Source organism: Arachis hypogaea, chromosome 10 (assembly GCF_003086295.3).
Source record: "Arachis hypogaea cultivar Tifrunner chromosome 10, arahy.Tifrunner.gnm2.J5K5, whole genome shotgun sequence".
Classification (NCBI taxonomy): domain Eukaryota; kingdom Viridiplantae; phylum Streptophyta; class Magnoliopsida; order Fabales; family Fabaceae; genus Arachis; species Arachis hypogaea.
The window spans coordinates 29685008-29757096 of NC_092045.1; the positions used below are offsets into that span (position 1 = coordinate 29685008).

Consider the following 72089-nt stretch of genomic DNA (forward strand, 5'->3'; position numbering starts at 1 on the left):
CTTTCCCCTTACATTCTGCTTTGACATTCTAATGTCCCAGGAATTTTGGCAATGAAATAGATACCCTTTCATCTCTCTACCTTCAAGCTTATCACACCTAACCTGGCACTTTTCCTGGTTCTCAGCTTTAATCTCTCATGGAGAAGGTTCTATACTTGGTAAAGAGAATGTGGAGAATAAAAGTATTCATACAGCTCACAACAATGGCTGAAAAATCAATTCAATGTGGCATCTATTTTGCACCTTCCCACTCTCAATCAACTTAAAGAAGCATGCCAAAAATGTTATTGATATTATAAGACTAAAATAAATTCCTTCTGATACCATAACAAACAAACGATTTAAAATTTGGTAGTTAAAGTTTGAATATTGATGCAGCAACCCTTCCATTGTATTAAAACTATTGAGATCCAACTTTCCAAAAATCAGTCTTGAAAATAAATATAAGACAAAATATTCAGCAACATACCCGGGGCTTGCTAAATTCATAATAGGTTGCATAACCAAGCAAGTTAAAAGTTCCCGAGCTATAGAACAAACTACAGGACACTGAGCTTCTCGTTGTCTTAGTACTATGGCTAAAACAGCACTCATCAGTCGCTGAAGAACCTGAAAGAAAAAAAGGCTTCATTAAATATGATAAGAGATATAATCCTCCAAAGCAAAAACATATAGCCATCAGAACACTCCACTCACACCTTGTACTCACTCTCTGGAGATATCAATGCTGGGTGTAGCTCTTTAGAATTCAACAAATGGAATTTCAATCTCTCATCCCTCTCCTCAGAAGATAACGTTCTCATAACATCTACGCCTATAGCAGCTTGATTTCTTCTGAAAAGGTCTATGTGATCACCTACTAAGTCAACTATGTCCCTGAAAGCAAAAAGTAAAGTCAGCGGTTTCTATAGTACTTTCTTCCTAGGAGCAACTATAGGCAAAGGTAAACCAGGTACCTTGTCAGCAAATCGACAAGGTTGATCTCTTTAACCCTTCCTGATATTTCACCAAGAACATCCATTATTATTGCACGTATCTGCTCGGGAAACTCCTTGTCTGGAGTAATTTCCGAATACCACAAATCAACCACGAAATCCTTCAATATCTTATCGATCAAATCACCCATGGCAGCCTCCACGGCAGAAGAATCAATTTTCCTCTTCCATTTAGTAGGGGGAGGCGGCGTAGAGAGGCGGGAATCATTTGGCGACAACTGTTTTTTCTCTAAATGAGATAGGTAAGTTTGTGATACAGGCTGTTGAACCTTCCATCGGAATTCGACATTATTGAAAAGAATGCGCAGCGCAGAAACTAATAAAATTGACATAGGTACATTCATCCACATTGATTTACTTGTATCTGTCAGACAACCAATCATAATATAGAACACCAATTAACCAACAAAGGAAAAAGCGTACCGAAAATGTAACCAGAACCAGAACCATAATGAACATTAAGGAACATAATTCCAACAAGTGTTGAACTGAAATCCCTAAGCTACCATGAGTAACTTCACTAAATTCCATACTTGTACATCAGAATCATTACCACTAAGCTTAAGCAACCATAATCGGACTAAAACGGCAAAAGCTTATCAAGTTCCAGCTACTAATTCCTAGAAATCGCAACAAAAGCACACAGAAAAGCAAAAAATGAATCCAGAATCCCTAGTAAAAGATAGAGATTGACTAGGAATTACATGAATTCAAACAGAGAAATCAAAGTAAGACTGAAAGAAGAAGAAGAAGAGACTCACGAGTTAAGAAATAGGAAACAGCGAATATACAAAGGGACCACCAAATAGTGCGAAGCTTGAACTCATGTATCAGATCAGAGAGAGTCTCCATGGGCTTCTTCATTGTTCTTTCTCTTTCTTTTCAGTTTTGTGTGCCTTCTTAAGACTCCGAAAATTTGAAGTCTCAGAAGACACAGAATCAAACAGGAACAAGAACAACCTTTCCTAGGTCTTTGTTTTGTGCTCTGTTGTGTGTGTTGTTCGGTTTGATATTTGATTGTTTCTTCAAATTGGAAGCGAAACAATAACACCTGGAAAATTTTATTTGTGGAAAAGTGTGCTAATACTTAATACTTAATAATCTAATCTGTTTTGTGACCTGTGTTTGAGTTGGTTCTCTAATTAAATTAAATTAAATTAAATTAAATTATGTCATATGATCTTGGGGCTCTGAGGTGAGGCCACTTTTTCTGATGATAATAACGTGCGCCATAATGATAATCTCGGATCAATTTTTAGATTTAGTATTAATAGAAAAATATTGTCAGCATACTAAAATTAATTATTAATATATTTATAATTTATTTTAATTTATTTTTATTATATATTTATATTTTAATATATATTTGTATTAATAACTGATTTTAACAGTTAAATTTAATATATAACTAATATAATTGATCTTAATAATCTGCAGCTCGTGAAGTTATATTATTATTTAGTTATATAATTTTAGCAATATTAAAAATATTATTAAATTCTGATAATATTTTTTTAATTTAAAAAATAAAAAATATAATTTTAATTTGAATAATATTCTTTAAGTATATATAAAATTACATAATGATCATTATTATATGTACCATAACAATAATTATAAATTTTTAAAGAAGTGCTATACATACAAGTCATTTTAGTTTACAAGTCATATAAGTCGGGACAAATTTAACAAAAAAGACGCTCATCATACTAGCGTGTTAACACGCGCTACTCAAAGGTTTCCATAGCGTGCTCGCTCACCATTATGAAAGACATTTCTTTCTTCCTCCCCAATCAAAATCACAACTGTTGTTTTTTTTTTCGCATTCCTCCTCCTCCTTCTCCTCTTCCTTCTTCTTCTCCTTCTTCTTTGTGTTTCTCCTCCTTTTTTTTCGCGTGTTTCATTTTCATCATCGTTTTTTTTTATAAATGTTGTTATTGCTGCATTTTTTCCTTCTTTCTCTTTCTATTGATTTTGCAACATTATATATTTTTTTTTCTTTGTTTGATTTTTCCTCCAAAAAAAATTATGAGAATATAAAATAAGAAGATAAAGAAAAAGAAGCAGAAGATAAGGAAAAAAAAGAGGAAGAGTTTTGAATTATGCAGAACTTATCAGCACACATACACTGAAAATTCTTAAATAATACACCCAAATATCTTCGCATTACACCCAAATATCTTCCTGTTACACCCAAATTTGCTGCAAATACAGAAAAATGTTTCCTCTAATGCTGCATTTTTTTGTTTTTTCTTTTTTTTCCTTATTTCTTTCTTTCTTTTAGTTGAACGAATGTAAGTTCATCCTCTTCAAGTAATTTTGTACCATTATGTGTTTTTTCTAATTTGTTTGATTTTTTTGTTTTTATTCTTGTTAAAAGATTAAAACAAGAAGAAACTTAAAAAGATAAAATAAGGAAAAAAAGATGAATAAGAAAAAAAAAGAAGACGATGATGATGATGAAAAAGAAGAAGTAGCAAAAGACGAGGAGGGAGAAGAAGAGTTTTGAATTATGCAGAACTTATTAGCACACATACACCGAAAATTCTTAAAGAATACACCTAAATATCTTCGCGTTACACCCAAATATCTTCGTATTACACCCAAATACAAAAAAATATTTTCTTTAATGCAAAACTTTTACATTACATTCAATTCAAACCATCAACCATGAACAACAATTTTCACAAACAAAAAAAAACATTATTCACCTACAGAATCATAAACTACTAACGAAAACATTAACTAGAATCGAACTACATCTCAACCACTTGATTGGATTCAAAATAATCAATTTCGTTCTGGTTCAATTGACAATCTGAACTTGAATTATTCATTATCTCTAAGATAACTCATGATGAGGAGAAGGAGGAAAAGGAAGGAGGAGAAGAAATTCCAATAAAAAGAAGGAGAAGGAAAAGGAGGAGGGGGTAGTGTTGGTGAGAGAGTAAAACAAGAAGAAACTTGAGAAAGTAAAACAAAAAGGAAAAGATGAATAAGAAAAAAAAAGAAGAAGAAGGTAGTGATGATGATAAAAAAAGAAGAAAAAACAGCAGAAGATGAGGAGGAGAAAGAGGAAAAGTTTTGAATTATGCAAAACTTATCAGCACACATACATCGAAAATTCTTAAACAATACATCCAAATATCTTCATATTATACCCAAATTTGCTGCAAATACAGAAAAATGTTACTTCTAATGCTGCATTTTTTTCTTTTTTTTCCCTTATTTCTTTCTTTCTTTTAGTTGAATGAATGTAAGTTCATCATCTTCCAAGTAATTTTGTACTATTTTGTGTTTCTTCTTCTTCTTTATTTGATTTTTTTTATTCTTGTTAAAAGAGTAACATAAGAAGAAACTTGAAAAGATAAAACAAGAAAAAAAAGATGAATAAGAAAAAAAAGAAGATGATGATGATGAAAAAAGAAGAAGAAGAAGAAGTAGCAGAAGATGAGGAGGATGGAGAAAAAGAGTTTTTAATTATGCAGAATTTATCAGTACACATGCACCAAAAATTCTTAAAGAATACACCCAAATATCTTTGTGTTACATTCAAATATCTTTGTGTTACACCCAAATTTACTGCAAATACAGAAAAAATATTTTCTTTAATGCAGAAGTTTTACATTACATTCAATTCAAACTATCAAAAATGAAACATTATTCACCTACAGAATCATAAACTACTAACGAAAAAATAATTAGAATCGAACCACACCTCAGCTACTTGATTGGATTCAAAACAATAATCAATTTCGTTTTGGTTCAATTGATAATCTGAACTTAAATTATTCTTTATCTTCAACAACGAGAAAAGGAGGAGGAGGAAAAAGAAGGAGAAGAGAAAACTCCTATGAAAAAAGAATGAGGAAGAGGAGGAGGAAGTGGAGGTGGTGGTGTTGGTGACGACGATAACGAAAGAGAAGAGCAATAATGGCACGAAGAAGAACGTACGTGCGTTGATTGAAATCTATTAAATTGAGAGGCACGTGAAATGTGCGAGCGTAAGACACACGCGTGTGGGTGATTTAGGAAAAAATAACTTGTATAGACTTGTATGGTAAAATAACTTGTATGTGGAGAATAATTGAAATTTTTAATAGACTCCAACTACGCATGTTATTCTAAACGTGTTTATATTATTAATGTGATTATATCTCTTTATATTCAATTTGAGACTCGAATTGAAATCATAGATTTTTTTTAATATTATATTTCTAGAGAAATAGATCCTTTCAATTTTTTTTAATAATTGAGAAAATAAAGTATAATCTTCAATTATTTGATATTTTTTATTTTTTATTTTTATTTTACTTATAAAATTAATAGTGAGAGATCTTATTTTATTCTCTTAATTATTAAAAAAATTAAGAGAATCTATTTTTTATTTGTAGTAGTGTATTTCACTGAAATTAAAAATAAAACATATTTAAAGTCTATGGAAGTGGTCATTGACAGAAAAAAGACGGGTTAAGTACTGAAATCATCCCTAAGGTCTGGGGTGAAAATTAAAATCGTCCCCGACCTATTTTTGTTATTAAAATCATCCTCAACGTTACAAAACATTATAAAATCGTCCTTTTCCACTTCAATTTTATTTTTTTACCATATTACCCTTCATTATTAATAAAAATAATTAAAAATAATATTAAAAAAATTAAAACAAACTCCCCCCTCCCCCCAACCCCTTTCAACCCTCACCCCTTCCCCCTCCCGTAACTCCCTCACTCCCTCACCCCACTCCCTCACTCACTCTCCCGTAACCCCCTCAGCCCACTCCCTCACCCCCACCCCTCATCTCTCACCCCTCATCCCTCACCCCCTCACCCCACTCCCGACTCCCGTAACTCCCTCACCCCCTCATCCACTCCCTCACCCACTCACCCTCCCGTAACCCCCTCACTCCACCCCGTCACCCCACTCCCATAACCCCCATCCCCTTCCTGATGCCCCTCTCTTTAAAATCCCAACCCCAATTTTAACTTCAATTTTTTTCTCGCCGTCGTCACCTCCCTACTTATTCATTTCTAGGGTTCGCCGTCGCCACCGTCGCGTGGTCATCGGGAGGGGGACCCCATCGGCGCTGCTTCTTCTTCAGTGATTGCCTTTACTTCTTCTTATGTGACTGCCTCTACTTCTTTTTCTGCTCTGCTTGAACTTCTACTTCTGCTTAAACTTCTGCTTCTGCTTGAGTTTATGCTTCTTCTTCTGTAATTTTTAAATTTTTTTAATTTCTATTGTTTCACTGTTTTTGGATCTGAAAACTGAAATTGTAGTTGATGATTATTGAATTATTATTTATTAAAATTGCTGTAATTTTTTTGTTGATTTATTTTGTTTTGTGAATGTTGCTGTTAATTTATTTTGTTATGAGTAATGAATGGCTATGGTAGCAGTGGTGATGGTGGTGAGAAAAAGGAGAGAGAGTGGGGTGAGGGGTGAGGGATGAGGGGTGGGGGTGAAGGAGTGGGCTGAGGGGGTTACGGGAGGGTGAGTGAGGGAGTGGGGTGAGGGAGTGAGGGAGTTACGGGAGGGGGGAGTGGTGAGGGTTGAGAGGGGTTGGGGGGAGTTTGTTTTAATTTTTTAATATTATTTTTAATTATTTTTATTAATAATGAAGGGTAATATGGTAAAAAAATAAAATTGAAGTGGAAAAGGACAATTTTATAACGTTTTGTAACATTGAGGATGATTTTAATAACAAAAAAAGGTCGGGGACGATTTTGATTTTCACTCCAAACTTTAGGGACGATTTCAGTACTTAACCCAAAAAGAGAACGACATTACCGTTCACCATAAAACATTGCTGACGTGGATGGACGGCATGTGGTCGTCACTTCTCTCCCCCTAAGTGAACCCCCTGAACCCATCTTCCTCATTTCTTCTTTCCAATCCGGTCTTCCATTCTCCCATATTCTCTTCAAATCACTCTCAAAGTCTAACTTCTCAACCTCACTAGCACAAACAAAATGGCGACACTGTACTAGGGAGAGAGATTTGTGCACTACACTCAATCACTACTAAATAGTAAATACACAAACGAGTATTTTAGTTGTAGTTTATTGTTATTATTTAATTTTTTAAGCTAAAAGCAGTATAAAAAATAGTTTATAATTTTTTAATAGGATTAAGTCCTTTTTTTGTCCCTAAGATTTGGGGTGAAAATTAAATTAGTCTCCGACCTTTTTTTGTTATTAAAATCATCTTCAACATTACAAAACGTTATAAAATTGTCCTTTTGCTATAAATAATATTTTTTGGATAATTTTACCCTTAAACAAAAATTTAAAAAAAATACTCCTCACCTTCACCCTTACCCTCACCCTCATTAGAATGATTTACAACAGAAAAAGAAAAAACCCCAAAGCACAAAATTTAGTATCAAGAAAAATTTTGAGCAGTAAATCGATAACAGGATTATCACATTAAATTTATCATCAAGGTCAAGCAGTGAGCAAACTCAACACACAAAATTCTGTTTTAATTCCTCAAAAAAAAGTGCTAATAACCAACAAGTATTCCAACTTTTCAACAAGAAATCAAAATTTACAGGCTTGATAAACATTAAGCCGTAAAGAAACCATCATTGTTATTATTTTCATGGATCAACCAAAAGTAGAACCAGATCACAACAGTAGCTGCAACAACAGTAGAACCAGCTACCACCACAGGCCACTGAACATTCAAACCCTTTATCCCTTTCTCAACCCTAGCAATAACCCCATCTCCATTCACTACACCATTCACAGTATCAACCTTCTGGTTCAGTCCTCTTATCACATTCTCAACCACTCCTGCTTCTACCTTCAATCGAGCAACAAATAATTCCAAGCTCTTTTCTCTCTCCTCGAACTTCTTTAGTGCCTCCTGCAAGCTCAGTTTCTTCTTAATCCACTCCTCCATATCCGATCTCTTTGAATTCGCAAAGCTCTCCACTTCCTTATTCTTCTGCCCTAATTTCAAAACCTCCTTTTCCATCTCTTGAATCTTCTGCCTCAACTCCTCCTCAACCCTAGTCCACTTGTTCCTCTCATCAACATCTTTTTTCTCCAGAGCCCCAATTTTCTTTTCCAAATCCCTAATTTTCTCTTTACTCTTAGATTTGTCCTTCTTCAAGAATTCAACTTCTCGCTCCAGCAATTTCACTTTGGATTCCATCTCCAGTAGCAGCTTCCTGAGCGCAGCAGCCTCAGCCATCGTCTCTTCGGCGACTTTCATATCTGATATAGAGTCATGTTGGAGCCTCGCCAACTCTGTCTCTAACTCCGCCGCCCTCGCAGCGATCGCACTTGTGGCCTTAGTTGCATCGCGTGACTGCTCCAACTCCTTCTTTATCGCGCCAACTCTGTCGTAGTTGTGGCTGAGGATAGGAACAGATCAAGAAAGAGGGAAGAGCAGATGCCCTCACCATCAGAAGCTCGACGACGGTAGGGTGACAGAAAAGGAGAAGATGGTAGGGTGACGGAAAGGGACAGAAGAAGAATTGGGGGTTGGGGAGGAGGTAGTTTCGAAGAGAATGGTAGAAAGAAGGGATAGAGAGGGAAGACAATGAAGAGACTCCGAGGTGGGGTTTTGTTTTTATTTTTAATATTATTTTTATTAATTGTTAAGGGTAATTTGGTAAAAAAAATAAAAGGACGATTTTATAACGTTTTGTAACGTTGAGAATGATTTTAATAACAAAAAAAGGTCGGAGACGAATTTGATTTTCACCCCAGACCTTAGAGACGAAAAAAGTACTTACCCTTTTTAATATTATAGTTGCTTATTAGTGCTAATTAAATTAGTTGTAAGTTGAAAAAAACTAATTAAAAAAAACATGACTTTGTTGTTGTAGTTGTAATAGTTGTATTAGTGTCAGTGTTAGTAAATTATTGTTAGTTTATATTATTAATTAGTTGTTTTAGTTTTATTTTAAATAATTTTTAAAAACATATTTATTTAATAGTTAGTTTATATTTTTTAGTGAATTACGTTTTGTGTTAAAAATTTATTAAAAAATATTAGCCTTGATTAATATTAATAATTATTGATTAAGTTTTATTTTTACATATTTTTATTCAAATTTTTTTAAAACTTACGTTTAATTTATATTCTTATTTATTTTAGTTTTATTTGAAATATTTAATAATAAAACTGAATTATTTTTAATTATTAGTACATATTTTTAGGATTTATTATTGTATTTTAATTATTTATTGAAAAAAATTAATATTATTAATTTTTACTATATGTTTATTGATCTTTAGGTTTTTGCAAAATTTATTGGAAGAAAGAAAAATAGATCATAAGTATTATTATTAATGCTTAGGATATATTTTTAGTAAGGGTTAAGTACGATTTTGGTCCCTAAAGTATAGATCGAAACTTTTTTTCGTTTTCAATCTTTTTTTACATACAAAATCGTCCTCAAAGTTTAACTTAATTTTAAAATTATTTTTTTACTTAAGTTTTATAATTTATGATCCAAATACTCCCAAATAAAAAAATTATAAAATAAAAAAATAGAAAAAAAGAAAGAAAACAACAAAGGGAGAAATAGAATCGGGGGAAGGAGGAGAGGGAAGAAAGAGAATGGGGGGAGGCAAAGGGAAGGGAAGAAGGGAAACAAAGGGAAAAAATGAAGAGAAAGAAAAGAACGGATAGGGAGACAAGCGGGGAATGGGAAACAGAGAGTAAGAGAGGAGAAAGGGAGAAGAGAGAGATCGGAAGGGAAAAGGAGACCACATTCAACGCCGCTGCCACCACACTCTGTCGTTGTCCATCCCGTTCAGCCACCACCGAGCTGTTGTCGAGGAGAGAGAGGGACGCGCGGAGTTTAAAGGGAAAGAGAGGGTTGATCTGCCGCTCCTCTTCTGGTTCCATTGTTCTTCTGTTTCTGATTATGATTCATTCTTCTGCTTCTGATTTTTACTATTATTGTTGATTGTTCTGCTTCTATTTCTATCTCTTTTGGTTCTTCAGATTGAGAGAGATAGTAATAGTTTATCTTCTCTTCTTATCTTCTATTGTTGCTGCTAGTTAAAATTGTTTTGTTGCTACTAGTTGAAATTGTTGCTGTTGTTGCTATTTTTTATTACATTGACTATGTTTTTTATTTTTCAATACTGTAATGAAGAAAAAGAAAAAGAAAAAGAGATGTTACTGTAATGGAGAAAGAAACTGAGTATTTTGGTGAAGAAGGAGAAAGGCATTTTGATCCGAAGGACGATTTTAAAATTAAGTTAAATCTTAGGTACAATTTTGTATGCAAAAAAAGTTGAGGACAAAAAAAATTTTCAGCATATACCTTAGAAAGCAAAATTGTACTTAACCCTTTTAGTAAATTATTTTTTAGTTTAAATATTTAATTAAAAGAGTAACGGTATTAGTAATTATTAGTATATGTTGTTAACTAAGTTTAGTTTATTTTTACCGTTAAAAAATAGTATTATCATTAATGGTTACTATATATTATTTTATTGAATTAGGTTTAGTATTAAAAATTTATTAAAATATATTAACCTTGATTATTATTAATGATTAGGGTTTATTTTTGGAGTTTATTTTATGTTTACATATTTTTACTCAATTTTTTAGAAATTAGGTTTAATTTATATATTTATTTATTTTAGTTTTGTTTAAAATAATTAATAATAAAATTGAATTATTATTAATTGTTAGTACATACTTTTAGGGTTTTTTCTTGTATTTTAATTACTTTTGAAAAAATAGAATTAATATTATTAATTTTTAGCATATATTTACTTATTTTAGGTTTGCTTGTAATATTTATTACCGTCACAATCGGATTGCCCTTCATTTTATTCCATTTGAGATCAATGACGTGCAGATCTATGGAATGCAACTGTGCCTCTAATATGCTTTAAGGTTGTGGGGTAACATCTGACTGATAGGGTTAGAAGACAGTTTGATTTTTATCAAGACTCTCAATAGACACTATGAAACTTAGAGCGTTGCATAACATAGTACTGATGCGTCTAAAAAATAAGAATTAGGGAGTAAAGCATGGCAAATGGATCTCACGATGGAATAATAGTTCTGTGTGCGTCTTGACAAGTCAACATATTGACAACTATCAACCATTCGACTAGTACATGGACTAGTATATTGGCAATTTCGGTGATCATTTGCTACTCTCCGAGCGTGTCGAGCAAGAGCAACCACCTCAACAACAATAACCACCTTAGCCAAAATAACCACCTTAGCAAGAACAACCCCCATATCCACAACCATATGCATACCCACCACATCCATACCCACCATACACATGCCCACACCAACAACCATACCCATCGCTATATTCATACCCATCACAATATTCATACCCATCATACTCAGAAGATTACGCACAACCTTTCACTCAACCACACATACCATCATACTCACAACCATACCCACCATACACACAGGAATATGCACAGCCTTCCACCCAACCTTTCATACATCCATATGGTCAGCCTTTTATCATGTGCAAAGAATACATATCGACACATGCACTGCAATATTTATTGTCACAATTACTAGGCACAGTGGCACACAATGAGGAACAATATAAACACATTATTGATTAGGTTCAAGGTCTTGAGTTGACTCAATGGGTGAATAATTTATTCTCTACCCAGAACCATCTACATGTGTCGTGCCTCAAGTTGTTCCTGGACAAATATCTTTAGGTGCGAGACATCTACCACAGTCTTATTCTGAACACTCTAGATCGAGAACTTCTGTTATTTCAGTTAGGAGTGTCTATAGGGGGATTGGATGTCGCCAAAACCCAACTCGTATTCCTATGCCTGAGGGTGACGCAGAGGACAATGATGATGCTGTTTATGAGACTCGTGTAGGTATAGATGAGGTTGATCAGCCTAATTTAGGTAAGGATGTAGTTGATGAGTTTGGTACAGGTGATAATGTGGTTGATGAGTCTAGTCCAGGTAATGATATGGTTGATGAAGATGGTTCAGATAATTTGATTCTTATTGTTGTATGTTGACTAGGATTGTATTTATGATTGATTATGATTTGGTAATATATTGAAATGAATTGATCATGACTGTATTTGTTATTTTTCGTTGTTGCGTAGATGCTCATGATAAGGGTTATGATCTTAGGGTTGACTTGGCCCATAAGAATTGATCTATATGGAGTCCGTTATTGATCAAGAAGAGGGTCAAAAAGGGTGTTCTCAAGTGGCGCAAATCGTGAAGAAATGTATCTTTAAGTGAATTATTATAAAGTTAAGTTAGTGGACATGTGCAATATAATTTTTTACGCATTGGTTTGTTTTATGGATGACAACGTACTAGTTTGAACTCCATGTGTAATGTGAACAACGCAATTAATTTTAGCAAAGTAACCACAACATGACTCAATATATCCAAAAGAGACCAACTATAATTGAATATAATACTAAACAAAATGCAAGAAACAACTTAATTCACAAACTCTCCTAATATGAGAACTACGAATTTGGAGCCGAGCCACGGGCACTAGCATCACCACGGTGCTGACATCTACTTCAGCTATGACCCTTACCTCCAAAAAGCCTAAAATGCCTACAACCATGTAGATCACGAATATCCATCTCATTAAGAAGCGAATTTTCTTAGGATGACCTTTGGCCACTTGCTTGAGGTGGGGATTGGGTACCAGTCTTGGTCCTTGATGCACATGCCATGTTGTTGGGCTTTTTAGTGGCCTGAATTGGGTTATATATACTTTTCGGATCTTTCCCATCCTGTGTACCTCATGCACATATTGTTTTCAATCTAGGCGCTAGTTTGCACAACAGGCATAGACATGGGGACAAGAAATTTGATTCACCTTAAACTCACCACAATCACAATGCCGAAGACGCACGTTTACTGCAAACTCCAAACCACTAGGCATCTCGTGCACTTCAAAGATCTCGTTCTGCCTATCAAATAAGTTAACTTAGAAGTTTTTTGCTGTGCGCTAATTTGACAGAATTTTTTGGTTGCATATTTAAAGAATAGTGGACATGTACTTAACAAGGGTTGTGATGGGAATATTGCGTGTCTCTTTCAATACTCCATTAATGCACTCTACTAGGTTGCTGGTCATATGACCTCAACAATGTCCGCCATCATATGCCAAAGCATACTGCGATCGAGAGATATTGTCCAGCCACTGCTTGTAAGCCTCCTCCTACTCACATAATCTTTGGTAACACATATTGAATTTATGCATTGCTCTAGAATAGCCTATGTTGATAAACATCTTCTGTATATGCGGCACCTTGAACCTCCTCAAGAAGTTGGATGCTATGTGTCTGACATAAAACATGTGAATAGCTCTCGAATCTTATCATGCTCCATTACTACGACCTACTGCTGAGATAATTGACTCGTGTCGATCAAAGATAAGGATAACACCATCTTAATTAACCACATGTGTTTGCAAATGGATAAGAAAAAAGTGCAAGATATTGGCAGTCTCACCCTTGACCTAATCAACCGGCATGAACTACGGACCAAAATATTATTTTCAATCCAGGCGCTAGTTTGCACAACAGGCAAAGACATAAGGACAAGAAATTCGATTCACCTGAAACTCACCACAATCACAATGCCGAAGACGCAAGTTTACTGCAAAATCCAAACCATTAGGCATCTTATGCACTTCAAAGATCTCGTTCTGCCTATCAAATAAGTTAACTTGGATGTTTTTCACTGCGCGCTGATTTGACAGAATTTTCTCGGTTGCATATTCAGAGAATAGTTGACATGTACTTAACAAGGGCTGTGATGGGAAGATTACGTGTCTCTTTTAATACTCCATTAATGCACTCTACTAGGTTGGTGGTCATATGGCCTCAACAATGTCCGCCATCTTATGCCAAAGCATACTACGATCGAGAGATATTGTCCAGCCACTGCTTGTAAGCCTCCCCCTGCTCACATAATCTATGGTAACACATATTGAATTTACGCATTGCTCTAGAATAGCCTATGTTGATAATCATCTTCTGCATATGCGGCACCTTGAACCTCCTTAAGAAGTTGGATGCTATGTGTTTAACATAAAACATGTGAATAGCTCTCGGATATTATTATGCTCCATTACTACGACATACATCTGAGATAATTAACTTGTGTCAATCAGAGATAAGGATAATACCATTTCGATTAACCACATGTGTTTGCAAATGGCTAAGAAAAAAGTGCAAGATATCGACAGTCTCACCTTCGACCCAATCAAACTGGGATGAACTACGGACCAGTCTTCTCGCAAGATGACGTCAAGATAAAATCAGCATGTACCAATTTCAAAAAATTGGCATCACTATTGAGGTTCAAACATGGGACTACCAAAAAGTGAAAGACCCTACAACTCCCCAGACTAAGATATTCTTTTATACTATAGATACCTTTTTATAAATATATTATAATTTATTAAACATATTCTAATTAATAGCTTCATGTATTAATTATTTTAGTCATGCAAAATTTAAAATCTCCTTATCCTTTTGTCTTTTTATTCTAATAAGTAGTTTTTATATTTAATTTAATTAATTTTTTTATTTTATATTTACTCACTTAAATTAATTTTTTTGAATTTTACATAATTATTAAAATAAACATTAAATGTTGTTCAATATCTCTAAATTAAAAAGATAAACAAAAATATTTTTATTAATCATACCATATTTTTTGTTGATAATTGTATATATTTATTAATATTAACTTTTTTAACATATATTTGATTAATGTAATTAATTAATAAATTATTAAAATCTTAAAATAAGTTAATTAATATAAAAATTTGTATTATAAAAAGAAATTAAATTTTATATAATTATTTAATATGACCGGGTCAACCGATTTAATCTATAATCTACCAGTTGAACCAGTGACCAGGTGACCTAATAGTCTAACCGAGTCGATTATCGGTTCGGTTCTGATAACTATGCAGCCTCTAGAGTTAAACTCCATTCCGACGATGTATTCACTGAACAACAGTAGGGTTGCACCAATAATAAAACAAAAAATCTAAATATTATCCTATTAATAATAATAACAATAACAATGACAATAATAATAACAATAACAATAATAACAATTAGAATTAAATCTTAAATTGGTCCTTAAATTTGCAATCGGGGCTCAAATTCGTTCCTATACATAAAATTGCCCCAAATTTGTCCCTAAACTTAACAATGGTCGTTCCTGAGATATTTTTCGATGACCTATTGATGATGTGGTTGGACAGAGACCACGCTAGACTTGTAAATATCGTCGTTTCCTTTCTAGCTCCCAAATACAACTGAAACGATGTCGTTTTGAGTATTGAGAGGGGTTTAATTTGTTGACGTTATTGTGCCTCTGTCTCTCACGAAGTTTCTTCTTCTTCTCCTAATCCCTGCAACTGTTGGTGCTGCCACTGCAGTAGCAGTAGCAATTTCTCAACATAGAATCTCTGTCTCGAATAGACACTACAATTCTCTCACAGTCGGAGCTCCATGCCTTGTCTTTCTCCTCCCTCTTTGCCTTTGATCTCCACTCTACCCATTGCCACATCATCATTCCCAAAATCGACCCCTCGTTCTTCAACGAGAGCACCGAATCTTGCTGCTAGGCATATTCCTGTCCCTATCGCCCCCAAGTCCTCTCCCACTGGCCACTGATGCCGTGTTGTTGGCCTCCTCCTTATCGCTAAGCTACATTGGAAATGCCAAGAACCGTGTGATTATTGATTATCTGAAATAGTTTATCAGGAAAGATCTGAAATTCGACGGTTCGCTCTGCCTTCTTCTGCTTTGTGCTGGTCGCCTACCACAAAGGTGGTTTTGTCAAGGGGAGAGAAGGGACCGCTCTGGTAAAATTCAAGGAGAGAAAGAGGAAGAGAGGGTGGAAGCTGAAGGATTTCTCCAAGTTTACCTTCATCTTCAACTTTTAGAAAGGAAAAGATGACATTTACAAGTCTAGCATGGTCTTTGTCCAACCACGTCATCAATCCGTCGTTGGAAAATACCACAGGGACAATCATTGTTAAATTTAGGAAAAAATTTGAGGCAATTTTAAGTTTAAGGACGAGTTTGAAGTTTGATTGCAAATTTAGGAACCACTTTGAGATTTAACTCTCATCATCATCATCATCATCATCATCATCATCATCATCATCATCATCATCATCATCATCATCATCATCATCATCATCATCATCGTCATGGTTATCGTAGTTACACTAATAATATACTAACAACAATAACAACAACAACAATAATAATCCCAAAATTACTTGTATTGGCATATTTAGAAAACTCCGATGCATGCATGGTATCAAGATTCAAACTATGCATAAAAGATGGCTCACGAGATGGATGTTGGTTTGCTAGTGCATTTGTAACATCTGTCATATCTCCCTTAACTATTATATCATCTTCTTTCACATCTTTAGCTGGACTAACAATTTTATAATTACCTTCAAACTCTTCATCGCTTCGGTATTATAGTCCATCCAGTCTATGTTGGGTTTCGGAAAATTAACATCAACCATTTCCTCAAACTCAACATATAATTTGATAAGTGAGGTTTGTGCTCTAGTTTGATGGTAGGTTAAAAACAACCTTGCATACTAGTTTTATCGGCCACATGCATTATTTGAAACTAAATAAAACTATCAAATACTAGCACAAACTGCTTGTACAAAATATGTGACCCTCTTCAACACTTTTACACTTTGAGAAAGTACACTCTTAAATCTTTTATATGTTATCAAAAGAGGAATAACAATAACACCTGAATTCTCATATAAAAAACTCACCCTTTTATCTGTATGAGGTAAAACTTGACCATTGTAGTATATTTTTAACATAATTCTCTATTTTATATACTCATCACACATACACACAAATTTTTTCACTCTATAAATATAGAGAACAAAACTCTCCAAATAAAGAATAATTTTATTTCTGCATTTCAACACAATACAATACTCTTTTTATAATTGATTTTATATTTTTCTATTAGTATAAAATATCGCTAACGTTTCTATTTTTTCTAGAACATGTCAATGATGTTTTGATCATATTATGTTTTAAAAAATGTTAAAATATCAAATAAAATGTTAGTGATGTTTTTAATTTTTTATTAAAAAATTAAAAGAAGCAATACGGCAATGCCGTTTTGAGTTGAAAAAATTAATTTTTTAAATAAAAACGTGATTGCCATTTTATGATTTAGGATACAAAAAATTATTTTCTATACACAAAATATAATTGATATTTTATACTTTTTAAACAATAACAGCAGTCTTATAACAGTGTAAAATTCACAGTAACAAAAATAACAAAGCATAACCTATATTTTGTTACATCAAAAAACAATCGGCCTAAGTCATACGTTTGAATTTATCTTCCTTTATTTTTCTTTTTTGAGAAAAAAGAAAACACACAACCGAATAATGTCTGCTACATTGCTACACTTCTAATATCGTTGAAATATTTTATTTTTCTTCTATAGATATTTATATTATCAAATACCAACCACTAATATTTGCCCCAAAACTCAATCCATTTTTACTACAAGAAATATCGTTAAAATCGACGGTTAAGTCGTTGATAATATTAAAAATCGACGGTAAAATAGACGGCGGAGATAGTCGCTATTAAACTTGTTGATTTTTCAAAATTCTAATAAAATCGACGGCTTGCGTAGCCGTCGATAATAATTTAATAAGATCGACAGCATTTCTGTCTATAATATGAGTTTGGAAATTTTACTTTCTTACTAAAATCGACAACATTGCCGTCGATATAAAATCGAAACCATTTCTGTCGATATTTGATTCAATAAAATCGACAACATTTTTGTCGATAATATGAGCTTGAGAAGTTTACCTTCTTAATAAAATCGACAATCTTGTCGTCGATTTAATTTAGATACCGACAAATTCTTTGTCGATATTTTGTCTATTTTAAATTTAAAAAGCGACAATGCTATCGTCGATTTTAATAGCCATATTTTTTATTTTTTTTATTTGAAAAATAGTAAACAATTAATGCAAATAAACTTTTAAATATAGGAATAAAATTTATATAGAATATTAGATAACAAAACAAATAAACTTTTAAATATAGAAATAAAATTTATACTAAATATTAGATAATGAGTTTACAAACTTATCAAAATAATAAATAATCCTCTAACATAAAGACTCAAGACAAGATAAATAACTAAACTTAGACTTATATTTCTTTAAATTGTAATCCACCAATAATACTTAAACTTAGAAAGGCGGTGGATCAGTTACACCAGCCTCTATAGCAGCCTGCCGCTCTTGCTCAGCTGAAACATACGCTCTTGAAATATATCCTACAATGAAGAGAAATGATTGATAAACTACTATATGTATCAATAATGCATAACAATTAGATAACAAAATAGTTACAATAAATAAAGGTAAGTTACCTTTGTCTTTTGGGAGTGTTCATCAACCCATTGAGTCATATCCTCTTTGCAAGTATGAGTGTGCTCAAAAAACTCATCCACATGTAATGGTCTTCCAAGTGAATGATTCTACATAATATAACTAAATTATCAACAAATATGGGTGTACAATTGATGATGTACTGTACTAAGCAATTGATGATGTATATACTTAAAGCCATGTATCAATAAGAGATTTGAATAAGAGCGATGCAAAAAAAAAAGATTAAACCATTAGTTAATTTGTAATTGGTTTACCCAGTATCAAATTCACAGACGAATATATGTGAATGTGCACTTATAACCTTCCCTTCCAAGTGCAAACATTATAACAGAGGCATAAGCTTTGAATTCAATATCTTAAAATAAAGAGATTAGACAAATGGTGCATGAAATTGTGTATGCCAATATTAATGGACTATTTTTCACAACTTCGCACAACTAACCAGCAACTGCACTGGGTCGTCCAAGTAATATCTTACGTGAGTAAGGGTCGAATCACACGGAGATTGTCGGTTTGAAGCAAGCTATGGTTATCTTATTATTCTTAGTCAGGATACCAACAACAGTGTTTTTCAAGTTCGATTATAAAAAGTGAAAAGGCTTAAAATAAATACTTATTGTGCAATAATGGAGAATATGTTGGAGTTTTGGAGATGCTTTGTCCTCTGAATTCCTGCAACATAATGCTTTCTTACTTTCATAAATGCAAGGCTCCTTCCATGGCAAGCTGTATGTAGGGTGTCACCGTTGTCAATGGCTACTTCCCATTCTCTCAGTGAAAATGGTCCAAATGCTCTGTCATAGCACGGCTAATCATCTGTTGGTTCTCGATCATGTTGGAATAAGATCCATTGATCCTTTTGTGTTTGTCACTACGCCCAACACTCACGAGTTTGAAGTTCATCACAGTCATCCAATCCCAGAATCCTACTCGGAATACCACAGACAAGGTTTAAACTTTTCAGATCCTCATGAATGCCGCCAACAATTCTAGCTTATACCACGAAGATTCTGATTAAGAAATCTAAAAGATACTCATTCAATCTAATGTAGAACGGAGGTGGTTGTCAGGCACACATTCATGGATTGATGAAGGTGATGAGTGTCACGGATCATCACCTTCTTCATAGTGAAGCGCGAATGAACATCTTAGATAGGAACAAGCATGTTTGAATAGAAAGCAGAAATAATTGCATTAATTCATCGAGACGCTGCAGAGCTCCTCACCCCCAACAATGGAGTTTAGAGACTCATGCCGTCAAAGAGTATAAAATTCATATTGAAAAATGTCATGAGATACAAAATAAGTCTCTAAAAGTTATTTTTATACTAAACTAGTAGCCTAGGTTTACAGAAAATGAGTAAACTAAGATGGATAGTGCAGAAATCCATTTTTGTGGTCCACTTGGTGTGTGCTGGGGCTGAGACTTAAGCTTCTCACATGCCTGAAAATACCTAAAATCATAGAAAAATATACAAACTCATAGTAAAGTCCAGAAATATGAATTTTGCTTAAAAACTAATAAAAATATACTAAAAACTAACTACAACACACTAAAATCTACATGAAATTACTCCCAAAAAGCGTATAAAATATACTGAGGATAAGGCATTTTGGCTTTGTATTCATCAACCTTAGTTGCTGTAGGTTTATTGCCTACAGATGTGGGTTGAGAAGCCTTTTTAGAGGGGTTGCTATCAGCACTTGTATGTGTCTGATCTTCCACTGGCATTTGAATGCCAGTGGTGGAAGCTGGAGTGGCGTTAGACGCCAACTCCTTACCTGTTTCTGGCGTCTGAATGCCAGAACTGTGCTTCCTTTGGGCGTTCAACGCCAATTCCTTGCTTGTTTTTGGCGTTGAACGCCAGGACTGAGCATGGGTTGGGCGTTCAATGCCAGCTTCCCACCCATTTTCTGGTATTTGAGCGCCAGAATTATTCCTCTTTGGGCTCTAACTATCCTCAGAGGGATTTCGGATAGCAGTCTGTTTATTTCTTGGCTTCCTGCTGCCTTGAAGTGAGGTATTTAATGTTTTTCCGCTTCTTAATTGAACTGCTTGGCACTCTTCTGTTATTTGTTTTGATAACTGTTGTTCTGTTTGCTTCAACTGTATTTCCATATTTATATTAGCCATTCTTGTTTCTTGTAGTATCTCCTTGAATTCGGCTAGCTGTTTTGTTAGAAAATCCAGTTGCTGATTGAATTTAGTAACTTGTTCTGTAGGACTGAGTTCAGCAGTTATTGTTTTAGCCTCTTCGTTGATGGAAGGTTCACTGCTTAGGTACAGATGCTGATTTCTGGCAACTGTATCAATAAGCTCTTGAGCTTCTTCTATTGTCTTTTTCATGTGTATAGATCCACCAGCTGAGTGGTCTAGAGAAATCTGAGCTCTTTCTGTAAGCCCATAGTAGAAGATGTCTAACTGCACCCACTCTGAAAATATTTCAGAGGGGCATTTTCTCTGCATCTCTCTGTATCTCTCCCAGGCATCATAAAGGGATTCATTATCTCCTTGTTTAAAGCCTTGGATACTCAGCCTTAGCTGTGTAATCCGTTTTGGAGAAAAATAGTGATTCAGGAATTTTTCTGATAGCTGTTTCCATGTCTTTATGTTGTCCTTAGTTTGGTTATTTAACCACCTCTTAGCTTGGTCTTTTACAGCAAATGGAAACAGTAACAATTTGTAGACATCCTGATCTACTTCCTTATCATGTACTGTGTCAGTAATTTGTAAAAACTGTGCTAGAAACTCTGTAGTTTCTTCCTGTGGAAGACCGGAATACTTGCAATTTTACTGCACCATGATAATGAGCTGAGGATTCAACTCAAAACTACTAACTCCAATGGAGGGTATACAGATACTACTCCCATATGAAGCAGTGGGGTTAGCATATGACCCCAGAGTCCTTCTGGACTGTTCATTTCCACTTAGGTCCATGATGGAGAAAGGGAGATGATGTGGATTTATTTTATTTATTTTATTATAAAAAAGTAATTTTCGAAATAATAAAATAAAATAAAATAAAAAATATTTTAAAAAAATTTCGAAAAAATAAGGAGAGAAAAAGTGGTTAGGATATTTTTGAAAAAGATGTGATTTTTTTTAAATCATAAAAGGTTAAGATTTTGAAAATTTTTGAAATTGAAATCTGAATTTTTATAGAAAATTTCGAAAAATTTGCTTGAAAATAGTTAGAGAAGATAATTTTTTGATTTTTGAATTTTATGATGAAAGAGAAAAACACACAAAAGACACAAGACTTAAAATTTTTAGATTTAATGTTCCTTGTTTTCGAAAATTTTGGAGGGAAAACACCAAGGAACACCAAACTTAAAGATTTTAAGATCAAAACACAAAGAAGATCAAGAACACTTTGAAGACTCACAAGAACAACAAGAACAAAAGAAAGAACATCAAACTTAAAATTTTTAGAAAACCACAATAAAATTTTCGAAAATTAAAGAAAGATTAACAAGAAAACACCAAACTTAAAGTTTGGCACGAGATTTAATCAAAGAAAAATTATTTTTAAAAAAAGTTTTAAAAGGAAGATACCCAATTGCCAAGAACATAAGCCAACGCTCTAGCCAACTGAGCTATAAATGTAACGTGTTTTAATATTGTATATAAAAAATATATTTTTGAAAACTAATATTTTAAAAAAGTACAAGGAAAACACGAAAACACGCAGAACAAGAAAAATCAAAGATCAAATAAGAAAAATTGACAAGAACAATTTGAAGATCAAGGAAAACAAAGAACATGCAATTCGAAAATTGAAAGACAAAGAAAAGCATGCAATTGACACCAAACTTAGAACATGACACTAAATTCATAAAAAAAACAAAAATTCAAATAAAGAAAAATAATATTTTTGAAAAATTTTTAAAAGGAATAATAGAAGATGCAATCCTAGTGACTCTAAACTAAAAAGACAAATTTTTCCTAATCTAAGTAACAAGAATCACCGTCAGTTGTTCAAACTCAAACAATCATCGGCAACAGCGCCAAAAACTTGGTGCATGAAATTGTGTATGCCAATATTAATGGACTATTTCTCACAGCTTCGCACAACTAACCAGCAAGTGCACTGGGTCGTCCAAGTAATACCTTACGTGAGTAAGGGTCGAATCCCATGGAGATTGTCGGTTTGAAGCAAGCTATGGTTATCTTATTATTCTTAGTCAGGATACCAACAAACAGTGTTTTTCAAGTTCGATTGTAAAAAGTGAAAGGGCATAAAATAAATATATGTTGGAGTTTTGGAGATGCTTTGTCCTCTAAATTCCTGCAACATAATGCTTTCTCACTTTCATAAATGCAAGGCTCCTTCCATGGCAAGCTGTATGTAGGGTGTCACCGTTGTCAATGGCTACTTCTCATCCTCTCAGTGAAAATGGTCCAAATGCTCTGTCACAGCACGGCTAATCATCTGTTGGTTCTCGATCATGTCGGAATAAGATCCATTGATCCTTTTGCGTCTGTCACTACACCCAACACTCACGAGTTTGAAGTTCGTCACAGTCATCCAATCCCAGAATCCTACTCAGAATACCACAGACAAGGTTTAGACTTTTCGGATCCTCATGAATGCCGCCAACAATTCTAGCTTATACCACGAAGATTCTGATTAAGAAATCTAAAAGATACTCATTCAATCTAATGTAGAACGGAGGTGGTTGTCAGGCACACGTTCATGGATTGATGAAGGTGATGAAAGTCACGGATCATCACCTTCTTCATAGTGAAGCGCGAATGAACATCTTAGATAGGAACTAGCATGTTTGAATAGAAAGCAGAAATAATTGCATTAATTCATCGAGACGCTGCAGAGCTCCTCACCCCCAACAATGGAGTTTAGAGACTTATGCCATCAAAGAGTATAAAATTCATATTGAAAAATGTCATGAGATACAAAATAAGTCTCTAAAAGTTGTTTTTATACTAAACTAGCAGCCTAGGTTTACAGAAAATGAGTAAACTAAGATGAATAGTGCAGAAATCCATTTCTGGGGCCCAGTTGGTGTGCTGGGGCTGAGACTTAAGCTTCTCACGTGCCTGGGCTGTTTCTGGAGTTGAACGCCAGGTTTTAACCTGTTTCTGGCATTGAACTCTAACTTGCAACCTGTTTCTGGCGCTGGACGCCAGACTGCAACATGGAACTGGGGTTAAACGCCAGTTTACGTCGTCTATCTTCGCGCAAAGTATGAGCTATTTTATATTGCTGGAAAGCCCTGGATGTCTACTTTCCAACCCAATTGAGAACGCTCCAATTGAACTCCTGTATCTCCAAAAAATCCATTCCAAGTGCAGGGAGGTCAGAATCTAACAACATCAGCAGTCCTTTTTTTAGCCTAAATCAGATTTTTGCTCAGCTCCCTCAATTTCAGCCAGAAAAATACCTGAAATCACAAAAAAACACACAAACTTATAGTAAAGTCCAGAAATATAATTTTTGCTTAAAAACTAATAAAAATATACTGAAAACTAACTACAACACACTAAAATCTACATGAAATTACCCCCAAAAAGCGTATAAAATATCCGCTCATCAACAAATACTTTAATTTATGGTTGCTTACCCTAGTAAAAATTCAAACCCTACCATAGTTGAAGAATAAAATGAGAGAATTGTTGTCGAATGTATATATCCCAATATACATTCACAAATTAAGACAATGTGCACCAACCCTCCCAAGTGCCAACATTATAAAAAGGTGATCCTTGGAGAGGCCTTTAAATTCAATTCATTCATTCATTCAGAATAAGCACAAAAGTATACATCAGTTTTCTCTCAATGCCGCTCAACCCAGAAATGAAGGATTCTCTAGTACAAATGGTAGAAGACAATAGCTTATGATACTCATTTATATATATATATATATATATATATATATATATATATATATATATATATATATATATATATATATATATATATATATATATATATACATCTACAGGGCATGGACAAGGGATTATAATTGATGAACCATGACCTTCAAAACTTAGATATTCCAATAAGAAAAATTATAAAAGAAATAAATAAGGTAAAATTATAAATGAAATAAAGAAAGTCATGTTCAAGTCCTCACATTTCACTCCATTAGGAAGCTCCTAATCAAAGTGATACAGCAAATATTTAACCATATGTAATGTAAAGCATATTTAACTCCAAATATCTTAGCTATATAAGAATTTCAAAGGTTAAGTTTTATTTATGAAAACATAGTAAAGTAGTAGCCAAAGCACCAAGAACTGATAGGTACGTTAAGTACAAAAAATTGAGTATTCCTATAATAGATCCTATAAACAAATACATTAGAATTGCTGTGAGTTTTTTCTTACTTGTTTGGCCTTAAGAAATTTTCAAAACATCAAATATTATAGTAAAGATTTTCTTTAAGTAAAAAAGAGGGTTCTATAAGCAACTTATCGAGCGTAACCTCACTTCTAGAAAGTGCATACCAGCTTTGAAAATAATGCCAATAATAATAATGTCAAGTATTTGGCACAATATATCCTCAAATAATGCACGCTCTTAGGCCATGCACTCCACTCGATGCAATTACTCCTCATAAAAATATTGCAGTTCATTCCGTGTCAAAACTCCATTTCCATCCAAATCAATGCACTTGAACCTAATCATATGACAATGTCAAGCAAATTCACACATAGCTAATAAGTTATTCACAAAGGTCAAATTCCCATGTTCCTAATAATGGGAAAGATATATCCAACACAAGTCCACAATCTGTCTCCAAGAGCCAACTATGGACTCATTCACAGGGATATGCACAGTTCAAACTCCAAGTCATGTAAAACATGCTATGCACATGTGTAATTAACAATGCATGATGTTTATAACTTCATAGTGATAAACTCCAATTTTGTGGTTTATCTTGTGCTTAATTTGGGGGATTTTATCAACTTATCTCACATTTATTCAATGAAATAGCATGGTTGTAATTCTCCCTAAATTTGTGCTTAAGTGTGAAAACATGCTTTTTAAGCCTTAAAATAGCTAAATTTAATTCACTTTAATTTCATTTGATGCCTTAATATGTTTGTTGAGTGATTTCAGATTCATAGGGCAAGTATTGGATGGAAGAGGTAAAGAGAAAAGCATGCAAAAAGGAGGATTCATGGAAAAATAAGGATTTAGAGTGCTTAGAGTGACACACACGCGTGACAGACGCGCACGCGTGAAGAGGAGGTCGTCCAGGCAACGCGTACGCGTGGCTCATGCGTATGCGTCACAGCCAGCACATGACCTCATTAAAGTGAATATGCTGGGGGCAATTTCTGAGCTGCCCAGGCCCAAATCCAACTCATTCCTGAGACTATTTGATGCAGAATTCAAGATGGGTCAAGGGGGAGCAATTATGTTAGGTTAGGATGATACTTTAGATTAGTTCTAGAGAGAGAAACTCCCTCTTCTCTCTAGAAATTAGGGTTCTTAGTTTATTTTCATCTTAGATTTAGGTTTAATTTCTTGTTTTAATGTAGTTTCCCTTGTGTTTCCTTGTTGATTTCCCTCAATCTTCTTAGTTTCTCTTGTTATTTCCTTTATTTTACCACTTTTTACGTTATATGAACTCTTGTTAATTCCCCTTTCCTTTAATGCAAATTGAGGTTTTATGTTTTTTTCTTGCTTGTTTGAGTTGTTATTATTGATTTCTTGCATTGGGTAGTGGCAGATTTTACTATTTCTTGTAATTTATGATGCTTTCCTTTTATGCCTTCCAACTGTTTGACAAAATACTTGGTTGGATGGTAGAATAGCTTTTTGAGCACTCTTGACTTGGAAAGAGAAATTAGGTAATCTTGAGTCATTAATACTCAATTTAGATTGGTGACCTAGAGTGGTTAGTTAATATTATTTTCATTGACTCTAATCTCTTGCTAAGTCAATTAGTAAGTTGATTAGGACTTTTGGATTGAGATTAACTAGTCTTATTTGACTTTCTCTTAACGTGAAGATAACATTATACCTTCTTCCTATGTTGGATATGATTAAATAGGATTAGCTCTTGTTAATTATTGTATGATAATTAATGACTATGATAGAAAGTCTATATTCTCAATCCTTGCCATGAATGTCTCTCTTTATTACTTGCTTTCTTTAGTTGCTTGCTTTACTTTTGTTGCCTTTTTAATTTCCTGTCCCTTTATTTGCAAACCACCCCTTGGATACCATAACCAATAATGTACACACCTCACTGCAATTCCTTTGAGAGACGACCCGAGATCTAATACTCTCGGTTATTATTATTGGTTTGCACTCGCGACAAACAAATTAAACTTTGATTGAAGATTGTTTGTTGGTTGGGAACTATACTATCAACGAAATTATTTGTGTGAAATTCCTAACTGATGAAAATCTTCTTTCACATAGCTAGTTAGGATAATGAATGGGAAATAAAGTACCAATACTCAAATACCAAAAAAAAGTACCAATACTCAAGACTTGGGTCTGATGATTTATCCTCTTCTGCTAGTACGAAGTAAAAAAAATCTTCATAACACATCTTTCCCTCAACCTTACTAGTAAACTTTCTTGGAACCTGTGATAATATTGAAGTGAGTTAGAATATTCAACTGTGAACAAAGATTAGAGAGAGAGAGAGATGTGGTTTTGGAATGTATGTAGCTAAAGATGAAGACTGCTGAAGGCAAGTCTTGAGACAAAATTGATTTGTAATATTGTAATCCACACAAACCTGAGAAAATATTCTCTCGACAATTCGATAGGTGAACGCATGATTACTATATCTAACAAGGTTGTCTTTGTCTATCAAGAAATCGTGATCTGTATCCAGCTCCTAAAACTTGCAGTATATAACATAGAAATGTTCATAAGAGAATACCTACAAAACAGTTGTTTCATGCAAAGTCGAATTTAATGCATTTTAAAATAAATATACCTTAAAACCTTAGCTTTGAAAAAGAAGTGTCTCGATCATTTTTCTGAAGTTGATGGTAATAGCATTTAACACTATATACCTTAAAACCTTATTGATGTCATCTTCTTCATCAGCATGCAGCATTGCATCAATTATGCTTCCATGCTTTAGCTCCCTCAGAGTAAGACGACCATTATAAATGAGGTTCTATAATGATGGGTAGCACGTTGTGATGGCAAGTGCATACCAGAAGCAGAATAAGGCCAGAAGGGAAGCACAATAAAGGGAAGCTAATTTAGATTACTGATAAACCACTATTTCATGGTTTATCTTATACTCAATTGAGTGGTTTTTTTATCAACTCTTTACCCACTTATTCATACTATTTGCATGGTTTTACTTTTTCCTTCCAGATTTTGTGCTATGATTGAAAACATGCTTCTTTGGCCTTATATTTGCTAATCTTAATCCTCTCTTATTAGCATTCGATGCCTTGATATGTGTGTTAAGTGTTTTCAAAGATTATAGAACAGGAATGGCTTAGAGGATGGAAAGGAAGCATGCAAAAGTGGAAGGAATACAAGAAGTTGAAGAAATTGCTAAGCTGTCCAGCCTGACCTCCTCGCACTCATACAGTCATAACTTGAGCTACAAAGGTCCAAATGATGTGGTTCTAGTTGCGTTAGAAAGCTAACGTCTGGGGCTTCGATTTGATATATAATTCGCCATAGTGTCCATATATCTAGGCAATGCGCATACGTGCTTCACGCGGACACGTCGCAGTGACAAAAAACCAGCGTGGCAGATTTTGCAATTAACGATTTCTGGGCTGTTTTTGACCCAGATTTTGGCCCAGAAAACACAGATTAGAGGCTATAAAGTGGGAGAATGCATCCATTCATGAGGCAACAATTCATACAACATTCATTATATATAATTTTAGGTTTAGATGTAGTTTTTAGAGAGAGATTCTCTCCTCTCTCTTAGGTTTTAGGATTAGGATTTCTTTTAGTCATTAGGATTATTTCTTCATACCAGGTTCAATGTTCCTTTTCTTTAATTTCTCTTATACTTTTATTTATTTTATTACTTTAATTTATGAATCCTTATGCTAGACTTGATTTCTCTTATTTATACAATTGAAAGTAATTCATATTTATGACTTTAATTTAGCTTTTTACAGCCTTTGGCTTTGGTTGAGTAATTAGAGACTCTTGAGTTATCAAACTCTTTTGTTGATTGATAATTGGAAGTTGCTAATTGACTTGAATTCCACTAACTCTAGTCTTTCTTTGGGAATTGACTAGGACTTGAGGATTCATATTGATTTATCCACTTGACCTACCTTCATAGTTAGAGGTTGACTAAGTGGGAGCAACGAGCAATTCTCATCACAATTGATAAGGATAACTAGGACAGGACTTCTAATTTTCATACCTTGCCAAGAGTTTTCTTAGCTATTGATTTATTAATTCCTGCAATTTATTTCTCTTGTTCAAACCTTTCAAAAACCCAAAAATATTGTTTTCCATAACCAATAGTAAAATACACCTCCCTGCAATTCCTTGAGAAGACGACCCGAGGTTTGAATACTTCGGTTTATAAATTTTATTGGGTTTGTTAATTGTGACAACCAAATTTTTTGTACGAAAGGATTTTTGTTGGTTTAGAAACTATACTTACAACGCGATTATATTTGTGAATTTCTTTACCGATAGAAGTCCGATCGTCAACTACACACATGCTCATCATTCCTACCAAAATAGCCATCAACTTGGCATCACAAGCTTCCCCAACAATTTCCAATATATTTGAAAACAATGCATTCAAATAGAAATAGAAAGATTACAAAACCAGCTAGTTACAACACAATCAATACATCAATTTCAACCCCAACCAATCACAGAACTTTCCAGGTTTCTTCAATAAAGAGAAAATTATTTGATCATTATCAATTTAAGCTCCAAATGATTTACCTCTTACATCAGGTTTCTTCATTTATTCATTTTAAAATTATTTTTTCAGGTTTTTTTTTGTCTTTTTTGGATGTCACTTTATAAGGAGAAACCAGAAGACAAGAAAACACTAATGTCATTTTAGATTTTCCTATCACTAATCTGGCATTTTCAACATTATTCAAGTCAATGTGCTGAAATTCCTAAACCCAACAAACATAACATTTTTAATCCATAATCTTATCTATCCAATGCTAAATGTTACAAACAACCAATAATAAAATAAAAGCTGCTTTTCTGAAATGCATTTCTACAAAGCTAGATTCGGCACAGGTTGAAGGAGAACCATCACTCCAGCAAGCATGAATAGAACTCTAATTAAAATATTTGGCTTAAATGAAACTAAAAAAAATCAAATAGCATGAACACCACCAGATTAGCAACACTTCAATATAGAGTTCAAAGTTCAAATAGTAGCTTACATCTGTTTAGCTCCTCTTAAGTTAATCACCTGCAAGCATTAGACAGCAGTCCAAATAAGCATCAAGCTGGATAATATTTAATCTAAAAAAAGCAAGAATGGAGAGAGCATAGTAATAGGAAAATAAATGCAGAAATATATGCCAAATATTTGGAAGAACAAATAATTACAAATTTTAGGGAATTTGGAATAGAAACAAGACAATGGAATTTGGAAGTTCAGTAACAATAACTGAAAAGGATACCTAATTTTTGTGAGCTCGATTGAAAGAGAGAAGACGCGTAAGAGAGAGCGGAGAAGGAGGAGCGACGACGACAACAGAGAGAAGATGATAAAGAGTAGACAGTAACAAGCGATGACAGAGAAAACGACACCATTTGATACTTGAGAGGCAGAATCAATTCCCGTGGATAACAACATGATGTCGAAGCTCACCAGTCTGGGCCGTGTCGGTTCCAGACCATAACCAGAAAAAATCACTTCCTCCCTATCTTCCGTCAAACTTTTATGGTTAGTCAATCCTATACATGATGCTTTCAAATAGCGTCTGTGACACTTTTTCCTTGCTTCATTGATTTATCCATCTCAATACAAATTTCTAACGATGATCGAGTGCTTCTTGTCACGACAACAAGATTGAAGCTACGTGATAAAAAAAATGGAGGAATGAAAATGTGCTTCAATTAATGGAAGATGTATTCTTTTAGGTAACAATTATTTGAAAAAAATAAAAATAAATTTAGTTTCTAGTATTTTAAGAAATTATATAATTACTCATTTTAAATAATAATTTAATTACAAAACGACCCTATTATAATTAAAACAGTAACTCAGGTTAAAAATACATGTCCAATTAAAATGTGACACATGGTAAAGGATAACTTACATATTATTTCAAAAGAAATTTGATAGAATTTACCTTAATTCAAACATAGCTTTTCAATGTAAAATAATTTTTTTATTGAAAAGCTACATTTAAATTTTTTACATATTAAATGTATTGATAGAATATTTAGAAAAACAAAAACTTTCTATTAGTTGTCTTACTTTCCTTGGACGGGTAATTTTTATTCTTTTGTTTCTTTTATTTTGGTAACTTTTTTTTCCACGATATTTCTTTAACTTGACAGGTTAAAAATTAATCCATTGCAAATATGAATTCTATTTCAGGGTTTGCTCAATAGAAGGGAAATTTAAACTCCTAACACTTATTTAAGCGAACTAGTGAGTTAGTCATTTGACCAACCTAAATTAATTTTTAAAAGATGTGCAACACGAAAACTTTTTAAGAGACCACCCATTCTAATAGTATTCTTACCCAAGCATGCTTAATTGTAGAGTTTTAATGAGATTCAGTGTATTAATGCGAGTATGATCGCACTTTTAGTAACTTTTTTTGGGAGAAAAATAAAATTGGGAGTCCGAAATTCCTTGGCAACTTTATTCTTTTGTTCTATACTTCAATTATCTTAGTTTTTAACACTTTTGTTTTTGTGAACCATCGGAGCCAAGGCCCAATGGGAGAAACAAAAGGCTAACTGTCTGGAGTGATTATCCCTTTTCTATCATTTACATATAGAGATTTCATTCCTTTAGGCATACTATTAATAAAACTGAAATCATTGTGCCTTTTGAAACTTTTTTTTGCAAGCCAATCAGCACACATGTTCCCTTCTCTCAGGGTGTGTTGAAAGATGAGTTCTCAGGGTCTTCTTTGAAACTCCACAATTTCTCTTAGGATGAATTAAAATGTTGTATATTATGCTTGAGATTTATATCCTCATACACTTCTATTGAATCAACATCTACAACCACTTTTTTCATACCAAAGTCTCATGCCATCCTAATCCCATGGACAACACCTCACAATTTTGCTTGCATAGCTTGATTTTTTTAGGCTAAAGCCCAACACAGTAATAAACAATTACATAGTGATTTTTTTTATAATGGATCTAAAGAGCCCAAAACACAAAACTACAAAAAAATCTTCTAAATCTAGAGACTCCTATTGCATCACTTAACAACAGGATTCTAAGATTAGGGGGAGGGGAGTTCTAATGATATAAATTGGTTGCGAGAACCGAATTGGTCAATGAATCAGTAAAATGACTGGTACAACGGTCTAGAAGTTCAACCGATTTAACTAAATATAAAATAAAAATATTAAAAATTTAATATAAAATTTTCAAATATTCAAATTTAATAATTTCTAAAATAATAAAATTTTAAATTCTGTACTTTTATATAATAACTTATTCATATTTTATCATTAAAAATTCATAAAATAAAAAATTCTAAACAACTTTAAATTCTAATAAAGTAATCACTAATTAAATCATTAATAATACTCATCACAACAGCAACAAAAGTTTAGAACAAAAAAATGTTCAACAATAATTGCTAATGTCAAATAATAAAAAATAATGAAAAATACAAACTTATATAGAAACTCAAACTATCAACAATAGAATTCAGAATCACAACAAATTTTAACAACGGCTTTTAATTAAGTATTCAACAACAAAAACTCAAAAAATTTAGCATCCAAAGCCAAGATAGAGGCTAACAAGAGTTTGCCACCTAAACCTCCTTTTGAAATCAACAAACTCCCCCTTACACCAAGTCTAAGTTTAGTGTTGGTGTGCATCATCAAATAAGAAAAAAGTTCTCAAGAAGGTGCTTGGAGGTTAGAGAAACAAGAAGATTCCTACAGAAAGCTTCTCACCAGGGGAGAAAATGATGTTAGTTCACTATTCCTTGAAGTCATATACAGTGAACAAAATTCTTCTCTTGAACACATTGAGCTCTTGGATAAAGATACGGGGAAAAGATTAACAGTGATAAGGGAGGAGTTGAAGCACCATGATCATCTTCCATCTTAGCAAGAATCAACTGTTAAACTAGTGACGTTAAAAGAGCGTTAGTTGGGAGGCAACCCAACCGTCGATAACTTTTTATTTATCTTTAATTTCGTTTCATTTTTAATTTCATTTGTTTTAATTGAATAAGCTTGTGCATCACTTATTTATTTTTACTAGATAATCATGATTATTCATAATTCTATTACTATTGTTTTTCTTTGTTGCTTGAGAATAAACAATCATTCAAAATTTGGTGTTGGAGATTATGCTCTAGAAGATGTTGAAGAGGAAGGTAACTCTATCCTTGAGCTTTTATTTCTTATATCTTACATCTAGTTGATAATCATGATTCATTCTTCTTCATTTCACCTTACTTTTTAAATTGTTTGCACCAAATATCTTTAAGCATGCAACAAAAAGTTTTTGAAAGAAAAAAGTTGAAAAAAAAAATTTAAATTTTAGCGCAAGTATAATTAAGAGAAGTGGAGGTTCTGATCATGTGAGTATGTCATGAGGTTACACGTTTGTGAAAACTTGTATGGGGAGTTCTAAGATATGAAATGAAGTTTAGAAAAGTATTATAGATATTCTCAAAATTTTATAGAACCAAAAAATAGAAAGAAAACAAAAAGAAAAACCAAAACAAAGAGCAAGGCCTAAGGCTCTGAGCACCAATGGTTAGGAAGGTTAAAAGAAACAAAACTCAAAGAGTTGTTTCCTAGTAAAGTGCTTGTGGTGTGACTGTGTCAAGCAGAGAGGCTTCAGCAAGTAAATTCGAGGGGTGCTTCAACACCCGATACCTTGAACCAACTGATTTGGGAGTGTTGATTGAAAACTTATCTTAAAAATTTGCCTTGAGATAAAACATTTAGAGTCAAAGTCAAGTGCAATAAAACCCCCAAAATAAGTATAGCTGAGAAAAGAAAATAATGATAATAATAAGAGAAAGAAAAGAAAAAACTGTTTTCAAGGTGAAAACTTATAAAGAGTCCTCCATAGTATCATCTGAATGGAATTTCTAAGTTCTAAGATTTTCAATTGTAAGCCTAGCAAGCATTGGAATCCATACATGATCACACAATTCAGAGTTTACTCCATTGTCACTTGATCACTTCATTCACTGAAATATCACAACCAATTCTTCAACTCGCTTCATTTGGAAGACTCCTTTGTACATAGTTCTTTTCTTGTTTGGAGACAAGTAAGATCTTAAGTTTGGTGTTGTAATGCATGAGCATCTCTAGTTATTTTTTTATTATTTTTATAGTAATTTTTTTGTTATAATTGATATTTTTGTACTTTAATCAATGTTTCTTCGAGTTGCTTTGAACTTTGATATGTGTAAAAAATTGTAAAAAGATGTAAGAACAAAGGAGAAGAAAGACAACCAAAGAAGCTCCTGAGAGAACTAAGAAAGGTGGCATGCAAAAGGAAGCAACCTCCCAAAGTACCAAGAATTGAAAACAAGCCCAGAGAAGTTCAAAGAGAATTTACAAACCTGACCGCTTCATACTCCAGCAAGAATAACTTGAGTTATAGAGGTCCAAATAAAGCAGTTTCCAACAGTATTAAAAATCTAACTTCCAGAGCTTTCTAATGATATATAATAGTCCATAGTGGACATGCGTCTAAGGCAGCCTCCTCCTGCATTGAACGTAGCCCCATCTCAAGTCCAATTGAACCATGCATATAACGCAGCTCCCCCTGACCTCTTCATACTCCAACAAGAATAGCTTGAGATAGAAAAGTCCAAATAAAGCGATTTCAGCGGTGTTAGGAAGCTAACATTCAGAACTTTCCAAAAATATATACATATATGTCTATAGTGAACTTGCGTCTAACACAACCTCCTCCTGCATTGAAGGGAACTATACTCAAGCCACATAAGGCACTTCTAGGAAAAAAAAGCCATGTGTATAATGCATGAACCACGCATATAACACATGGCCAAAGTACACCTTCCAGGAGCCAATTTTCTCCATGCGTTATACGTGGGAACCATGAGTATAATGCATGGGCCAAAATACAACCTCCCAATAGCTTATTTCTTCATGCGTTATAGTTGAGGATCATGCCTATAACGCATGGGCCAAAAGCCACTCCCAGAGCTCTGGATCCTTTACTAATTTTTTCTAATCCTTCACTAATTTCTCCAGCTTCAAGTATTTTGTTGGTCCAAGATTAAAGTTTCAAGCTCATGATTTCAACTAAGCAAGGCACCAAATTGTGAATTTCAGTTACAAGAAATATCACTTGTTAGTTAAGATTTATTAAGAAAAGATTTGATTTAAATTAGATTTGATTCTGTTTTGATTGAATTTGAATTCTAGGTTATTGTTTAGGTTTTAAATAAGTCCAAGGGTTGTATGTTTCCACAGACATAACATCTCATACTAAATACATCACACTTTACAGTTTTGTTTTCATTCCACCATAAGTAACTAATCTCCTTTGTTAAGGTTAGGAGCTCTATTCATCTTTTTATGGATTATTAATCTAAGCATTTTGCTTTATTTTGTGATTATGCTTTGATCTATTTCATGATTGAGTTTTTCTTCTTCATTTCTAAAGGTTTGGAATTGTTGGGAAGCATTCTAACTCCGTTTTGGATTCTAAATATTGTTTTGAAAAAAAGTAATATTGGAATTAACTTGAAAACTCATTCTCACTACTTTTTTTATTTAACTATGAATGGTATTTCAATGAGTGTGTGACATTTTGTGATTTTTAATTGCTCTAGTTTGAATAAGTGACATGAATTCAGATTATAAAATTTTTTTAAATCATTCTTTCTTGTAAGTTTCAATTGTTTAGGAGTAGTTTGGATAAGTGACATATAATTCAACCTAAAGACTATTCTTAAATCTTATTTGAAATCAAATCAGAATTGTGCTTCACCTATTTTCTTAAATTATTGACTAAGAAATTAGTAATTAATTAGGTTAAATAGAAATTAAATTTCCAAACAATCGGAATTTTATTATTTATGATTTGTCGTGATTGATCTCTATACGCCTCAAATAAATGAACATAAAAATTGTTTTCCTAGAGAGTGAATATTTCTGAAACTTTAACATTCTCACCACTGTTGTTTTCACATTCACTGTTTCCTATTTATTGCCTCTGTTTACACGTTTACTTTAATTCCTCATTCACTCATTTGTTTCTTGATTTGTCTAATTAGAATAGTCAATTAATCATTGTTGCTTAGTCCTTTAATCCTTGTGAGAACAATAACTCACTCACCATGATATTACTTGATATGATTCGCTGCACTTGACAAGTTGTGATTTAAAAAAATTCTGCATCAAGTTTTTGGCATTGTTGTTGGGGATTAATTGAGATTGACAACTACCACATTAATTAATTCTCTAAATTATACTTTTATTTTATTTTCTTTTGCTACTCACTGGAACTTTCTTTACTATGACTTTAAAAATTCCAATTTCCTTGTTGTTTGTGTGTTTTTATGAAAGGTAACAAGGACAAAAAACCTCTTCAATTTGATTTAGAAATAGAAATAACCCTCAAACAACTAAGAAAGGAATCAAGAAATCAGAGAAAACTAGAAGACAATGCTAGAAAGCATGACAAACAACAATGACAATGCTAGGAGGACTCTTGGGTCTTTCATTAAATCTACTCCTGGAAATTGTAGAAGTAGCATAGTAGCCCCTATTGTGAAGGCAAACAACTTTGAGTTGAAGTTTCAACTCATCGCCTTGGTATAACAAAATTGCCAATTTAGAGAGAGTTCTCAAAAAGATCCTAATCTGCACATATCCAGCTTCCTACAAATTTGTGACACAGTCAAATCCAATGGCACCTCTACTGAAGCTTATCGATTGAGGTTGTTCCCATTCTCTGTAAGGGACCGAGCCAAGCAGTGGTTCAAAACTCAACAAAAGGAGAGGTTGGCAATAAATTTTTAACCAAATTCTTCCTACTACAGAGGTTGACAAAGCTAAGACATGATATCCATACCTTCATATAGAAAGATGGAGAATTCCTTTATGAAGTCAGGGAGAAGCACAAGAGAATGCTGAAAAAATGCCCTCTGAATATGTTTGCTGACTGGGTACAACTACAGATTTTTCATAATGAGATTACTCCTACTTCAAAGAATTCACTAGACAACTCAGCTGGAGGATCCATGCACATGAAGACCATTGAATAAGCTTTAGAATTAATTGAGATTGTAGCCAACAATCAGTACTTGTATTCCTCCAAAAGAATAATAAAGGAAGAAGTGATGAAATTGGATACACTGGACATTATTCTAGCACAAAACAAGGTTATGGCTCATCAAATTAGCACGATCACTAAACAAATGGGACAAATGCAAGTCTCAACAGTGAAAATTCAAGGAATCACTTGTGAATTTTATGGAGGATCCCATCAAGGTGAAGGTCCACTATTTTAAGATAGTTCATCGTCTGTTGAACAAGTAAATTACATGAAACTTTTCTTAAAGCCACCATATAATGACCCCTTCTCAAAAACCTATAATCCTAGATGGAGGAACTACCCTAACTTTGGGTGGAAAAATCAAAATCAAAGAAGTAGTAACTTCAACAACTTCAATACTCCTTACCAACCACAAACACCTCCTGCACAACTAACCCAAAATTCACAAAACACCTCCCCTCTTGAAAATGCCCTGAAAAAACTCAATCAACATATATCCACATTTCTCTAACAAACCTTCAATTTCATGCAAGAGACTAGAGCCTCCATCAGAAATTTAGAAGTGCAAGTAGTTCAACTTGCCAAGTAAATTGCTGAGAAACCCACAAATTTTGTTTTAGTGATACAATTTCCAATACAACAGAAGAATGTAAGGTCATTAGCTTGAGAAGTAAAAGAGTGGTTAGCAAAAAGGATGAAGACCCCACTAAAACACACAATGAGGACGTAAAAGAGGAGAAGCAAGAAAAAGAGAGCACTGTTCATGCACCAATTAATTCTCCAACAAAGAAGAAAACAATGATTGCTTACCAACCAAGAATTTCTTTCCCTCAAAGGCTTAAGTAACAGCACCTTGATGGACAATTTTCCAATTTTTTGGAGGTGTTCAAAAAGCTTCACATCAACATTCCATTCATAGAAGCTTTGGAACAAATGCCTCTTTATGCTAAATTCATGAAGGAATTGCTATCCAAGAAGAGAACTTTGAGGAGAGATGAGACATTGGTCATGACCAAAGAATTCAATGCAATAATTCAAAGAAATTTACCAAAAAAGATGCAAGATCTAAGGAACTTTCAAATTTTATGCACCATTGAAAGTACAACTTTTGAAAAAGCCTTGTGCGATTTGGGAGCAAGTATTAATTTGATGCCCTTTGTATGTGATGAAGAAGTTACAAATTAAAAAGGTAAAATCTACAAGAATAACACTCCAATTGGCAGATAGATCAATAAAGTATGCATATGCAATAGCTGAAAATGTGTTGGTCAAAATGGGAAAGTTTATTTTTCCAGCAAATTTTGTGATCGTTGACATGGAGAAAGATGAAAATGCCTCCATAATCTTAGAAGACCATTCCTATCTATTGACAAAGCCTTGATGGATGTGGAAAAGAGTGAGTTAATATTGAGGGTTCATGATGAGCACTTAGTTTTTCATGTTTTCAAAATCATACATCATTCAAGTGAGAAGGAGAATTGCATAAAGGTTAAATCAATTGATCTAAGACTTCAAGAACCCCTTGATGAAGTAACTCTGAAGGTTCCACTTCCATGCTTGAGAGAAAAACAAGAAAGAGAAAAGGCGCAGTAAATTAAAACAATATGGTGTTGTTCTTGCATTCGGAACAGTTTTTGACCCCAAATTTAAACTCAATACTTTGAGTTATTGCTATAATGAGATTGATCCTATTGGTGCCAAAGATAAGGTGGAGTATGTGAAGAATAAATTATACAAACTCTTCGAATTTTATGATCATAATTCTTTTACAATTGTGGAAAGTGTTTCTTATCAAACTCCAAGTATGACTTTTCAAGTGACATCTTTGACAAGCTCTGTTTTTATTTAGCTTATTAAAGTTGTTGGTGTAAGTATTTTTTTTTTTAGAATTACTCTACTTTGTTATATATATTTATATATGTGATTCGAATCATATATTGCTTGTATTTCAAAGGATATGAGTGAAAATAACCAACTTGATGTTTGTTTGAGTGAGACAACATTGTTTTTCAATGATAAAAACGTAGATGTTTTACAATAGTGGAAGGACAATAATCATTGTTTTCTAATATTATCACTTATGGCACGAGACTTGTTGAGCATTCCTATTACTATTGTGGCTTTAGAGTATGCATTTAGCATTGGTTCCCAGGTTTTAAACAAATATAGAAGCCGTTTATTGCCAGATAATGTTGAAGCTGTAATTTGCACTCAAAATTCGATATGTAGATTTACTGATTGTGGTGTAATAATATTTATAACATACCTATTTTAGTGATTTTGTTCATTATCATGTATAATGTATTGTCTTTCTGATACATTTGTTTATTTTTTTGTAGAGGAAGATTTAGATGAGGAAGATATTGCAAAAGACGAAGGTTATTCTTTCGAAGTTAATTCAAATGATGTTATTGATCTACACGAGGATGAAGATGATAATTGAATTTAGAACATTGCTTGTATTTGGAATATTTACCTGTTTTATTTTTAAGTTATAATTTGAGCTATGTTTGATTAATTAGAAATTTGGGCAATGCTTAATTACATATTTTGGATAATTAGACAATGTCGATTTTATTATTTTGCTTCAAAAAACTTAATTAATGATTATGATTATTAGATATTTAGAATTATAAAGACTTTAATGTTTGTGAATTTAGAAAGTATAATTTTTTTATGTCTTTTGAAATTATAAGTTTATTGAGATGTTTGTGAAATTATATATATATATATATATATTAAATATTTAATGGTTTAATAAACAAATAAAAATTGGTGGATTTGACCCACCAACCCGCCAATCCGCCATTAGACGGGACGAGGTAGAAATTTGGGACTGCCACACTAAGCAGGATGGGACGGGCAAGCCCATTTGCCACCATAGTCGCCGCCTTGCCTTCTCTGTTTGTGTTGAAGCTGTTGTCTTAGCGCCACCGTGGCTCGCCTTCTCTACTTCTGCCTCTGCTTCTGTGTGCCATGTCTATTCTATCTCTGGTGCTCTTCTTTTGGCCTTGTCTGACTCCACCTCTTACTTCTCTTCCATGGTCCAAGCTGAGCTAGGTTACTGAGGTGAGTTTTTTTTTTCTTTTTGGTTATTGTATATGAATCTGTTTGATTTCTCTTCTAGGTGAGCCTTATTGTTATTAATCTTCTTGAATTATAAATTAATTTGTAATTGATAATTTATGTCAATTGAATTTTTGACTATTTATTGCATTAATGGGTTCTTTCTCCCATAACAGATCTGCCACGAGCTCTAACCGTGTATATATATCAATATGCAAATTTGGGGTAACTCTGGATTAGGGTTTATTGAGAATTTTTCAGATTCAAGGCAACTCATGGTTGAAAGAGTGAGAAAGTGCATTGAAAAAGTATGTTTATTGTCCTTAATGTTTTTGAAATTTTTCAAAATTATCCATATCGTTTAATTTGATTCAATTATGTCCTTAACGTTTGAAATAGTTTCAATTTTATTCCTACGGTTAAATTTTTAACCTTTAAAATTTAGTTAATTTTTTTTCCAATTTTAACCTTAACTCATTCATACTCTCCAATTCCAATTGGCCAATCCAAGCCCCCTACTGCCATTGCTATCACCACCGTAACCACCATCACCATTACCATCACCATCACCATCACTATCACCACAATCTTCTTCATCCATCTTCTCCCCTTCAAACAACAACAATAAAATTGTGTGTTTTATTATCAGAACCCTTTAACAATAATTAAGTAAAATTCAACAAGAAAGATGAAGAAACAAATACACATACAACTCAAACTTGAAAAATAGTGAAAGAAAGAACAAAAGACCAGAAATGGAGAATGAGCGGCAGAGAGAATAAGAAGAAAGGGGGAGAATGAGATGAAGATAGCAGCGCCCGCGGAACAAAGAGTTGATGTTGCTATCGCTGCCAACGCTAGAAGACAAGAAGAGGAAGGGAATAATGAAAAAGATAAAGAGAACAAGAACAAAGGCAAATCGAAGAGAAGAAGAGGGTGAGAGCGACGATGAAGACCATTGCCTTGCTGTTGCCGGAAATAAGAGAGGGGGAGGGGGGAAGGAAGGACGCGACGTCGGTGAGGAATGTCATTGCCATTGTTACTGTTGTTGCCTAAGCTCAATGTTAAATAAAAAATTTGCCAAAATTGTTCCTTTTCCAAACCACCATTGATCAAACCACCATTTTCTAATCTCTCTTCTCTTTTTTTCTTTCATTCTCTCTCATTTTAAAATCTGATATTGAAATATGTTTATGAGCAACTGTTATTATGAGTATAATTGTTGGTGATGGTGGTGAATAACAAGTGTAGGGTGAGTGTTTGGAGGGGTGATGGCAAATGTGTGGTGGTGGAAGTGATAGGTATGGTTGGTTGGAGTGAGAGGTTTAGAGTATTACGATGAGTGTGAGAAGAGGATGGCTTTGTGATGGTAGTAACAGTAGGAATAAGGGTTTAGCTAGGGTTGGAGTTGTGAAGAGTGCTGATAGTGGGTGGGGGACTGTGAAGTATAAAGGATGATGAGGATGATAGGCAACAACGATAATGGATAATGGTGAATGGGTAGCAACAGTAGTGGGTGATAGTTGGGGGTGATGGAGATGGTAACGATAAAAAGAGAAAAGTGAAGATAATGATGATGAGAATTAGGGGGTTGAACTAGAAAAAAAAAAATTATTTGACGGTTAACTTAAAAAATTTAACGATAAGGAAAAAAGTTAAAACTTATCGAAAACGTTAGGGATAAAATTAAATCAAATTAAATGTTAGGGATATTTCTAAAAAAATTTAAAAATATTAGAGACAAAAAATATACTTTACATGATTAAAAATACCACCTAAGTATACATTAATAAGGTTATCATATCATCAAAATACAGTAGCCACTTCAGCATCTTTATGATAAGAGATGTGCTCCAGCAAGCTCAATGACATGCTTGTCAAATTTTTAATTTCTTTTTGAGATTATTTTGTCAATAACATTTATTGGATATCATTTTGTGAGCGTAAAAAATTTTTAAGTATCGATTTGATATTTACCTCAATATTTTATCTTTGATCTTTGATTATGATTTCAATTTTACCTTTAGATATAAATGTCACTAAACTATTAACAAAAATATTAGAGTAAATACTCATTCCGGCTTTGATAATTTTTTAAAAGACTACGAGGCTCTCAATAAAAAATACCTATTTCGGCCTTTGATATTTAATTTCGTGAGATTTATTAGTCTCTCTACCAATAATCTCTCTCTAGAACATACTTATATGATACGTTAATCACTAATATGTCTTCTATTAATTTTTATAAGTAAAAATAAATTAAAAATTATTATATTTCTTAGCTTTACACAATAAATTTAACTAATGTATTTAAAAAGTTAAACAAAAAATAAAAAAAATTAAAAAATCTTAATAATTACTTTTAAAAGACAATAAGATTTTTTACAAAATAAAAATTATTAAATCTTAATTAATTCTTAACAGATAAATCAATAATTTAATATATCATGTAGATTAATTCTATTAATACAAAAAAAAATATTAAAAAAAAGAGTTATTTAATCTCACAAAAATATAAATTAAGAACTGAAAATAAATAGAGTTGTCTTTTAATATAATTGTTACGGCAGTTTAGAATATTTTCAAAAAATATTAAACATCCCAAATTGGTAAATTAGTGATAAAACCCCTCGTAAATACCCATACGATACGAGTATACGACCCCATTCTCTATTTCCTTGCCTGCCAATACCCTCTCTCCTCCAAATCCCCAATCTTCTCCCACGGTCCCCAGTCTCTTGCTCTGTCAGACATCGGAACGGCGGCCTACTTCTTTGTCCAGCATCACTCCCATCGCTGCTGCGATGTTTTCTCTCTCCCCCATCGCTGTAGCTTTGTAATGTCTCTCCAGCGAGGCTGCAGCCGATCTCTCTCGCCGCGGGTCAGATCTCTTCACCGATCCCCTGTCTTCTAGTTTTCTCTTCGTCTCTCAATATCTTGATTTCTAATTAATTGGCTATTGAATATTGATGACTTGATTTGTTAAGAATATGGATTACTTCAATTTTTAATTTTTATTTTATTTTATTAGATTAGTTCTGGTTTTGTCTCTTTTATGAGGTGAAAATAGTGTGTGTGATTAAGCTTGATTAAAGTGTATGATTAGGCCTTGCTACTTTATGAAAGAATGAGCCAATTCTTATTGCTACAGGAAAGCAAACAAAAGCATCAAGAAAAAGGATATAGTGACACGTGTTGCTTCATGTCTGGATTTTAAGGAGATAAAAAAGATGGTTTATGTTTGCTGAACAATCTGATTATCCTTTTCATGTGTTGATGGAGTAGACCACTGCAGTATCCACATCAGTGTTTGAGGACTTCAAGGCTTGTATCTCAGAAGAAGCTAGTTGCCAAACAATATCGGAGATCAATTTGAAGGTAATGTATTATGGTTGTAATTTCTGTTGTTTTAATTTCATTTCTTGCTGCAATATAGTAATTTATGAGTAGTTAATTACATGACAGAAATCAGAGATAAGTTGGTTACTCTCGCAGTGTTGCCAGTGTATAAAGAGTGAGTTTGGTACAAGGCAATCAGTATAACAAATTCTGAGTATTACATCTTTTGATGTCTAAGCTCTAACTAACAGCCATATGGAGACTTTTTTTTTTGTGAATCAAAGAAGCTCAACACAATAGAGTGGAGCAAAAAGGAAAAGATAACCAAAACAAACAATCAACACCCAGCAAGTAATATAAAAAAGAACTCCTCCTGTCCTCTCACGCATAGCCATCAACAATAGGAAGAGAGTTCACTCCTCCATTCGTCACAGTTAACCATGGACATGTTGGTGATGTCCTCAACATCTCTGCTCTTATTCTGAAAAATTCTCCTGTTCCTTTCTAGTCAAATGTTCCAAATGATTGCACAAAAACTTCTTAACCGCTGCTTCCGGTCCTCCTGCCTGCGCGGCTCCTCCGTCCAACTTAGAAAATGGTCCTTCATAAGTCCCGGAAGAGACCCTAGACGGCCAAACACAGATATCCAAGCACTCCACACATTCCAAGCAAAATCACAGCCAAGAAACAAGTGGTGGACCTGCTCAACATCCTTGTTACATAGAACACAGTTCGTATCATCCTGATTGAGTATCCCAACCCGACTTAGCCTCTCCTTAGTATTTACCCTGCCTATCAAGACAACCCAAGCGAATAGCTCCACCCTTGGCGGAACAACACCTTTCCAAATGGTCCTCGTGAAGCTGTAACTGGTTATATCCTCTGATAGGACTCCTTCTTGGAACACCTGTACAAATGAGTTAGTCGAAAAAATACCAAGTCTATCATATTTCCACACCACTCTGTCCTCCCTATTAGATGCTAGCCTCACTGGTCTCAAAGCCTCATGTAACTGACTCAACAGATCCAACTCCCACTGAAACAACTCTCGCCTCCATAGAAAGTTCCAAACCCCCTCTATCCCATCCCAAAACCCACAATCCCCAATAACCGAACCACACTGGCTTGAAACAGAGAAGAGCCTAGGGAACCGATCTTTCAGAGAACCACACTGTAGCCAGACATCTTCCCAAAACCTAGTCCGACGACCGTCACCAACCTCCATGGACAGACCTGTAATCACCTTATCTCTTATATTTTGCTCCTTTATCTGTAGCTAGCATATATCCTTCCAAGGTCCTCCTTTAGTAGGTACCACTTGAGTGGACAGTAATTCATTCAGCTTTAGATTATTACAAGAACAGACCACCTTCTTCCACAGTGGACACTCTTCCTTCGCGAAGCGCCACCACCATTTAAACAAGAGGGCGGTGTTCCGAACCATAGCGTCCCCAACTCCCAACCCACCTAGCTTCTTTGGGGCCTACGTCTTGAAATCTTACATAAATCTAATGCTATCGATAACAGCCAGGGTGAAGAAACTTATTGTATTACTTTTAAATTTGTGTTCGTTATGGTTATCTATGAAGATTCAAATGGTTTACATTTTCGCTTGTTGATATTGCTTCATGTTCTGAAAATTGGATTGGACCGTCCGGTTTGATCGAATTAACCGGGAACCGATCTTCTGATCGGTCCGGTTGATATTTAAAATTGTCCTGCAAAAAATCAGATGAATCGGCGGTTAACCAGTAAACAGATGGAACCGGACCGGTTTTTTGGGTTACCGTTCGGATTTATATATAAAAAAAACCCCACAGAACCCACCCCCATCCGTTTCTCTCTCTGACTCTCTGAGGACCCAACCATAACCCCCTTTCTCCCCCGCCGCCTTCTCCATCGCCAAACTCATGTCCACCGCTGTCTCAACGCCGCCATCGCATCTGCTCCAGTCGCCATTCCCACTGCTCGCCGCTCGTCTCTTCCGTCGCAACGCGTCTCGCGTCGCCGCTCGTCTCCTCTGTCTCGTTCCTCTGTGGCGGCCCTTGTCTTCTCTTCGACGTCGCTAGAAGTCGTGCTCGGAGGTGTTGGCGTCGCAATCTCCGTCGTCCTCGTCAAGCCAGTCTCTGTTGTCGTCATCGGCCCTGAAATCGTCGTCTCTGTCCTCGTGTCAAGCCTGTATCTTCGAGTCCCTTCTCTCTCTGTTTGAGGTCACATTCTTCCTCCCTCGCGGTCACTTCCCTTCCTCCCTCGCTGCCGGTAAGCACTGCTGTTTCAATTTGTGTTGTTGCTGATTTTCTGAGAGAAAGTGTAGCCATTATTTTAGGAAGATAGAAAATTGAATCTGTGAAACTGAGAAAGAAGCTTCAAAGGTTCCATACCTAGAAACACACTATAGTTTACAAGTGGTTTTTCTGAAATAATGGTTGATAGTTGATTTGAATATTCTATTGAATTTTTTTGCTGAGTTAATTTTGTCGATCGAGTTCTGTGTTGGGTTTATGGTTTATTTGAATGTTGTTGTAATTTTGTTAATTAAATTTTGTATTCTGAGATAGGGTTTGTTGCTGAGGTGCTTTTTAATTTAGTTTGAATGTTGAGTTTGGATTTTTTTGTTTAATTTTTGTTTTTGGATTTTCTTGGCTTTGGATGCTAAGGTTGCGTTTGGTTTGTGTTTTCATTTTCTGTTTTTATTCTTAGTGGTTTCTGTTCTTTGGATTTTCTGAATATGAGAGTGAAAACAGTAAAAACAGTAAAATCCTGTGTTTTCACTTTTTTCCTTCACAAAATTTTGAAAACACCGAAAATAAAAACAGAAAATGAAAACGCAAACCAAACGCACCCTAAGTTTTCTGTTTTTGGATTCTGAGTTTTTGCTGTTGAATACTTAATTAAAAGTTGTTGTTAAAATTTGTTGTGATTCTGAATTCTGTTGTTGATGGTTTGAGTTACTATATAAGTTTGTATTTTTCATTATTTCTGATTATTTGATTATTAGAAAGAAAAAAGTTTAGGGAACCAATCAACCAACTATATCATGAGCCAACTCAAGTCAATCTCTTGTATTTTTAGTTTTAAAATTTGAAAAATTAGGAATAGTGGGGAATTACTTTTTCTTTTTTATAACAACCTCCTATTTTAAAACTAGTTGGCTCTAGTTGGCTATACCCCTAATTGGTTCCCTAGCGGAACCGTTTATTGTTGAAATTTTTTTTATTCTGAACTTTTGTTGTTGACGTGATGAGTATTGTTGGTTACTTGATTAGTGATTACTTTATTAGAACTTAAAGTTCTTTAGAAATTTTTTATTTTGTGATTTCTTAATGATAAAATATGAACAAGTTATTATGAAAAATTACAAAATTTTGAATTTTATTAGTTTAGAAGTCATTGAATTTGAATATTCGAAATTTGTATATTAAATTTTTAATAATTTTATTTTATATTTAGTTAAACCGATTGAATCCTGGTTGAATTTCGGTTGAATCTCTGAACTGTTGAACCAGTCACTCCACCGGTTCGGTTCTCGCAACCTCTCTCAGTCTGCTACATATTTTTTATTTTATAGCTTTCAAATTGTGTTTACCTCTCTCAGTCTGCTACATATTTTCTGGTTCGCAAAACAATCAAACCAACCATACCTTCTCTCCTTCTATCACCCTTCTCTAATTTGATTTGCGATTTGTTCTTTTTTCTTCTTTATTCTTTAGAAAATCTTGTTTGTTTTCTTCTTTCTTTCTCTCTTTTTTTGGGGGTTAATTTTGGAATATTTGTTTGCAGAAGCAAAAGATGATAAGAGCGGTGCTGGTGATGAACACGCAGGGGAGACCTCGTATCACCAAATTCTATGAATTTTGGGTCCGTGTTTTCAAATGCCATGCACATTTCTAATCCAGTTATTCTCTTTTGGGAAAATAATAATAATAATAGTAATAATACAATTTACCCCAAACTTTGACTTTATGCAGTTTAGCTTATAAACTTTCAAAGTTTCAAAATGCGCAATTCGGCATCATGAAATTATGGTGCAGAAAGCTTCTTCTGCTGATTTTTCTTTCACAAAAATTTAGCAGATGACCAGTTGATATCTTCAATGAGTCAAATTGCACATGAACCAAACTTAAAGCGATAAATTGCAATTTCTTTTTCTTCCTCCTTGTTTTTTCAGTTACCATGTGTTTTTCATGATGAAATTTCCATGCCAATGATCAAACTATGTTTTCTTTTGTTGTGGTAGATCAGCCTGTGGAGAAACAGCATGAAGCAATTCGCAATGTCTTTTCAGGTTTCTTTCTTTGATGATCCCTTGATTACTTAGTCTAAGTTGCTTCCTTTTGTAACTTTCTTTTTGCAGTCTTGTGCAGTAGAGCAGAACATGTAAGCAATTTCGTGGATGCTGAATCCATTTTTGGCCCGGTATTTTCTCTCTCAATCTTATAATTTTATATAATTTTTCTGTTTTAAAATTCATTACAATTGTAATTTAATTCAGAACTAAAATTTTATGATTATGGAGGTGTTTTGACACTTTTTTGGTATGATAGACAATGGTTTATGTAAAAGGGATTTTGTGGTATTGATATTGTAGCATCTTGTATAAACAGGCAAAGCTTCTGAGTTTTCTTGAACTTGATTTCAACCTAAAGTTAGAAGGACTGCTGTAATCATAACAGTGAATGTGTGCTTTTTGAGATGTTAAGACCACTCTTCCATCTATCTGAGCAAAAGAATAGTTTTCTAGATTTCATATTTATCATTATGATATACTAGTTTCTTAAGGGGATGCCCTTACTTTCGGGATGAGGATTATTAAGCTGATACTTAACAGCAAACTTTGTTGTACTCAAATTATTGAATGCATATACCCTAATAGGCAATCTTAGGATCTTTAGTATTACTAGTAATTTATATGTTTTAGCCAAGGCAAATAATTCCTAACTTGTCTTATGCTTCAGGATTCTCGCCTTGTCTACAAGCATTTTGCAACTTTGTACTTTGTGTTGATATTTGATAGCTCTGAAAATGAGCTTGCAATGCTCGACTTGATACAAGGTAGATTTCTGAATCACTGCCTATTGATTAAATATTGTCCGTGTTACCTAGCTCCCATTGCATTAAATGTTAAAATCCAAGAGAATAATAATATTTTCAGAGATGAGTTCTTCCACAGGTTGTTCCGAAAACTTTACATTGTAATTGCCACTTGTTGGTTTGATTTGATTTGATGTCTATTGGTTAATATCTGAAGGAATGTGTCAGAGAAACTATAAATATTTTGTTGAAAACTGAATGTAAACATGATGTGATTTTTCATATTGTTATTGAATGGGTAAATTTGAACATGAAATGAGAGGCTCTCTAGTTGAATGTATAGAAGAAATATCAGGTCCTGCCCAATATCTATGAAATTTAGGAAGTTATGTATGATATTTCTCAATGCTTCCAATACTGATTTTACCACTACTTAGTACTTACAGATTAAGTCATCACATAATATATATAGCCAAGTATTTGTCATACAGGTTAGCAAGTGCCACTTAAATTTGAAACATAAGGTATGTGTTGTAATTTTTACCATCCTTAAGGCAACTAGGGCCTCCTGCTAATCTAAATAACTGGAGGAAATATATCATACATGCTCTAAATATAATTGCAAATTGCTTAGGTTGTTCTTGATTGTTGTCATTCATGTTATTAACACACATGAATAAAGAAACTAGAAGCTGCTTTACATCCGTAATAGGTTAAGGTCAAGAATTGATTTAATGATAGAACTAGTCTATTTAATCATTTGTAACTCAGTATAAAAGAAGCTGAAATAACAAGAGTTGGATGCCTACAAAGAAATTTTCTGTTCCTAACTAGTCCATGTCCTTCAAGGGCTATAAACCTACACAGTTATATAAAAGATAACTAAAACAATCAATAAAAATTCCTAGTATTGTTAAATTACATAAATATATACAAACTGATATTATGGTGAAACTAGTTCAGAAAAGTAAAGGAATATTAGAAATAATGGAAAGAATGTGTATTCCCTCTCAAAACATTATAGCGGTGAAAGGTGTTACAGAGACCTCTCTCTCTCAACGGTTTCTGCCCAATTTCTAAATCCCCTCTTTATGTTTCCTTTGATTCACGGTACCAATTGTCTATTAGTATTGCTGAGCAATATACATTCTGCCTTTTGAGAGATGTCTGTAGTGTTCTGCTTAACAATTGGTGAATATTAGCTGACAGTTTATTAATGATCAAAGCCGACTAAACAGGGTGATTGGGAATCCTCATTTATGTGATATAGAATATCATAAATTTGATTCCTGTTAACATTATTTGGCATTCTGATATCTAGTAAGGGCCTTGACCCATTTAGTCGACCTAACTTGTGCAATATCTTACTTTTGTGCCATGTATTCAGATTATTGTTTAATTTGTTCATCAAATTGTTTATCCTTGCTTTTTTATTATAATGGTGCCCTTTGTTTGTTCGGGTTTTTATAGTTAGTGTCTATTATTTTGATTATTTAGAAATGCTTAAAATTTGCATTCAACAAACAAATCAATCAATAGCTCAAATATATTGTCAATTTAAAAAGGGAAGGTATATAGATGTTAGTTGAAGTTTGTGGATAGGTTTTAAAGGATTCCGTTCTCTTTTCTATTTATTTTTGAACTATGTTTATCTATTATGTTGCACGACTATGATATAACTCTGCTCCTGCTGAGTGCTGACTGGTGGTCAATACTGTCGATTACTTGATTGCTAACCTGATGTGGCGATTTGCTTACATGAGTCCTTTCTGCTTCCAGTCTTTGTTGAAACATTGGACAAATGCTTCAGAAATGTATGCGAGCTTGACATTGTGTTCAACTATAGTAAGGTTGTATGCTTTGTGCCCTCCATCATGAACCATATATTCTTTACCACAAACACACACATAGCAACAATTTTGTTTTACTATCAGAGAGAAATGAATTACAAACTGTGATATTCAATGGATAATTTTGGAGTTTGCCATAACTGAGCTTTATCGCTATTCTCAAATGCAGATCAATACACACAAATTTGATTAAAGCTGTCCAATTCTAAAAAATTGGCAACTCCTTTAGTTTATGTGTTCACTAATCTTGAGTTACTTTTTTGTATGCCGTTCCACATTTAGTTTCGGGAAATTCTATTTAAAAAACAAAAAAAAGTTCCAAAAATGAATTTATTTTTTTCCTTAGCTAACAAGCCTTTGCATCTTAAGTTTCCACATATTTACATTTGGAAATGAATTCTTCAGATACATGCCATACTAGACGAGATTATTTTTGGAGGTCAGGTATTGGAGACAAGTTCAACAGAGGTTATGAAGGCTGTCGAGGAAATAACGAAGTGCAATCTCTTTCCACAGCTTTTAACAATTCTTTTTAATGTTTATATTTTCGCATTGTAATTAAATTAGGGCATGCTACATCGTTCTGTTTGTGCACTAATTTGTCTGGGTGCAACTTTTGCATAATGCAGGCTAGAAGCAGCATCCAATGCAATCAATCTTGTTTCAAAGTCTGTTTCTAATTGGAGGTCGCGGTAGCTTGGGTAAGGTTAAGCTTCTTGAATTACATGCTTTAACAAATACAAGGGATTTGTAAAGTGAAATATGTTTGATCAGACAAGTCAGTAGGACGTGGTCTTTTTCTCCCCTCAAATTTGATTGTGTGATGGGAAGATCCGGCACATGTTTTGCAGTGCCCTACATTTGTTTTGTCCGAGAGATTATTTGTTATTTGATGTCTAATGTTAAAATGTTACTTAATATGATTGTCTTGCTTTCCTCTGTATCCTTTTCTCTCCTGTATTTTCTGTTTTTGGTATTTGAACTTTAAAAATGTGCAAGTTGAGAATGTTGAACTTTTCCAAATGTGCAGATTGATTACCTTGGTAATTTTTCCATCAATTATTAACAAAAGTAACACATTTATCAAAGTTGCATATTTCAAAAACGTGTGAAGGGGGAAGCTGTACATGAAGCCAAAGTTCAATTGAAGATTGGACTTATTCTGGATAAAATGAACATGTAAAAATGTTTAGGGGATTCATTGAGGCATTTAAGAAAGTTAAGAGAGCCAAATTGACCTTTTAAACATTTAAGGTGTGAGAATGCGGATGACATACAAGAGTGTAAATGCAATTAATCGGTTAATATACCTTTCCTTCTGTAGCGTGCCATAATCTTAACTTAAGCGGTCAAACTTACTGCATGTGTAAGACAAGGTAATAATAGGGTTTAGAGATTGTAATCCACATTGATAGTGTAACAAGTTGTATATTATTATTACAGTTTTGTTACATATTCAAGTGTTTTTGTGAATCAAATCTAACTAAATTGATCAAAATTTAACTAAAATCACTCAAACATTATGTGTATGAATCACACACTTCTTTGTCTTCATGTTCTTTCTATTTTTTTCATATTTGTTCCTTATTTCCATTCATTTGTTGTTAGTGTTGTATTTTTTTTTGTTTCTTTCCCTCTTTCTAAATGTTATTTTTTATTCTTGGTAAAAGGGTGAAACAAGAAGAATAATGAAAATGTGAAAATGTAAAACAACAAGAAGAAATCATAACATAAACTTTTTGAATTTTGACAGAAGAATATTTTAACAGTAATAAAGGTTCTTGTTAATAAAGTGAAAGAAGTGTTAAAAATGTTATTTTAATTGAATCAGCATTCTTAACCTTATATTATATGTATGCTTATGTGTTGAACAAGTGATTTCTGCTAGTAAGATAACTAGTGTTTTGAGAAGTAACAAATTTAATCTTTTACTCGACTTTAACATAATCCCTTTGATTAACTGTATGGTGAATGGAATTATCATTGCATGACAAATATGATATAACATCAAGTTTGATGTGTAATTTTGAAGGAAAAGAAATTTTGACGAAGATTTTATGTAAAAAGTTTTTATTATTTTACGACGGATAAAAACAAATTTTTACAAGGGGATTTTTGCACCAGACTCGAATCAAACTCATCAAAGAATCAATCATGCATGCAACTAGGATCATATGACAAGGAGCAGTCCAACAAGTAAGGTTTAGTTGAAGGACTTTAGTTTTTACTTGTCAAGGATAAATCAAGTTTAACTCTCAAGTTAAAATCATGTTTAAATCAAAGTAAAATGATTTTTAACCATTGATTTCGAAAATTTAATGGTTGAAGATGAATATGGGTCGTGCTATGCTGATTCTAATATGTTTATAATGGATTATGAGTAGGACCCAATCAAATAATACAAAAGGTGCCATAACTCAAAATTCATATTTGTTGAAAATATGCCTAGAGGATCGATCCTTATGCTGAAATTCATTGTGATTAAATTTCATAAGTTTTCTAAGTGTTTTTCATAAACATTTGAGAGATAGCTAGAAATTACTCATAGTGCTTCATTTGTAACTATATATTCTTTTGAGAAAGCTCATTCTTTCTGAAGTTAACTATCACATATTGTGAAAAAAGAGTTTTGTAGCTTTTTTTGATTGTTGAGAGACTTGGAGGTTGTTTTCTTTGAGTAGTAAGGCTTGCTAAACACTATAGTTGGTTATGATACCTAAAATCATTAAACACTCAAAGAAAAACACTTGAAGTTGGTATTACTTCAAATTCTTAGAGAAGGGTCTCTAAGTGGAGTGGCTTAATCGAAGTGGTGATCATATATCGTGAGGTATTCATTAAGTGTTCTATCTTGTAGCGGTTTATCAAGCGTCTTATAAGCTTGGTAATATAATAAAAATCTCCACATCTTGATGGGACGACTGACATAGGTGAAGAGGTTATACCTAACTAGAATATATTGTGCTTGTGCATCTTCCTAATTGTTAAACTCTTTATATTTCTTGCTATTTACATTTCTAAAGTGGTGTAGAAAGTTGGCTCCTTATACTTGCTTGGAAACTTGTTCAAACACTTGGAAAAGTTCTAGTACGAAATTACTCGCATTTAAACTTTCATTTATTTTATCCCAGCAGTATGGAAAGTATTAAGTACATGGTTTAAATGCTTGAAGTTCGCTTATACGCCCACAGAAAATATAAGTACGTCGCCTTTGTTCGCAAGTTTATATTTTTGCAATTTAAGTTTTTATCTATATTTTGCAAAATTTTTAATTTGTCATTAGCACTCAATTTACTCTTCCTCTTGAATATATTTATCTTGTGCTTATCGAATAACAAGTGGCATCATAGCTTAACCCATTTGAGAGTGTAGATCATGGTTGGGACAAGCACAAACTTTGACTATTTTAAAGGATATTCATCACGTTTCAAGACTTAAGAATATGGGATATGATTGAATGTAGAAACTATGTACCCACAAAAATCACTACCACAAAAGTAGATGGAATCGACAAGATCATTGAAGAAGCAAAGCCTAGAAAAAAATTGGCTGAAGAAGATTACAAGAAAGTATATTTCAATAACAAAGCTGTAAACTATCTTTATTATGAAATAACACAAAATGACTACATAAAGATATCCATGTGTACAAAATTTGGAATAAGTTTAGTATAACATTCGAAGGGTCATGCCAAACAATCAAAGATTGATAGACTTGTTCATGAGTATGAGCTTTTCCAAATGAAAGATAATGAAAATATTGAAAATTGTTTGGAAGATTGTCAAGTATAATATGTTTGGGATGATGCAGTTCAGAAATTTTTTGTGATAGTTGATACATGAGCATCTTTAGTTGTTTTTAGTTATTATTTCTTTGAAAAAAGTTAGCGCTCTCTTGTTTTTATTAAGATTTGCATGTTTTTAATCAATATTTTTTAGAGTTTCTTTCTTTAAACAAAGTTAGTGATTTTCTTATTTTAAGTGAGATTTTTGTGCTTTAATCAATATTTTATGGAATTGTCTTGTGCTTTGATATATTTAGAAAATTGTTGAAAGATTTTAGGTAAGAGCAAATGAGGAGATAGACAATCAAAGAAGCTTTTGGGAGAAGTAAGGAAGGTGGCAAGCAAGAGGAAGTAACCTCCCAGGAAAGCAAGAGTTGGAAACAAGCCAGGGAAGTTCAATGAGAATTTGCAACCCTATTCTCTTCATACTCCAGCAAGAATAACTTGAATTATAAAGGTCCAAATGAAGCGGTTCTAGCAATATTAGAAAGCTAACATCCATATCTTTCCAATGACATATAATAGTCTATAGTGGACATTCAGTTTAGACTACGAACTACCGTCATCTTCCAGCGCATAAAAATTGAGACACAACTTGGCGTGCCACAGGTCTAAACATTGGCGTGCCATACGCCTGCGACCCTGTTTCTTTGCCAAAGCTCCAATCCGAAGCACCATTGGCATACCATATGCCTAGCATGGCGTGCCACACGCCAGCGCCACTTCCAGGCACAAAATTTAGGCATTTTACACGGCATAAGTGGCGTTCCAAATGCCAACTACAAAGCACCTCCATGGGCCATCAATTTTGGACGTTTCACACATCTGAAGTGGCATGCAACATGCCAAGAGGATGGTGTGTCACACGCCCATGGAAGCACTCCCAGAATTGATGATGAAGGTGGCGTGCAACACATAAGCAAGAGGGCATGCCATACGCCCATGGAACAAGCTCCCCAAGACCAAAAGAAAAGCTGACGTGCCACGCTGGACCAACTCTCTAGAGGATCAAATTCAAGACATTTCAAGGCACAAAGTGGGCGTGCAACACGCCAAGGAGAGGGCGTGCCACACGCCCAAAAGATGTCTCCAAATGAAGCTTAAAGTTGGCGTGCAACATGCCAAGAAGGTGGCGTGCCACACGCCCAGGGTGGACATCTAGGATTGCACAATTTCATGGCGTGCCACATGCCAAACAACAAGGGCGTGTCATTTCTACATGCCTTTGAAGTCTCATCCACTATTAAAAGTTGGCGTGTAACACACCAAGGTTGGGCGTGCCACACGCCCAAAATGATTATTCCTAAGACATGAAGGAAGATTGGCGTGAAACACGTCTAGAGGTGGGCATGCCACATGCCCAAAGTGGAGACTCCTAGGGATTTGAAAAGATTGGGCGTGCAACACGCCAGTAAGTGGGCGTGCCACATGCCCATGGCTCATGAACCACAAACTTCAAGTTATCACTCAAGCCCACATTTGAATTGTTGAAGGATTGGATCATTAAGCTTTGGACATGAATCACATTGAGAATAGAAGATTAATTGTGGAAGATTTGATTTGATTTCATTAGATTTTAATTTGAATTTGAATTTTAGGTTTTGTTTTAGGTTAAGGATAAAATGCTCTTGAAAACTTGGACAGAGAAAACTTGGGATCTTCTGACCGTTTTTCATACTTTGTTTTTTATTTTGAAGTTGAGCATCCTTGGTTAAAGTTAAGAGCTCTATTGATTCTAATGGACTAATGTTATAGCTTTTCTACTTTTGATTAATGCATTTATGTTTTCTCAAGAAAGAGTTTTCATTCTTCATCATAAGGGTTTGAATCTATTGAGAAATAGTTCTAATCTTAACTGAATTCTAAATATCATCTTGAAAAACTTGGTTTTTAGAATTAAGCTTGAAAACTCCTCACAATTCTTTAAGTTTTGAAACTAGACTTGATAAGTGATATCTAATCAACTAGGATAAATTCTTATGAATTGTGTGGCTTCTAAAATCAGTGAACGCACTTCACCTCTTTTCATAATCAATTAATCAAGGAATTGGTGGCTTATTAAGTTAAAAGAAATTGGATTATCAAGGGATTGAGATTTGATTACTAATGATTTGCCATAGATACATGTTGCATGATTAAAGTAGAGAGTGAAAAGCATTATTCCGGAAGTTCAACATCTCTGAAACTTTAACTCTTTCGATCATATTACTTTCTCAACAATTACTACTTGCTGGTATTTAATTCACTATTTTATGTTAAAGATTTATAAAATCCTTAATTTTGATTGTCTACTAGATTAATCAATTGGTTACTGTTGCTTTGTCTGTTAATCCTCGTGGGAACGATAACCCACTCTCGTAGTATTATTTGATATGATTCGATGCACTTGTCGATAGCTTGTGATTTTATAAAATCCTCATCACCAGCCACCTTCCCAAAATGTTCTTAAGGTCAACTGTGATGTTAGTGTCCTTTCGGACTCTTGTTGCGGACTTTGGATGCATTATCCGTGATTATTATAGCACCTAGGTACTAGGTAGTTCGAGATATCTGCCATTTGATTTAGTTTTTAGGAATGAGCTATTGGCAATTTGGAATGGTCTTATAATTGTGTAGGAAGTTGATTGTGATTTCCTTATTTGTGAAATTGATTTTATAAAGATGTATTTTTTGCTGAACAGTTTTAACACTTATGTTGCAAGAGATAATATGAATATTATCGAGAAGATTATGGAGTTGTTAAGTAAAAATTAGGTGTTATTCACTTGAGTTAGAAGAAAAGTTAATATTGCTGCTGATTGTCTAACTAAGATAGGGAATAAAAGTGTTTATTTTCAATCGATGTAGATTCAGCTAAGTGATGATCTCAAACAGATTTTGTAAAAAATTCTGCTGTATAACTTTTCGGTGTTGTATTCCTGCTTATTTTAGTTTCTATTACAAATACAAAAAATCAGATAAAAATATCCAATCAATAAATTTATATTGATTCAATTAAAAAATACATTAAATTCTCAAATTACCCTAACGACTGTCATCTTCAACCTTAAAATCCTAACTATTCTGAACAGCATCCAAAAAATCAAAATCCATCCCTCAACATAGAGATCCAAATCAATCACTAATGATAAAAAAAAAGGAACAAAAAAGATTTTGATCTAAATCGGTCTTGTTTTGACTCTGGTGCATGAATAAAAGAGTTTTTAATTTCTTTTTCATCTTAATTTGTATTATTGTGTTTGTTTTCTTTAATTCAATTCAATTTTATTATTTCTTCTATTCTAAAACTATATTACTAATTGGAACTCACGAGGGGTGGCAAAGCGGACTGACCCGTCCCACCCCGCCAAGGCCCGCCCCATAAATGGGGTGGACTGGCCCATTCTGCCAACTAAAATGGGTTTAAAATGCTAGCTCGCTCCGCTTTATGGCGGATTGGCGGGTTGACGGGCTAGTCCGCTTGACTCTTTTTTGTTTTTTTTTGGAAAATAAAATTCATTAAAATTAGCCAAAAAATAATAATTAAAAAATCAAATACAAATAAAAAATAGTCAAATTATAATATAATCTTTTACTATTTTTTTTTTAATTTTTAAATTCAATAAAATTGTTCAAAATAATATTTGTCAATAGAATCATCTTTATTTTAAAAAATAAATCACATAATTTGAGCATATATACGAAATTGTAAAATAAAATAAATAAAGTTAATAACTAAAAGAAGAATAAAAAATAAAAAATAAAAAAAGGTATTTAAAAATTCTATAATTATTAATTTTATAATAGTAATCACTCTTTTATTTAATAAAATAAAAATAAAAATAAAAATCTTCGGCTCGGCAGACCGGCCCGTTCTGTCCCGCCAAAACCCGCCAATTTGACGGTGCGGATTTGGCAAATTTTTTAAATTTGGCGGGCTCCAAATCTTAATCCGACCCGCCTTTTTTAACGGGTTTAGCGAATCGACCCGGCAGATTCGACCTGTTTTGCCACCTCTACTCACGAGTAATTGAAATACCCTAGCTTTGCCGAGTGAATGTTTTCTTTTTTCTTTTTCAAATTTGACCATACAATAAACCCTTATTTTTTGTGTATGTTATACACATATAAACCCTTCTTGTGATATTGGATAGAATTGGAATCGGAATCAAAATGAAAATGTAATTTGCTTCCAAAGACAGAAAAAAGAAGAGAGATCAGAGTCGTCGACGTCAAACTCTTTCTATTATGTTTAATAATATATTTTTAACAAAATTGACTAATATAATGTTTTTAATCTTTTTAACAAAAAATCTGATTATTTTCATGTAATATAAAATAATTTATTTTATGATTAAAAATAATACTGTATAATAATTAATATAAATAATAAAAAATATTTTTATATATATTTATATACTTTATATTTATTTATTTTAAAACAAAATATTACATTTATTATTTTTAAAATATTATATATTAAAATATATTTATATAGATGTACTAATTATTATATATTAATATGCATTATTTATATTTATTATTTTTAAAATATTATATATTAATATTTTATATTTTTATATAATAAAATCTAATAATTCATGAAAAATAACGAATTTAATATGCATAAAAGTGGGGAGATCATTTTACAGTTTAGACACGTCTCCATGAATTTGATCCATTTAAACCGCCTAATCCTAATTTCAATCTAGGGGTGTACACGGTCTGGTCCGATTCGAAGACTCGGTCTGGGTCGAAGGATTTTGGACGACGAAGACCTGGACCTAAAGTGACCCGAAGAGAAAAAATAAAATTTGAAAAGGGAGTGAAATCGGGACCAGACTATAGCTCGGATCACCTGAACTCGATCCGGTGGCCTAGTCATTATACACAATTACAGATTTTAAATTAGGGACTAGGGCAACAACGCATTTTCTCCATTCTCCATTCACTGCCTCCTTCAGCGGCTCAGCTATTCAGCCTCACTCCCCCACCCCCACTCCCCACGGCACATGCTGATCCGGTGACCCCTGACCTCGTCTTCTCTTCCCACGGCCCACTCTTAATCTCTCAGCATGCAGTTACGTAAGAGGCACTCCCAGCAAGCACTCACCACGTAGTCACCTCCTCCTCCCGTTCTGGTCTTTTTAGCCCTCTGTGTCTCACCCCAGTCACCGATAAAACTCCTCGTTTAACTGACGACGGTGAAGACCTACGGTGCTGTCCTATTTCTCAGTGATGTGACGCTTTTGTGCTTGGTCTGGTCGTCTTCTTCTCTATTACTATCCCGCCATTTCTTTGATCTGCTAGTCCCGCTCCTTCTGCTCCGCTCTCTTCTTCGGTCTTCTCTTTAGGCAAGTAATTAATTTTATTATTTAATTAATATTCTCATTAGAAATTAGGAATTTTGATTATCAGAATTTGTGAATTTAGGGATGTGAGTGTTGATTTTTATTATTAGAACTCTGATTAAGTGTGGATGTTAATGTGTATTTACTGATTTGTTTAGCTGATTTTTGTTTTGAATTGTTTTTTATTATTGATGTGTTTATTGATTACTTGTTTTGTTTTTTTCTGATTTTTTACTAATTTCTAAATTATTACTTGTGTTTATTTCAAGTAATAATCTTTTATATGAAAAAGGAGTAATTTTATATGTTTTGTAAGTTTCACTCATGTATTCACATCACAAGAAATAAGTTGACAATATTATTAATGGCTATTGATGGATAATGGCTATTTTTATGTGAAATTTAAGTATTTTAAATCTTAATATTTTGTGTTATTAGTAATTATAAGACTATAAGTTAATATTTTATGTTTAGAATACATAAGACTTTAGACTAATGCATAACATTGTGTTATTCACTTATTTGTATTGACTTAAATATTTAGTATTATTAGACAATATTCTTATTAATTGTGGTTATGTTTTAATTTTAGAAAAGAGTCAGTTTTTGTAATATTTTTTAAGTAAATTTTACTATATCCAATAATAATTGATCTTAAAAATTTGAATATTTTTACATACTAACTTACAAAAAGTATCAAAGTAATATAATAATAACGGTCTAATTTTTATCTGGTATAATTTTAGCCCAAAAATATGTAAATTTTATCGAATCTAAAAACCAATTCGAATATAACAAATAAACTTGATATATATTTCAAATCTCTAAATTATTTCAAACCCAATTTCATCAGACGCCTAAACACCCCTCTCTAAATCCCAATACCAATCCCAATCTCAACTAGAATATCCAGTTCCATTCCCATGGGCACAAGACAAGGTCTTACTTCCACAAGACGACTCAAAATCCCGCCGCAGTTGTTTTCGTTTGCCACCTTCTACAAACAGCCCAATGCACCCAAAACACCTCACATCCAAACACCACTATATTCCACAACTGGGCCCCACTTAAACTCAATCACTTACTATTAAAATCACTAATTAAAAAGTTCAAAATCGTGGTCCCACTTTAGCCAAAAGACTATTCACCATTTCACCAATCAACGCTCAACATCTTCCCCAAAAAATCAAAATTATCATCCAACGAACCAAATTAATCAAACTTCCACACACGCACACCCAGTAATATACACACTCTCTCTCTCTTAATAAATATCTAAATCTAAAATAATATATTTTTCATCCTTATCCATAAAAGAAAAAGCTCCCACAGAATATCACAGTATTATTTAACGGTGCCTATGCTTTTTCCTGCATCGATCAATCTCCTTTGAAGAAGAAGAAGAAGAACGTTATCCAAACCCAGATTTTTTTTATTAAATCAATCCGAAACGTTACAAGGAAGGATGAAATCAGCACTGATTCGAACCAGTTCTACGCCCCTGCTTCTCGACGCAAGAGATGTTCATCGTCACAACAGAACTCATTCGACAGTGAGATTTGGTTCCACGATCTGTTGTTCATCGAAGAAGAACGAGTCTAACATCCCAAAGCTTGAACCTTTTAGCCGAACCAAGTTTGAGAGGGCCGTCAAAGACCCTCCTCTGATCCAAAAATCTGAGAAAGACCTCGCTGGTACGTACCAACATCTTTCTCTTCTCTTTCTTCAACCTTTCGTTCGTTTCCAAATCCTTCATGTTTTGTGATGTGCAGATTATTGCTCAACGCTTGAAGGTGACGAATCCTATAGTTGCTGGCAAGCGTATTTTGAGCTCAAAGATCTTGAGGTTTGTTCTTATTTCTGCAACTTCTGCCATTATCCTCTATTTGTTTGACTTAGCTCCTTTTATTTCTTTTTTATTCTTTTTTTAATCTTTTAATGTTGATCAATTTTATATACGAAGTTTAGAAGTAAGGTATATAAGGTTTTTTTTTTTCCCTGAGAAAAGGCTATAGTTTTCTTCAGGAAGTCCAAATTTATGTGGTATGAAACATGACCAAAATAAATAAGAGAAAACAAAAGACAGCTTTGGTTTAAACTTTGCCAATGAAACAAAAGCTATAAAATTTGTGTGGAGAAGAGATTTGAACCCACGCCCTTTCGGACCAGAACCTTAATCTGGCGCCTTAGACCAACTCGGCCATCTCCACTTTGCTATTACTGTACATCAAATCTCAGATGATAACTGTTTGTTTTTAGGTGGCATGTGTTTTGTCAGTGAATCTTTTTGAAATACAAGCCATATTAGGTCATTATGAAGTCTTCTTGATACTTGATTTGAGTTTCATTGTCCCATCTTGTGCTTTTATAATTAAAAAAAAATGTACATATGATATTCATAAGGGGAGATGCATAGTAGAACTAACTAACTAATGTAACACTATTTTTTTTTTAACAGAAAGAGTCACCAAAGGAAGACATAGAGAGGTTGATTCTCCAAACCGGTGGCGTAAAATCCTTAATAGGATGTTTGCATGGCATTGCAATAATGCACAATCTGAAGAAGAACGGTGTCAATTGGGCCAAGAATGTGAAATCTGAGGAGGAAGATAGACACTGTCCTATACCAGATGGGTTACCAAAATCAGCTGATGAATTATTGGAAGAGGAGCAAGGTAGAATGCCTGATTCACCATTTACAAGGCTTCTCAGAAGCAAAGGAAAGTTCCCTGCTTGGTATTCTCCTGCACCTGATCATCAAACAGATTGATGATTAATTAGTGATTATTGATTAATGTTTAATACCTAATTAGTGGGCTGGCCTTGGGAGTACCCTCAATGTTAAAGGGTATATAAATTTTGTTGAGATTGTGATAATATAGATTAATAAGGTTTCATTTTAATGTTTTGACAAGGATTGTGTGCAGAGTTTATTGTTGAAATATGAAATGTGTTATGTATAAAGAACTGTTAGTTTGGAATTGCATTTACAGCATTCCGCTATTGTTAATATACTATTGGTTCATGTGCCTATATTTTGCTTTTCAATTGCTGCATGGTTAAAAATTTTTCGTCTTTCAGACTTCATTCATTCCTTTTTAGTCCCTAAATCTAGTTTCAAACTTAAAAAGTGTTCAGTGCAAACTTCAAACTATTCATTCTTGTTCACTCTTTTAGTTTTTATATCCATCAACGGGGGCCTTGTTCTTTTTTCTTTTTTGTTTTGGTCGGTGGGGTCCTTGTGTGAATCATATAAAAGACTCGTGTGACTTTACTGATAACTGATAAGTTTGTAGGACTTAATTTAGATTTATTCAGTAAAGTCCTCGAAGGAGAATGAACATTTTGTTAATAAATGACGGCGAGGTTATATGCTTAATTTCAAGTTACATAAATTTCTTGGAGGTTAGAAATTTAAGTTGCACTTAAAAATTGGGAAAATTGACAAGAATAAGAGACATTTTTAGGGATTTTTTAGAACAAATATAAAATTTACGTATTTTGATGTGTTCGATTTAAATAAATACTATTGACAATTGCAGAAAAAATTATTCATACACTAAATATTATTGGTAACCATATAAAAAGAGTTGTTATTAATTAATTACATATTTTAATTATTTTTAAAAGTTAAAAAATTATATCTTTAATGTGTTTGATTTTAGTTTAATTTCTTTTGGGTTTTACAAAATATCATATAAGTATTTGTGAAATCATATAATTTTATTTGAAAAATCATATAATTTTATTTGAAATTCAATGTGAAATTTATCACTCAGATGCTTGTTTTTTTTTTTTTTTTTTTTTTTTTTTTTTTTTTTTTTTACTGTAGAGATAACATCACGTAATAATCTAGTAAGAGAAATAAAAAAGTAAAATGCTCATCAATTAGGAATTGGAGATTTGTTGAAATTTCTTCTGTAGCTTCAAAGTCGATGCCATTATCTCTTCTACACTAGTTAATACATTATCAAAGATGATCATGTTCCTAACCTTCCATAAGGACCAGCTCAAAATCACTATTATCATCCTTTGAGAGGAGCTATTAAGTTGGATACGCAAGACCTCTATTTTCAAGTTTCACTCAACATAGAAATCAAAGTTTACGATATCCCTTCTAACAACCGGTAAGTCTATTTTTGACCAAATCTCCTTTGATTTTTCACAATAGAAGATGCAATAATTGATTGTTTCTAGGAATTATAAGCATCTTTGGTAGGTGGGTTAAATCGATGGGATGCGATGATAAAACTTTTGTAGCACTGAAAGCTTTTCACGGAAGCCCCTCTAGAGAAAAATCTTAATCTTCGTTAGGATTTTCAACTTTCATAGTTCTCGCCATAAATTTCGTTGTCTCATAATTTCTGGCAAAATTCGATGGGAGGATGCGAGAACCATAAGCCACACGATACCCAGTACTCATTTTATACAAACCACTTTTATTAAGGGCCTAATAAATTTTATCTTTTCCATCTCTAATTGTTGTTGCTGGCACACACTGACTAGTACCCTAAGAAAAAATGCTTCTAATTAGAGTTTGATTCCACAGACCATTAGAAAGTATTAAGTCCTTGACCATTAATAGTGGTTGATTTTGCATATTGGAAGTTTTAGATGGAGGGACAACACAAGGATGTGGAGGGACAAGGCAAGAATCGCTGAAGATTTGGATACTGGACTCATCACCAACTCGCCAAACCAGCCCTTTTTCAACAGCCTTATGTCCTTCCAATATGTTACGCCACCCCCACGAAGGTACTGCTCCGATATCTGCATTTATTATAGAACTATATCGAAAATTTTTACTTTTGAGGAGTCTAGATATGAGTGATTGTGTCTGAGAGATAACTTTCCAACATTATTTTGCTAATAGCGCCAAATTTTGAGCCCCTAGGTCCTTAAAAGCTAGTCCACCTTCCAATTTCGGTCTTGTCATAGTATCTCAACTAACCCATACCATTTTTCGCCCTATACTTTTTTGACCCCACTAAAATTGGGAGAGTATATTGTGAATCTCCCTAATTAAAGTGTCAGAAAGACAGAAACATGATAATGAATAAATTGGGATAGTTTCCCCAACAACTTTGATTAAAACATGCCTGCCTGCAGAGGAGAGAAGTTTTCTTTTCCATCCATGAACTTGCTTTCTCACCTTGTCCTTGATTTCTCCAAAGGTGGCTTTTTTTATTTTTGGACTGTAGATGGAAGACCCAAATATTTATTTTGTGCACCAATATGAGAAATTTTCAATTTCTGAGTCAGTAGTAATCGAGCAGAAAGAGGAATATTATTACTAAAGAATTTAGCTGATTTATGCAAATTAACTTTTTGACCACTGAACCCTTGTATGACTGAAGAAAACTGTGAATATTTTTACAATTATTTTCTGACGCTTTGCAAAAAAGGATTGAGTCATCCGCAAACAATAAATGATTAACATTAGGACATCTTTGGTTGATCTGAATACCTTCAATGAGACCGTTTTGCTCTCTTTTGTTTAGCAAAAAGGATAATCCTTCTGCACATAAAAGAAAAAGGTAGGGAGATAGAGGGTCTCCTTGACGGATAGCTCTATTTGGTTTAAAAAAAAAACCAAAAGGTTGACCTTCAACAACGACAGAGTAAGAAACTATAGTTAGCACCTCCTGTATCTAACCAATCCATTAAAGGAAATGCCATTCAACACAATCATAGGCTTTACTCATATCCAATTTAACAGCCATTTCAGTCAATATGCCCTTCTTTTTTGCCTTTAGATAGTGCATACATTCATGAGCGACTAAGACATTGTCTGAAATCAATCTACCCTTAATGAAGGCCCTCTAATTAGGGTTGATCAATGAAGTCATAAATTTTCGTAGCCGATGGACTAGAACTTTAGAAATATCTTATACACAACTGAAAGACTGATGGGTCTAACCTGTGTCATATCCTTTGTATCAGAAATCTTAGGAATGAGACATATTTGTGTATGGTTGAAGCTCTTGAGTAATCTATCACTGACAAAAAAACTGCAGACAGCCTTAAAAACATTCTCCCCTACTAAACTTCAATAGAATTAAAAGAATTTAGCCATAAACCCATCATCGCTAGGAGCATTTTGGGGGTGAACACTAAAGACCGCATGTTTTTCTACATCAAAACTGACCGGTCTAGTTAATTTTCTGTTCATGGTTGCTGAAACTTTGGTTTCAAATTTTTTGAATGAATGTGCCGGATTAGCTTGGTCAATCGATATGAAGATATCCTTGAAGTATGTTTCAGCTACTTGTGCAACGAATATCTTAGAATAAGAATAAGCTGAATTGAATAGAAAATAGTAGTAATTGCATTAAAACTCGAGCTACAACAGAGCTCCACACCCTTAATCTATGGTGTGTAGAAACTCCACCGTTGAAAATACATAAGTGATGGTCCAGGCATGGCCGAATGGCCAGCCCCCTTGAACGTGATCAAAGGATCATAAGGTAATCCAAAAATAATCCAAAGATGAAAATACAATAGAAAAAAAGTCTTATTTATACTAGACTAGCTACTAGGGCTTACATAAGTAAGTAATTGATGCAAAAATCCACTTCTGGGGCCCACTTGGTGTGTACTTGGGTTGAGCTTGAGCTTTACACGTGCAGAGGCTTCTCTTGGAGTCGAACGCCACGTTGTAACGTGTTTTTGGCATTCAACTCTGGTTCGTGACGTATTTCTGGCGTTTGACTCCAGGATGCAACATGGAACTGGCGTTGAGCTCCAGTTTGCGTCGTCTAATCTCGAATAAAGTATGAACTATTATATATTGCTGGAAAGCTCTGGATGTCTACTTTCCAACGCCATTGAGAGCGCGCCATTTGAAGTTTTGTAGCTCAAGAAAATCCATTTCGAGTGCAGGGAGGTCAGAATCCAACAGCATCAGCAGTCCTTTCACAGCCTTTTATCAGAGTTTTGCTCAGGTCCCTCAATTTCAGCCAGAAAATACCTGAAATCACAGAAAAATACACAAACTCATAGTAAAGTCCAGAAATATAAATTTTACATAAAAACTAATAAAAACATCCCTAAAAGTAGCTAGATCCTACTAAAAACTATCTAAAAATAATGCCAAAAAGCGTATAAATTATCCGCTCATCACAACACCAAACTTAAATTGTTGCTTGTCCCCAAGCAACTGAAAATCAATTAGGATAAAAAGAAGAGAATATACTATAAATCCAAAATATCAATGAATATTAGTTCTAATTAGATGAGCGGGACTTTAGCTTTTTGCTTCTGAACAGTTTTGGCATCTCACTTTCTCCTTTGAAGTTTAGAATGATTGGCATCTATAGGAACTCAGAATTTTGGATAGTGTGATTGATTCTCCTAGTTAAGTATGTTGATTCTTGAACACAGCTAGTTTTATGAGTCTTGGCCGTGGCCCTAAGCACTTTGTTTTCTAGTATTACCACCAAATACATAAATGCCACAGACACATAACTGGGTGAACCTTTTCAGATTGTGACTCAGCTTTGCTAAAGTCCCTAGTTAGAGGTGTCCAGAGCTCTTAAGCACACTCTTTTTGCTTTGGATCACGACTTTAACCACTCAATCTCAAGCTTTTCACTTAGACCTGTATGCCACAAGCACATGGTTAGGGACAGCTTAATTTAGTCGTTAGGCCTGGATTTTATTTCCTTGGGCCCTCCTATCCATTGATGCTCAAAGCCTTGGATCCTTTTTACCCTTGCTTTTTAGTTTTAAGGGCTATTGGCTTTTTCTGCTTGCTTTTTTTTCTTTCTGTATATTTTTTTTCGCAAGCTTTTGCTATTCACTGCTTTTTCTTGCTTCAAGAATCAAATTTATGATTTTTTAGATTATCAATAACATTTCTCTTTGTTCATCATTCTTTCAAGAGCCAACAATTTTAACATTCATAAATAACAAGATAAAAAAATGCACTGTTCAAGCATTCATTCAGAAAACAAAAAGTATTGTCACCACATCAATATAATTAAACTAATTTCAAGGATAAATTCGAAACTCATGTACTTCTTGTTCTTTTGAATTAGGAACATTTTTCATTTAAGAGAGGTGAAAGATTCATGGAATTATTCATAGCCTTAAGACATAGTTACTATATACTAATGATCATGAAGTAGAGACATAAAACATAAACAAACATATAGCATAAAAACCGAAAAAGAAAAAACAATAGAGAAATAAGAACAAGAAATGAGTCCACCTTAGTGATGGTGGCGCTTTCTTCTTGAAGAACCAATGATGTCCTTGAGCTCTTCTATGTCTCTTCCTTGCCTTTGTTGCTCCTCCCTTATTGCTCTTTGATCTTCTCTCATTTCATGGAGAATGATGGAGTGCTCTTGATGTTCCACCCTTAATTGATCCATATTGTAACTCAAATCTTCTAGAGAAGTGTTGAGTTGTTCCCAATAGTTGTTGGGAGGAAAGTGCATCCCTTGAGGCATCTTCGGGATTTCTTGGTGATGAGCTTCCTCATGCGTCTCTTGGAATCTATGAGTGGGCTCTCTTGTTTGCTCCATCCTCTTCTTAGTGATGGGCTTATCCTCCTCAACGGGGATGTCTCCTTCTATGATAACTCCAGCTGAGTAACATAGATGGCAAATAAGATGAGGAAAAGCTAGCCTTGCCATGGTGGAGGACTTTTTGGCTATTTTGTAGAATTCAAGGGAGATGACTTCATGAACTACTACTTCCTCTCCATTCATGATGCTATGAATCATGATGGCCTGATCTACAGTAACTTCAGATCGGTTGCTAGTGGGGATGATGGAGCGTTGGATGAACTCCAACCATCCTCTAGCCACAAGCTTGAGGTCCAGTCTTCTTAATTGAACCGACTTGCCTTTGGAGTCTCTTTTCCATTGAGCTCCTTCTACACATATGTCCATAAGGACTTGGTCTTACCTTTGATCAAAGTTGACCCTTCTACTGTAGGGGTGTGCATCTCCTTGCATCATGGGCAAGTTGAATGCCAACCTCATATTTTCCGGACTGAAATCTAAGTATTTCCCCCGAACCATTGTAAGATAATTCTTTGGATTCGGGTTCACACTTTGATCATGGTTCCTAGTGATCCATGCATTGGCATAGAACTCTTGAACTATTAAGATTCCGACTTGTTGAATGGGGTTGGTCAGAACTTCCTAACCTCTTCTTTGGATTTCATGTCGGATCTCCGGATACTTATTTTTCTTAAGTTTGAAAGGGACCTTGGGGATCACCTTCTTCTTGGCTACAACTTCATAAAAGTGGTCTTGATGGGCTTTGGAGATAAATCTCTCCATCTCCCATGACTCGGAGGTGGAAGCTTTTGTCTTCCCTTTCCCTTTTCTAGAGGTTTCTCCGGCCTTAGGTGCCATAGGTGGTTATGGAAAAACAAAAAAGCTCTGCTGTTATCACACCAAACTTAGAATATTGCTCGCCCTCGAGCAAGAGAAGAAAGAATAGATGAAGAAGAAGAAGATCTGAAGGAGAGGAAGAGAGGGTTGTGTTTCGGCCAAGGAGGAGAAGAGAGGGTTGTGTTGTGTGAAAAAGAAGAAGAATGGAGGGGTTTATATAGTGGAGGGAGAGGGGTTAAGGTTCGGCCATATTGGGTGGGTTGGGTGGGAAAAAGGATTTTGAATTTTGAAGGTAGGTGGGGTTTATGGGGAAGAGTGGATGGATGTGAGTGGTGGAGAGGTGATGGGGAAGAGAGATTGAGGTGATTGGTGAAGGGTTTTTTTTTGGGGAAGAGTGTTATTGGATTGTGTGAAGAGGAGAGAAGGTGAGTTGAGGTAGGTGGGGATCCTGTGGGGTCCACAGATCCTGAGATGATCCTGTGGGGTCCACAGATCCTGAGGTGTTAAGGATTATCATCCCTGCACCAATGAGGCATGTAAAACGCCCTCTGCATGCAATCCTGGCATTCAATTCCAGATTGATACTTGTTTCTGGCGTTGGACGCCAGCTTCATGCTTGTTTTGGGCATTCAACGCTAGTCTACAGCATGTTTCTGGCGTTGAACGCCAGCTTTCCTCAGTGTGCAATCCTGGCGTTTAAACGCCAGATTGCTGCATGTTTCTGGCGTTCAACGCCAGATCCATGCTCTGTTCTGGTGTTGAACGCCAGCCAGATGCTCCTTACTGGCGTTTAAACGCCAGTAAGCCCTTCCTCCAGGGTGTGCTGTTTCTTCTACTGTTTTTGATTCTGTTTTTAATTTTAGTATTTATTTTGTGACTCCACATGATCATGACCCTAATAAAACATAAAGAAACAATAAAATAAAAATAAAATTAGATAAATAAAAATTGGGTTGCCTCCCAATAAGCGCTTCTTTAATGTCAATAGCTTGACAATGGGCTCTCATGGAGCCTCACAGGTGATCAGGTCAATGTTGTAGACTCCCAACACCAAACTTAGAGTTTGGATGTGCGATTCAACACCAAACTTGGAGTTTCGCTGTGGCCTCCCAACACCAAACTTAGAGTTTGATTGTGGGGGCTTTGTTTGACTCTGTACTGAGAGAAGCTTTTCATGCTTCCTCTCCATGTATACAGAAGAACACCCTTGGGTCTTAAACACAAGGTAGTCCCCATTCAATTGAAGGACTAATTCTCCTCTGTTAACATCTATTACAACTCCTGTTGTGGCTAGGAAAGGTCTTCCAAGGATGATGCATTCATCCTCCTCCTTCCTAGGGTCTAAGCTTATAAAATCAACAGGGATGTAAAGGTCTTTAACATTCACTAACATGTGGATCCACCTGCAGAATGGTCCAGTGACATCTTAGAGAACTCAGATAGACCATAATAGAATATATCTAGAATAGTCCACTCTGAAAGCATGTCAGAAGGACACCTTTTGGTCATCTGCTTGTATCTTTCCCAAGCTTCATAGAGGGATTCACCATCTTTTTGTTTGAAAGTCTGAACATCCACTCTAAGCTTGCTCAACTTTTGAGGAGGAAAGAACTTAGCCAAGAAGGCCGCGACCAGCTTATCCCATGAGTCCAGGCTATCTTTAGGCTGTGAGTCCAACCATATTCTAGCTCTGTCTCTTACAACAAAAGGAAAAAGCATGAGCCTGTAGACTTCAGGATCTACTCCATTAGTCTTAACAGTCCCATAGATCTGCAAGAACTCAGTTAAAAACTGGTAGGGATCTTCTGATAGAAGTCCATAAAACTTGCAGTTCTGTTGCATTAGAGCAACTAATTGAGGTTTCAGCTCAAAATTGTTTGCTCCAATGGCAGGGATTGAGATGCTTCTTCCATCAAACTTGGAAGTAGATGTGTAATCACCAAGCATCCTTCTTGTATTATTATTTTCGGCTGCCATCTCTTCTTCCTTTTCAAAAATTTCTGTAAGATTGTCTCTGGATTGTTGTAATTTAGCTTCTCTTAGTTTCCTCTTTAGAGTCCTTTCAGGTTCAGGATCTGCTTCAACAAGAATATTCTTGTCCTTGCTCCTGCTCATATGAAAAAAAAAGAGAACAGAAAACAATAATAGGGATCCTCTTTACCACAGTAGAGAGATTCCTTTATATTGGTAGAAGAAAAAGGGAATAGAAGAAGGAAAAGGTAAGAATCCAAACACAACGTTGAAGATAGGTTCAGATTCTTTGAGATGAAGAGAAGTGTTAGTAAATAAATAAATAAATAGAATGAGATGAGAGGGAAAGAATTCGAAAATTAATTTTGAAAAAGGGTTAGTGATTTTCGAAAATTAAAAGAAGAATTAAAATTAAAAATTAAAATTTAAAACAACTAGTTAATTAAAAGAATTTTGAAAAAGAGGGAGGTAATTTTCGAAAATTAGAGAGAGGAAAGTAGTTAGGTGGTTTTGAAAAAGATAAGATATAGTTAATACAAACAAAAAGTCAACTAGTTAGTTGAAGAAGATTTGAAAATCAATTTTGAAAAGATAAGAAGTTGGAAAAGACATTTTAAAATCAAATTTTTAAAAAAGATAAAAAGATATCATTGAAAAAGATTTAATTAAAAAGATATGATGGAAAAAAATATTTTGAAAAGATTTGATTTTTAAAATCAAAATTGATTACTTGACTAACAAGAAACTAAAAGATATGATTCTAGAATTTAAAGATTGAACCTTTCTTAATAAGAAAATAACAAACTTCAAATTTTTGAATCAATCACATTAATTGTTAGTAAAGTTTTTGAAAAACATGAAATAAAGATAAGAAAAAAATTTTAAAATTCAAATTAAAAATTTTTGAAAAAAAGTAAGAAAAAAATGAAAAAGATTTGATTTTTGAAAAAGTTTTGAAAAGATAAGATTTTTAAAATTGAAAATTTGACTTGACTTATAAGAAATAGCTAAGTTTTAAAAAAATTTTGACCAAGTCAACTCAAATTTTCGAAATTTTGAGAGAAATAAGGAAAATATATATTTTTTTATTTTTGAATTTTTAATGATGAGAGGGGAAAACATAAAAATGACCCAAAACATGAAAATTTTTGGATCAAAACCAATGATGCATGCAAGAACACTATGAATATCAAGATGAACACCAAGAACACTTTAAAGATCATGATGAACATCAAGAACATATTTTTGAAAAATTTTTGATGCAAAGAAAACATGCAAGATACCAAACTTAGAAATCTTTAATGCTTAGACACTGTGAATGCAAAAATGCATATGAAAAACAACAAAAGACACAAAATAAGAAAATATCAAGATCAAACAAGAAGACTTAGTAAGAACAACTTGAAGATCATGAAAAACATCATGCATGATTTTTCGAAAAATGCATAATTTTTAAAAACATGTAATTGACACTAAACTTAAAAATTGACACTAGACTCAAACAAGAAACATTGAAATATTTTTGAT

The 72089-nt window shown here is 33.9% G+C and overlaps 3 protein-coding genes, 2 non-coding genes and 1 pseudogene across 8 annotated transcripts in view; 3 read left to right on the forward strand and 3 right to left on the reverse strand.

Moving 5' to 3' along the window:
- Positions 1-2185, reverse strand: part of LOC112715481 (uncharacterized) — an 8749-nt gene extending 6564 nt beyond the window's left edge. The window contains exons 1-4 of the mRNA XM_025767249.3: positions 1757-2185; positions 957-1359; positions 699-876; positions 470-609 (exon numbers count right to left, since the gene is read on the reverse strand). Coding sequence (XP_025623034.1) covers positions 470-609; positions 699-876; positions 957-1359; positions 1757-1859 — 824 coding nt within the window. The 5' untranslated portion in view covers positions 1860-2185. The remainder of the gene's footprint in view (positions 1-469; positions 610-698; positions 877-956; positions 1360-1756) is intronic.
- Positions 2186-18248: 16063 nt separating this feature from the next.
- On the reverse strand, positions 18249-27999 carry LOC112717466 (probable serine/threonine protein phosphatase 2A regulatory subunit B''delta; annotated as a pseudogene).
- Positions 28000-36617: 8618 nt separating this feature from the next.
- LOC112718562 (small nucleolar RNA R71) lies at positions 36618-36725 on the reverse strand. Its single transcript, XR_003160896.1, has one exon. It is a non-coding gene; the product is annotated as a small nucleolar RNA R71 (small nucleolar RNA).
- A 5808-nt stretch (positions 36726-42533) lies between these two features.
- Positions 42534-51680, forward strand: LOC112715482 (AP-3 complex subunit sigma). 4 transcript variants are annotated; one of them, XM_072204746.1, is made up of 10 exons: positions 42534-42791; positions 43062-43288; positions 47030-47107; positions 47492-47534; positions 47604-47665; positions 48205-48301; positions 50060-50130; positions 50536-50627; positions 50760-50831; positions 51161-51680. In XM_072204746.1, the coding sequence occupies exons 3-9, from the start codon at positions 47039-47041 to the stop codon at positions 50824-50826; spliced, it is 501 nt and encodes a 166-aa protein (XP_072060847.1). In that variant the 5' UTR covers positions 42534-42791; positions 43062-43288; positions 47030-47038; the 3' UTR covers positions 50827-50831; positions 51161-51680. The 4 variants fall into 4 exon arrangements, with proteins under 4 accessions (XP_072060847.1, XP_025623039.1, XP_025623035.1 ...); XM_025767250.2 differs by having other exon boundaries at positions 42559-42791; positions 43196-43288; XM_025767254.2 differs by lacking the exon at positions 51161-51680 and having other exon boundaries at positions 50760-51073.
- An 8466-nt stretch (positions 51681-60146) lies between these two features.
- On the forward strand, positions 60147-62277 carry LOC112715483 (CCG-binding protein 1). Its single transcript, XM_025767255.2, has 3 exons — positions 60147-60938; positions 61017-61090; positions 61703-62277. Exons 1-3 carry the CDS (start codon positions 60710-60712, stop codon positions 62012-62014), a joined length of 615 nt encoding a protein of 204 aa, XP_025623040.1. The 5' UTR covers positions 60147-60709; the 3' UTR covers positions 62015-62277.
- Positions 62278-70070: 7793 nt separating this feature from the next.
- On the forward strand, positions 70071-70178 carry LOC112719149 (small nucleolar RNA R71). Its single transcript, XR_003161463.1, has one exon. It is a non-coding gene; the product is annotated as a small nucleolar RNA R71 (small nucleolar RNA).
- The last annotated feature ends 1911 nt before the right edge of the window (positions 70179-72089 follow it).

What these genes read in the sequence shown, in the direction of transcription:
- LOC112715482 (XM_025767250.2), top strand. Translation starts at nt 42,750, where the DNA reads ATGTCTCTCCAGCGAGGCTGCAGCCGATCTCTCTCGCCGCGG. An exon ending in AATTCGCAATGTCTTTTCAG is followed by an intron (nt 47,535 to 47,603) that starts GTTTCTTTCTTT and finishes TTCTTTTTGCAG; the next exon opens with TCTTGTGCAGTAGAGCAGAA. An exon ending in TTGTGTTCAACTATAGTAAG is followed by an intron (nt 50,131 to 50,535) that starts GTTGTATGCTTT and finishes TGAATTCTTCAG; the next exon opens with ATACATGCCATACTAGACGA.
- LOC112715483 (XM_025767255.2), top strand. Translation starts at nt 60,710, where the DNA reads ATGAAATCAGCACTGATTCGAACCAGTTCTACGCCCCTGCTTCTCGAC. An exon ending in ATCTGAGAAAGACCTCGCTG is followed by an intron (nt 60,939 to 61,016) that starts GTACGTACCAAC and finishes TGTGATGTGCAG; the next exon opens with ATTATTGCTCAACGCTTGAA. An exon ending in TTGAGCTCAAAGATCTTGAG is followed by an intron (nt 61,091 to 61,702) that starts GTTTGTTCTTAT and finishes TTTTTTTAACAG; the next exon opens with AAAGAGTCACCAAAGGAAGA.